This window comes from Zootoca vivipara, chromosome 3, assembly GCF_965207765.1.
Source record: "Zootoca vivipara chromosome 3, rZooViv2.hap1.1, whole genome shotgun sequence".
NCBI classification, from domain to species: Eukaryota; Metazoa; Chordata; class Lepidosauria; order Squamata; family Lacertidae; genus Zootoca; species Zootoca vivipara.
The window spans coordinates 97,831,104-97,902,801 of record NC_142586.1 but is presented as its reverse complement, the minus strand read 5'-3'; the positions used below and the strand labels follow the sequence as shown (position 1 = coordinate 97,902,801).

Here is a 71,698-nt window from a genome sequence, read left to right as displayed (position 1 = left end):
GGTGCCACATATGCTTAAGACAGCCCTGCCTTCACTCTCTCCAGCGCAACACAATTGAAGAATAAAAATCCATGCTGGATTTAAGCCAAAAGCCAATTTATAAACTTTAAAAAAGTAAACGCCACATATTATTTTCTTCCTTGATCGCTATCAGGAAAACACATTCTCCTAAAACCCTTTCCCGGCACACGGGAAGGGTTATAGCCACAGAACGCAGCCATCAAATCCTTTACATTATAAAATTGCAGGGAAGTTTGAGTGGCGATCCACTATTCCCTAGAGGCGGAGATTCCATTTCTAGGGCCAATTCTAACAGGCCTGCTGAAGAATGCTCAGCTCACAGAGAAGCAAAATAAAAATGCCACTCACAATCGCACACTTTTCATCTGTCTCTTGTCATTTTACATGGCACCCCAGCAATCAGTTTCCTTCCAAAATCTTGGCTTTGGAAGATATCGGTCTCACTCACACACAAAACCCATCCTATCCCTCCATTTATTGCTCTGGCTTTTCCCCTGACCACTGGAATGTGGGCCTATTGTTTCTCACTCTGAGGAACAAACATTGTGAGTGCTTGGCAAGAGGCCGCTTATTATTTTTAGAAACTGCTTTCTTTCTCCCTGTGTTTTGCCTGGGGAGTTTCCCCACCCAGGCGCGTGGTCACAGCGCCACCTGTTGCCTGAACTGCAGAAATTGGGCAAGTCAAAGGAACATAGGAACATCTCTGCTTCCAAAGGCAGAGATGGGAAACCTGTAGTTTTCAAGATTTAGTTGGACTCCAGCTCCCATTAGTCCCAGCCAGCATGGGCAATGCTCAGAGAAGATGGGACCTGGAGTTCAACACATCTGGAGGGCTGCAGATTCCCCATCCCTCCAATATTATTATTTGCTGTACTCATTTCTGGAGCCTGCTTAAAAACATTCCTGTTTAGATGCTTAGAAAGTTGAGATAATTTTAATGTTTTAGTATTTTAACTTACGGACCATAAAGAAGGCTGATCGCCGAAGAATTGATGCTTTTGAATTATGGTGCTGGAGGAGACTCTTGAGAGTCCCATGGACTGCAAGAAGATCAAACCTATCAATTCTTAAGGAAATCAGCCCTGAGTGCTCCCTGGAAGGACAGATCGTGAAGCTGAGGCTCCAATACTTTGGCCACCTCATGAGAAGAGAAGAATCCTTGGAAAAGACCCTGATGTTGGGAAAGATTGAGGGCACAAGGAGAAGGGGACGACAGAGGACGAGATGGTTGGACAGTGTTCTCGAAGCTGCGAACATGAGTCTGACCAAACTGCGGGAGGCAGTGCAAGACAGGAGTGCCTGGCGTGCTATGGTCCATGGGGTCACGAAGAGTCAGACACGACTAAACGACTAAACAACAACAAAATTTTAACTTACGTATGTTTCAAGTAGGGTTGTGAATTTTTCTTAAGTTTACTGTTTTGTCTTTTGCAAACTGCTCTGAGGTATTTCAATAATCAGGCAGAGTATAACATTTTATGAACAATCTTGAGGAGAAACTCTCAGTTTGGGCAGGCAATATTCTGCATGTCCGCTGCATTTACGACACTTTTAATATTAAAAATATACTCAAAGCAATGTAAAGAAAAGAAAAGGGCTGGGGATGTGTGTGTGTGTGTGTGTGTGTGTGTGTGTGTGTCTATGTATGTGTGTGTGTGTGTGCACGCGCACACACACACACATGGACGCACGCTCCTCTTTCAAGATGTGCATTCCAGGAGGAAATAATTTCATTTCCCTTCCTTACAGTCCTTGACGAAAGTAAACATGGCAAGTTATCCACTGTGGTAGTTTTGCTTCTCGTCTCAAAAATGGCTGAATAAATTCACAAGGTGCTTTCAAACCCAGTCATCTCTATCCCTAATGATCAAATCACCCAACACTAGGGCCCCCACAGTCCTTGACATGAGAGGATACCTGTTTTCCTAACAAATGGGTCTTTTCCTTCTCAGATCTTTCCCCTCAGAGCAGCACCTCCTTCCCTGATACCCTAATTTTCTCTGCCGGTAGGTGAGCTTACACCCTAGGAGTAGGATCAGAGGAACGTAGAGTTGGAAGGCACACCAAGAGTCATCTAGTCCAACCCCCTGCAATGCAGAAACTTGGATAGCGCCCCCAGCCCTAAAAAACACTGTGAAAATGCTTTTAAAAAATAAGTTTTGAAAAATACATCGAATTTGGCATAGCTCACTCTCGTCAAATTTGTATATTGCATGATACAACACATTTAAAACGTTTCATTTGCAGCTGCATAGCTGAGTCCCTGCTAGCTGTCTACCTGGATATCTGTTATCACCTAGGAGCTTTCAGTTTATTGGGCTCAATTGCTAGCTTGTTTTAAATTTATATCCTTGGTTAGCTTCCTCCAGCTGCTGATGCAGTCAGTTGGATTAGGCATTCCTTGTTTTTAAAAGGCTTTGCTACTGGCCTGGGTATAGGGACCCAGGTGGCACTGTGGGTTAAACCACTGAGCCTAGGGCTTGCTGATCAGAAGGTCAGCGGTTCGAATCCCTGTGATGGGGTGAGCTCCTGTTGCTCGGTCCCAGCTCCTGCCAACCTAGCAGTTCGAAAGCACGTCAAAATGCAAGTAGATAAATAGGAACCGCTACAGTGGGAAGGTAAACGGTGTTTCTGTGTGCTGTTCTGGTTCGCCAGAAGTGGCTTTGTCATGCTGGCCACATGACCTGGAAGCTATACGCCGGCTCCCTCGGCCAATAATGCGAGATGAGCGCGCAACCCCAGAGTCGGTCATGACTGGACCTAATGGTCAGGGGTCCCTTTACCTTTACCTTACTGGCCTGGGTAGAAATTTGAAAGGAGCCTGGATTTAACCTCTTGGGAATGGAGATTTTTGTAGACAATGGGTGGTGATTAAGGGGAAGTTATGCTCAGCTGGAGCTCTTGTGAGGCTCCCTGTTGAAACTAGCTATAGACTGGTTTTATACAGAACCGAAAGCTGAAACATTTTTCTTATTTATTTTATTTATTTCCTGGGTTTATATCCCACCTTTCCTCCAAGCAGCTCAACGGTGGTCAACATGGCTCTCTTCCTCCCCATTTTATCTTCACGAGAGCCCTGTGAGGTCTCTTAGGCTGAGATCCTGTGATTGGCCCAAGGTCACCCACACGAGTTTAATGGCAGAAGTGGGGATTTGAACCCTGGTAGGGTTCGGTGTATCTGAAGTGTATCTGACGTGTATCTGAAGAATCTGTTTCAGTGTATCTGAAGAAGTGTGCATGCACACGAAAGCTCATACCAATGACAAACTTAGTTGGTCTCTAAGGTGCTACTGGAAGGAATTTTTTTTATTATTTTTTGTTCCTGATAAGGAAGTTTCAAAATGTTTCATGTTTCATTATGCTTTTACATAATTTTTACATCCCCCAGATTAAGAGTCTCATGCTCTACTGACTGAGCTATTCTAGCAACCGGTTGGGATGGAAATTGATCAGGTTATGAAGGACTCAAAAGCTGCTGAGCAAGCCATACCGCTTGGCAACACTGTAAAACTGACCAAGTCCTGGCTCATCGGAGAGGCTACAGGTGCTTTTGGCATGTACATAGGACCACAACTGTGCTGAAGAAGTAATACAGGCTCTGCCGGACTGTATGAATATTATTAGAGCTCATCTGGGTCAGGAGGTGTCATAATCCAGTGATGGGGAGCCTTTGGCCCTCCAGATGTTGTTTGGCTCCAACTCCCATCAGCCCCAGCCAGCATTTCCCATGTTCAGAGGGATGATGGGAGTTGTGGTCCAACAACATCTGAAGGATGGTTATTTTTATTTGTTAGTTGTTTTTCTCACACAGCGACCAAAACGACTTGCATTAAAAACCAATCACGAGCAAAAATAGAAGTCTAAGAATACAGTCAAAAACTTGGCTGTGGCTAGACTAACCTTGCGGCAAATGTATGAAGGATAATTAATTTATTAAGAGAATGTGAAAGAGCAAAATTAGGACTGAATAGATCAAGAAGGACAGAATGTTTTGGTATGAATCATATGAATGCTGTGTGGAATGAGGTGGAAGTCTTTTTATTTCATAATGTCTTTTCTTTTCGTTTTCTTTCCTTTTTCTTTCTTTCTTTCTTTCTTTTATCTTTTCTTCTTCTTTTCTCACTCGTTGTCTTTACCATTATTTCAAAGATAATTGTAATGTGTTGTAATATGAATGAAAAACAAAATTTGTATTTGTGTTATATGTTTTGTTTTAAGTCAATTATATTTAATAAAGGAATTTCAAAAATTAAAAAAGAAGTCTAAGAATACAGCAATAGATGATGATGATGATGATGATAATAATACATTTATTGTCAATGTACAACCTGTGTACAATGAAATTAACCGAGCCTCCCCCCCCCACACACACACAAACACTCAATCTCATTGCACTCTGTGGGCTTGTCGCCCAACACACCAACCTTGAAAGTCAGTTGTACTATATTATTTTCCGTTCAGCAGCCTAACAGACCATGGGTAGAAACTGTTTTTTAGCTTGTTGGTATGACCAATTATACTTCTATATCTCCTGCCCGAGGGTAGAAGATTAAAGAGGTGCTGGCCAGGGTGTGAATCGTCCCTGAGAATTTTTCTCTCTCTCCTAAGGCAACGATCCCTTGCGATGTCATCTAGCAGGCTCAGGGGACAACCCATGGTATCATGTGCTGTGTTCACCACCCTCTGTAAAGACTTTCTGTCCGTGGCTGTCAAGCCAACGTACCACACTGTAGATACAATATGAGAGGACACCTTCTATGGTGGACCGTTAGAAGGAGGTCATCAATTGTTGTTTAACATTGTTCTTTTGCAAGACCCTGAGAAAATGAAGTCTCTGTTGGGCCTTCCTAACCACCTGAGTTATATTGGTTTTCCAAGTGAGGTAAACTCCCAGGAATTTGAAGGAAGATACTCTCTCCACACAACCCCCCCCTGATATACAATGGGGCTAGTTCCCCTCTCTTCCTCCGAAAGTCCAACACCATCTCCTTTGTCATGCTAATATTTGGGTTCAAGTTACTCTCTAAGCACCATGTAGATTCTTTTTGAACCTCCCCCCTGTACGCTATAGAGCTATAAAATAAGGGCCAGAAGCTTGGGTACAGAGAGAAGTGTTTGCCTAACTAGATAAAGATGGTGCCAGGTGTACCTCCTTGGGGAGAGCATTCCACAAGTGGGGGGGGGGCACTGCGGAAAAGGCCTGTTCCTGTGCTGCCACCTTCTGAACTTCCCATCGAGTGAGCCCACAAAGAAGGGCCTCAGATTATTATCACAGGCACTGGGTCAGTTCATGTCAGAAGACGTGGTTCTTGAAGTACTGCAATCGTCAGCCTCGTATGGCTTTCTCAATCAAAACCCCAGGACTTTGAATTGAGGCTCTCTATCCCTGCCATAATGGAGAATCGGGTTGCCATTTATTTCACAGCACATGCCTACATGGAAATGAAATCCCACCATATTCAATAGGGCTTACTCCCATTCCAGGTAAGTATATAGGGGATTGCAGTCACAGCCTGTTCATATCCTACCCCTTCTCATTTGTTAACAATATGTACTTTGGGCTCCAGTTTAGTTAATCACTCTGTTAGATTAATCTGTTCCCAACATGTTGATCAAATAAAAAGGTGCCCCCCCCCTGTTCCTATTTTGCCTAGTAGATTTCAGCCGAACTCAACCCAAAGGTCATATACACCACTTCCAGATGACACCCAGCTCCTCCTCAAGGAAGAAAATAAAAGTAATGCAGAAGATGTCTCCAAAGTTTGGGTCCCTTGTAAATACTGTATGCAAAAAGTTGCCCATGTTTTTTTGCAAGTGCATGCATGCAATTTCCGGATGCAGCTGGATGTTGAAGTTTCAGGCTTCAAAAAGCTGCAAGGCAGAGCTTGTGGTTCAACTGTGGATCGACTAATTGCATTCTTCTGCTGAGATTACAGCAGTCGGGTGTGTGTGTGTGGGTGGGTGTGTGGGTGTGTGGGTGTGTGTGTGTGTGTGTGTGTGTGTGAGAGAGAGAGAGAGAGAGAGAGAGAGAGAGAGAGAGAGAGAGAGAGAGAAAGAGAGAGAGAGATTGTGGTGCTAGAAACCATGGAGAGCTGCCGCCAGCCAGTGTTGAAAATATTGACGTAGATGGGGACCAATGGTCTGATTCAGTATAAGGCAAATTCCTAAGCTCCTTAGTAAACACTCTTCTCCATCCCCACAACTGTCTCTAGCAATTCTGCAAACATATTTTTCAAGGCTTTTTTTTTTAATGACTTAAAAAGGAGAAGTGGAACTCCACCTGTTTGCACTCACAGTCCTTTAAAACAGGCCACACAGAGAGACAGAGACTCTCCCTTCCAGCATTCCCTGTTCAATAACATTTTCTCATTCATTCTTTGAGATGTGCGTGGCTTAATTGGGGCAGATAAATAAATAAATAGTTTGCTGCGAGGGAAGGAAAAGTTGCTCACTCACAACTTGGAGACAAAGCATCACATTGATTAACTCGCAGAGGAGGAGGAGGAGGAGGAGGAGGAGGAGGAGGAGGAGGAGGAGGAGGAGGAGGAGGAGGAGGAGAGGAGACCAGATAAATATGAAGTCAGTGGAGACGGTCAGCATGCCTCTGGCTACATCACCTGACAAAGGGGCTTGTTGTCCTCCTAGCCGCCTGGTCTGTTGTGAATGAATAAGGCAACAACTCCATTTAAGACACAGACTGTCCGTTACACATACAGCTGGCTGCTTTGTGCCTACAGATCACAAAGGCAAGGAGGGGAGGAGACTGGGATCAGAAAGAGGAAGTGCTGGTCATTGTTCCAAAAGATATATGGAGTGGTGGCCAACTTTTTCAATGAGGAGGAGGAAACACATAGCTCAACAGCCAGTTGCGCTCAGCTTTCAGACCACAGGAAAACAACCGTACCCAATGTGAGGAACCATCATCAGATTCCCTGACATCATTCCCTGACATCGCCACATAGGACTGGCAGAGAACTTTGTCTAGAAGCCTGGAGTGCCTCAACAGGCAGACAATACAGAACTGGATGGATCAATTGTGCTGACCTTTAAACCCTAAACGGCCTCAGCTCAGTATACCAAAAGGAGCTTCTCCACCCCCATCATTCAGCCTGGACAAAGAGGCCCAGCACCGAGGGCCTTCTGGCGGTTCCCTCATTGTGGGAAGCGAAGTTACAGAGAACCAGGAAGAGGGCCTTCTCGGTAGTGGCACCCGCCCTGTGGAACGCCCTCCCACCAGATGTCAAAGAGATAAACAACTATCTGACTTTTAGAAGACATCTGAAGGCAGTCCTGTTTAGGGAAGCTTTTAATATTTGATGAATTATTGTATTTTAATATTTTGCTGGAAGCTGCCCAGAGTGGCTGGTGAAACCCATCCAGATGGGTGGGGTATAAATAATAAATTCTTCTTCTTATTATTAGTAGTAGTACTATGAGTAAAAGGCAGCTTCCCATGGTTACATGTCTTTAGGATATATGGAATTATTTATACATACAGTATATATTACCTGAACATAAGAAGAAGAAGAAGAAGAAGAGTTTGGATTTGATATCCCGCTTTATCACTACCCTAAGGAGTCTCAAAGTGGCTAACATTCTCCTTTCCCTTCCTCCCCCACAACAAACACTCTGTGAGGTGAGTGGGGCCGAGAGACTTCAGAGAAGTGTGACTAGCCCAAAGTCACCCAGCAGCTGCATGTGGAGGAGCGGAGACTCCAACCTGGTTCACAAGATTACAAGTCTACCACTCTTAACCACTACACCACACCATAAGATGGAGGGGCTCACAAAAGATTGCAAGTCTGAGGGCAGAGACCGCCTTATCGCAGACATCTGGGAGATATTCTGGGAGCTTTTCTTTTCTGACAAGCAAGATTAAAATGCTTTAAATAAATATAAAACAACTGAACGCATGCATCATCTTGTGGGCTAGGATGGGAGGAGAAGTGCATGTTGCACTAAAACTATTGTTTTTATTCATATACAATTAAAAGTTATGCAGTTAATCAAATAAGACTCCAATAGGCTTGCTCATTTTTATCACTGGGATGATAGATTGGGGTGATAGAAAAGAAGGATAAGACAGAACACAAAACCTCCACCATATAAATATTAGGGTATTTTGCAGACAAAGCTGCTATGTTTATATACCAATCTAGGACTCAGCTACATTAGTAAAGAAAGAAAACCAAAAATTATAAATATGTTAGAACACTGTGACACCAGATGGCGCTGCAGAGCTGAAATTGGAACTTTATGAAATTTTACATTGTGGGCTTTTTAAAAGCAATTTCAGATTATTATTATTTTATACCTGTGTAGATGCAGCCCGGCATTACAATAGGCACTATAAATGAGGCTTTTAAGCTAAAACTCACTTCCTTTTGCCATTTGCTCAGCATTCCAAGTATGGAAATTAGGTTCTCTACTACTGAGCGTAGGAACAGTCGGCTGTGATGTCACAGTGAGGCATCTATGACATCAGTTTGGCAGTTGTCTCTGTTAAGTCTGGGTTTCCTTTCTGTATTATCTGGGGTGGCAGCTTACAGAAGTGCATCATGGGACAGTGAGAGCCGAGTGACACTAAAGGCTGCCTAGTGTGGTGTGCAGCCTTGTTATTCACACGCCTACTGCCTTGAGCTTCAATCGCTTATGGTAAGAATGGTTATTCCTCCATTATCCTCTGTCTGCTCTTGCTCTTCCTTCAGGAAGCTCAGAGCCGTTTGGACAGGGCTCTGAAGGAGCCTTCTACCCAAGCACTGACCGCAATGAGAGCTACTCACCTTTAATAAGAGGCCTATCCACACTGGTGTTTTATTGTGGGAGATTGTGCAACACATTCTGGGCACAACAGTAATGGACTAGTGTTGGCTTTATCCTGCTTTAGTTTGTTCTGCAATGCTTCCCCAGTGCTACCACATTATTGCTTTCTGCAGGTGCTACAATGCAATAAAAGTGGGACAAAAATAAACCGGAGCTCTTTTGGGTGGTGTTTTTTTTAAAAAAAAAAGCTATGGGATTTCAAAAAATCTCTGAACGACACCAGAAAGTAGTTCCTATAATAGCTGAATACACTAAAGCTGAATAAAGTTCACTTTTGGGTAGAAGCTTGAACAATTGCTAGTTCATGTCCATTCTCACACACCCAGCCAACCAGCAGGAGGCCTGGACTCTTAGCCTTCAATTAAAAGAAGGAAGTGAATTGGACATCTATCAACAAAGTTAGAAAGCAAAATGTGGAGGCAACATTCTAAACCTTATTAGGCAGTTATGGAGGCACCACCGTTGCTAAGGTCACTTTATCGCTTTTGCTAAACAATTAGAAGGAAGGAATGTGAGGCATTTCCTGTATTTTCCCTGCTGAAGGGATCAACTGTCTCTCAACAGGAGCAGCTTGCCATGAGAACTAAATGTACAAGAAAAAGCAAGTGATGTCTCATGCTTTTAACAGCTATGTGACTGGCACAAAGTAAGTATTTTCTAGTATGGAAATTCAATTTTGGGAATACTTTACCTATCATAGGATCGTAGAATTGGAAGGGACCTCAAGGGTCATCTAGTCCATCCCCCTGCAATACAGGAATCTGTCGATATTCTGCCTGCTGGACATATTACTGGACTGTCTCGAGTCTCCCCCTGTCCAGCCCTTTACAAACATTTCCAGGGGCCCTGCTTCCTATACCCCCCTTTTCAAAGAAAAAATGGTGCAAATAGAATCAGTTTTGTTTTTTGTTTAATTCTAGGCCAATTTGTTGACATCGATGACGATGGCAGGCTCAGGTGGGATGGCTGCAATGGATGAGCCTATAACTGAATAGCAAAGGAAAACAACAACACTCGGCATTTGATAGAAAGAACTGCCAGTGCACTTAGACAGCCAAGCCAAATCTTGCATTCGTCACATGTGTTTGAAAAGGGGAAAGTTCTGAAGAGGAGGGTAAGAGAGGCGATAAAATGGAGATACATACACATCAGAGAGCTGCTCGCCCTCTTTTTTCTCTGCTGTCTAGAGTCTGCTGCTGTTTCGTGATTAGTTTTTCCTACTTCTGTAATCCAGTAAAATCTTCTTAAAAATGAAATACAGCAAAATGGCAAAGCAGAATATGTCGTGTTTTGTAATAAACTAGAAAGCCAGCTCTCTGGCTGTGTAAATTATGTGAATAAAAATGAAGCAGGAAAAAAATAGGGCATACTGGTTCTGGGGCAGAAGGAGTTTGTGGAGCTCTTGTCCAATCTGTTGGGGGTGGCAGTGGCATAGCAAGGAGCTGTTGGGGGCAGGGCGCCCCGGGTGCCACCCTGGAGGGGGGTGACACTCAGCCCCCCCCCCGGCTGAGCGAGGCTTTTTACCGGGCGGTGGCTGGCTGCTCGCTCACTGGCTCGGCCAGCACAGCCTTTACTTCTTTCTGCTCGGGTGGAGGCGCATGCACACTATGGAGCGGTTTGTCGGCAGCGCTGGAGCACCGCCGCCAGCAAACCTTGAGCAAGCCACCCTGTAAAACTTGCTCTGTGGCTTGCTCCACGGCTTGCTCGCTGGAGTACCGGCGGTGGCAAACTGCTCCGTAGTGCATATGCGCTGTGTCACTCTGTAGTGGAACTTTATGAAGTTTTACATTGTGAGCTTTAAAAAGAGTTTTTTTAAAGCAATTTCAGATCGTGTTTTTTTATAGCTGTGTAGATGCAGCCCGGCATTACAATAGGCACTGTAAATGAGGCTTTTAAGCTAAAACCTATTGCTAAAACCTAAATGAGGCTTTTAAGCTAAAACCTACAATAGGCACTATAAATGAGGCTTTAAAGCCTTAAAAAAAAAAAAGCAAGCTGCCCTGTAAAATTTGCTTCGTGGCTTGCTCCGCGGCTTGCTCGCTGGAGCGCCACCGCCAGCAACCCGCTCTGTAGTGTGCATGCGCTGCATTGCTCCGTAGTGCGTATGTGCAGCAATGCAGCACATGCGTTCTACAGAGCGGGTTGCCACTGCTGGCACTCCAGCGAGCAAACCGTGGAGCAAGCTGCGGAGCAAGTTTTACAGGGCAGCTTGCATTTTTACAAAAATGCAAATTGCCAAAGAGAACTGGCTTTAAAGTTGGAAAAATGAGGCCATGGGAGCAGAAATTAACAGATCCTTCCATCCCTAGCAGGAACTAAGCAGTTGAGGGTTTTTACAGATCGATTTTTACAGATCAATTCCAGCACCTAGAACAATGGCCAAGCATGCTGTAGGCTAAATAATGCAGAATTTTTAATGGCCGGGGGTCTCTCTCGCTGCTCTACCTGGGGCTCTGGGCAGCTGAAGGGGAGATGGTGTGTAACTCCTGTCTGGTATGTTTTGATTTGCGCTTTGTATTGTCTGCTGTTTATTTGTTAATCTTATGCAAATAAAACCTTGCTTTTCCTTCATCCACTGGCGTGCTTATTGACTCCAGATCCAGAAAGAACCCTGCCCTTGGCAGAACATTGGGTAGAAAGAGGAGGATTATCACTTCCAAATATGCAATTGTATTATGAAGCTAAATGCCTGATATGGATAAGTGATTGGATTAGACTAGAAAGAACCAGAATTTTAGATTTAGAAAGTTATAATTGTGGTTTCGGATGGCATGCATATCTAAACTATGATAAAATTAAAATTAATAATAATATTTTAAGAGGTGTGCTTTATAGAGTGTGGAATAAATATAGAAGATATGCAGAAATTCAAACACCATGGAGGATCTCACCATTAGAAGCTATCACCATAAAGAAATTAAATACAAGGAAGAATTGGCCAACATATAGACAGCTGTTAGTAGATTAACATGGAAAATAAAAATTTGAAGTCATTTGAAGAATTAAGAACATATGAGATTGATAAATGGCAAAATATACAGCTTATTAGTATGTTTAATGCAGATTTAAGAAAAGGTTTCTCAAAATAATTTTCCAAATTTGAAAGTGTAGTGATTCAAAATAAAAAAGTATTATCTGGATCCTACAATTTGTTGTTAGATTATGATTTTTTGGAAGAGGAAGTTCCTGGAGGCGGTTGGAGGATGGATGGCGGCTAACAGATTGAGGTTGAATCCTGACAAGACAGAAGTACTGTTTTTGGGAGACAGGAGGTGGGCAGGTGTGGAGGACTCCCTGGTCCTGAATGGGGTAACTGTGCCCCTGAAAGACCAGGTGCAGAGCCTGGGAGTCATTTTGGACTCACAGCTGTCCATGGAGGTGCAGGTCAATTCTGTGTCCAGGACAGCTGTCTATCAGCTCCATCTGGTACGCAGGCTGAGACCCTACCTGCCCGTGGACTGTCTCGCCAGAATGGTGCATGCTCTAGTTATCTCTTCACTTGGACTACTGCAATGCACTCTATGTGGGGCTACCTTTGAAGGTGATCTGGAAACTGCAACTAATCCAGAATGCGGCAGCTAGACTGGTGACTGGGAGCGGCCGCCGAGACCACATAACACCAGTCTTGAAAGACCAACATTGGCTCCCAGTACGTTTCTGAGCACAATTCAAAGTGTTGGTGCTGACCTTTAAAGCCCTAAATGGCCTTGGTCCAGTATACCTAAAGGAGCATCTCCCCCCCCCCCATTGTTCTGCCCGGACACTGAGGTCCAGCGCTGAGGGCCTTCTGGCGGTTCCCTCGTTGCGAGAAGCCAAGTTGCAAGGAACCAGGCAGAGGCCCTTCTCGGTAGTGGCACCTGTCCTGTGGAACGCCCTCCCATCAGATGTCAAAGAGAAAAAACAACTACCAGACTTTCAGAAGACATCTGAAGGCAGCCCTGTTTAGGGAAGCTTTTAATGTTTAATAGATTATTGTATTTTAATATTTTGTTGGAAGCCGCCCAGAGTGGCTGGCGAAACACAGCCAGATGGGCGGGGTATAAATAAATTATTATTATTATTATTATTATTATTATTATTATTATTATTATTATTATTATTCCTCTGTTGCAAAATTCAACACTACAGTGGAACCTCGAGTTAAGAACTTAATTCATTCTGGAGGTCCGTTCTTAACCTGAAACTGTTCTTAATATGAGGTACCACTTTAGCTAATGGGGCCTCCCGCTGCCGCTGCATGATTTCTGTTCTCATCCTAAAGCAAAGTTCTTAACCCGAGGTACTATTTCTGGGTTAGCAGAGTCTGTAACCTGAAGTGTCTGTAACCTGAAGCGTCTGTAACCCGAGGTACCACTGTAATCAGGTTTGAAAACAGACACAAGAAGCGGGAGAAGGGACCTTGTAGCTGAGCATCAACACTGGACACAGACTGAGCAGGAATACAGGTCTTTACCACTATACTGAGTTGGGTTGTATTTTGATTTAAATTAAAGTGATTGTTTCTGTATCAGCATCTGCTTGTTTATTTAGTATATCGCACTCTTCCTTCCAAAGGACTCCAGGATGACAACCAATGAGTGAAAAAAACAATTCTAAAAAAATCATAAAAACAAAAGCCCAAGTGAATTGGACTTGAAAAATATCAACTTCAAAGACTTGATGAAAGATGCAAATTTTATGCAAATGCAAATTTTATGAAAATGTGTGACCCTCTTGTGTCCCCCCCTCCCCACTCTCTATTCAGCCCATTCCACATGAGAGCTGTACCATGGCACTTATGAATGAAACTTTATTGCAGTAGCTAGGAATGGAATATCCATGTTCAGAGGCAGTTTATACTTCTGATTAACAGATGCTGGATGCAAGCAAAAAAGGGAGTGGCTTCCTTCAACAAGGAGCTTTCCAGCATCATGATCTGGCTGACTGCCATTGCAGATAGATTTTCCAGCTGACCGGAAATAAAAGTAGCAGGGCAGGGGATACACTCAGCCTGACTTTGTCCCGTGCAGAGACAAAGAGAAGTCTGACCTACAAAAATCTGCAAGTGAAGAAGCAGAGAAGAATGGTAACTTGCGAGCGTTTGCTGATCACACTGCACTTAAAAAGGCACGGGTTAGAGTGCTAGAAGACAAGAGGGCAACCCTAGGCTAACTTGGCTAAGTGTCCTGAGCTTGCGTGGCTGCTCACATCTTCTCAAAGATGTTGAAAATGTCACCTCACTTTGCATCAGATTTCCAACAGAGGGTCTCAGGATCCGCTAAAGAATTTAGGTTTGCTGTGTTTTTAATTCTGCTCCTTCACGCATACTGAAAAGGAGAATATTGAGAAAAATAATAAATCCAAAGTCCACAATTGGGTCATACCTTTATTAGGCCCAACGAAACGTTGCAACTTGCATGCATTCAATCTCCCTTGACAACGTAAAAGTTCCAAAGAGTTAATCAAGGGGGGGGGAGAAAGAGAAATAACGAGTCCTGTGGCATTTTGAAAATTGTCATCTGTGTTGTCGCATTTGTATATTACACATAGGATAGATGCTCACTCTCACATGTCACACATAGAGGACAAAGAGGGTGATAAAAAGCTATCAGTGATTACTAGCAATAATAATAATAATAATAATAATAATAATAATAATAATAATAATAATATGCCCCCCATCTGACTGGGTTGCCCCAGCTACTCTGGGTGGCTCCCAACAAAAATTAGCAAAAATCACAATACAACATAACTATGTTCTTCATCCAGTGGCAGAGACAGTGTGCCTCTGAATTCCAGTTGCTGGGGATCACAAGTGGGGAAATTGCTGTTCAGTTTGGGTTCTGCTGTTGAGCTTCCCAGAGGCATCAGGTTGGGCACTATGAGAAAAGGATGTTGGGTCAAATGGACTATCGGGCTGATTCAGCAGGACTGGTTTGCAGAGCAGCCTTCAGAAAAAAACACACACAGAGAGAGGCAGAGAGAGACAGAGAGAGAGAGAGAGACAGACAGACAGACAGACAGACAGCTGGCACATCACTTTTACCATGACTGTGCAAGCTTTTGAAAAGGAAATTGGGTCCTCCCTTAAAGAGGGAGGTGTTGTGGTGAGACCTGGCAACCAAACCCTGTGTTGTGGGTGGGTAAGGTTGGATAGCCACAACACCCAATTGGTAGGTCCCTTGATGCAGGGTTCAATCGGGCCAATGGGACACAGGCTAAACATATCAAGGGACCTATATTTACCCATGCACATGACCCAGAGCTTCCTCTTTTGGTGCATGCATCAGAACACCCGTCCACCTCTCCCTACTTTTAGGGCTTGTGCGCTTGACCTTGCTATGCCGTCATGTGTCGTCTGTCGTTGGGACGGGCACGGCAGGAATTTTCCCCACTTGGCTGATTGACTGGTGCCATTTGGGTTTTGCCTGCTGCGTAGCAAATCGTCACAACTTGTAAGGTTGCGGATAGGCTCTGGTTCAGGTGATAGGGATGGCGGGAACGCTCTCGCCATCCCTATGTGAAGGGTATTCTGTTAAAGGAATCCAGGGACTCAATGGTTTGGTCAACCCTGTGAGGCGGTTGTGCCCGTGCCTGGGTCCAGGGGGACATCTGGGTGCTGGACATAGCCTGTTCCCAGCTTTCTGCCTATTCGGGTGTCACCCTAGGCTGACCTATTCTGGAACCCTGAGTCAGCGCTACCTGCAAGGGTGCAGGGAGCTAGTCAAACCATAGCCTATGCAACCACTCACTTGCTGTAATCAATAAAGTTGTGGCCTATATTCTGCCAAAAATCTAACCAAAATTTGAGTCTTGTCTGAATTTATTTAAGCAGGAGGTTTAAAGGTCTTAACATGCAAGCAGCTTGCTGTGTACTTTATCCCTGCACAAGTTGATCATTGGCTAAATAAAGAGACCTTTGGAAGATTGAAAGGCAGAGAGATTTGGCATTCTATTGAAAAGGGGGTACAGTTAGAGCAGACACTGCCGCTCCAAAGTAGCTTAGAACCACGTATAGCAGCTCACGAGGGTTGTGCAAAACTTAGTTGGCATGATCTATTGAGCTACGCAAAGTCATTTCCTTCCTCCGGCGCACTTCACTATCAAGAGTCATGGAGAAGATGCTTGTGAACGTAAAGAAATGGGTAGAAGAAAACAGAGCTGCCTTCTTGCCTCCAGTATGCAATAAGCTCATGTAAGTTAATGGGTTTGTGTTGCTTTTTTAATGGAACATGTGCAGAGGAGGGCAACCAAGACGATCAAGGGTCTGGAAACTAAGCCTTACAAGGAACGCGTGAAGGAGAATTGGGAGTGTTGCAATTATTAATTAAAACACCATATTAGGTGGGTGCCAGCTTGGGAAGTTGGACTTTGCCCACTGGGAGCTATATCTCCCAACCCAGAGCTCAAGTCTCATTCAACACTTTCCAATCACAGTGCTTGGGGAGAGGGATGGTGAACAATATAAAGTACAACTCAGCTCTCGCTGGCTTCATTCTTTTGCAAGCTCCCTCTCTGAATGTTAGAAAGCAGGGATGTGGGAGAAATTTGATTCATCTCTCATGTAGAGGCGAACCTAACTAATTTACACTATTTGAAACAATACATGAATGTCATTTGAAATCTGAACTTCTCCAAATTTTGCAGTGTAGTTTGTTGACCAAGTAAAGTGTATAAAAGTGCACCTGCCAATGAAAATAGCATGTGGATGTGCTTTATATTAGGGAAGACATGCATGCAAAATTGTGCAATTAGGCAAGGTTGCATACAAAAATGCTGGTTTGAGGAGTCTTTACTCTTTTATCCTTTTATGCCTTAATTTATCATAAGTTTATGTTAAAAAAATTGGCTTTTTATTACCCTCCAGGCACCATTATCAGCTCAACGTAATGTTTGTTGGTGGGCCAAACCAAAGGAAGGATTATCATATTGAAGAAGGAGAAGAGGTAACACATTGGGAAGTCTTTCATTTAGTGATTTGGGTACAATGCCCTTACTTAGGCTTGCAGTATCTATGATGTGATGCTCTCTAGATCAGTCATCCCCAAACTTCGGCCCTCCAGATGTTTTGGACTACAATTCCCATCTTCCCCGACCACTGGTCCAGTTAGCTAGGGATCATGGGAGTTGTAGGCCAAAACATCTGGAGGGCCGCAGTTTGGGGATGCCTGCTCTAGATGTTGTTGGACTACTATTTCCATCATGCTTGATCATTGGCTACTCTGGCTGGGTCTATAGAGGAGTAGGGGACTATTATCATTAAACTATTTTTTTAAAAAGCGAGCATCTTAGCCCAGGCATAGGCACACTCGGCCCTCCAGATGTTTTGGGACTACAACTCCCATGATCCCTAGCTAACAGGACCCATGGTCGGGGATGATGGGAATTGTAGTCCCAAAACATCTGGAGGACCCAGTTTGCCTATCTTAGCATTCGTAGCCTGCAGTTTTCCATGTATCCAATAGATGTCAGCATATTCCCTCATACTGAATTTTTCACAGTTCAACACGGTAAACAGGTTCCCAAAACTGATTGTGCGGGCCCTGCAATATACATGAATCCCTTGCAGACTGTACATATGGTATTGTGATATGCATGCTTTAAATTAAGTTTTCCCCTCTCCTACACTGTAGTTGTTCTACCAGCTGGAAGGAGATATGTGCCTGAAGATAATAGAGAATGGAAAACACAAGGATATCTACATTAAAGAAGGAGAGGTAAACATAGGCTTGTAAATGGTTAATGGGGGAAATATGCACATAAAGCAAGGGGGTATTTGCCATAGTTCTCTCTGCTGAAGAAACAAGCCACATTTCCCATTGGCTTGTGGCTTACCTCTTCAGCTATAGGAACATTTGCACGAAAAGAAAAACAAGCAAACAGAACAAGCTCTGGGTGCTCCTGGAGTCCTCCCCTTATCATGTGTATGCCCTCCAACATTTTTCCAATACAACCTCTGTATCTTCCATCCAGACAAGCAAGAGGTATTATCAGAGTTCAAGGACACATTCCAGCCAGAATACATTCAGGGGGTGAAACAAGGCATTGAAAGGAGAATTCTGAGGACCAGATAGAGCAGAATCTGGCCCCCAAGCCTGAGGTTCCCCACTCATGCCATGAACTATGGGCAACTGTTTCAACTTCCTTTCTTTTTTTTTCTGGGCAGATGTTCCTCTTACCAGCCAGGATACCGCATTCCCCTCAGAGATTCGCAAATACTGTGGGATTGGTTATTGAGAGAAAAAGATTAAGGACTGAAACCGATGGACTCAGGTGAAATATAATCTTCTTAAAACTCTGATTCTATTACTTTGAGCAACTTTGAGAATGATTTTTGTTCAAAAAAGAGGTATACAAATACTGTAGTATAAATACAGTTCTTATGCAATATGTAACCTCCCCGGGGCGCAAACCTGGGCAGTGTGTATGGAGGTCCTGGGCTGCCCAGATGATAAGACCCCCCTTTTGGCCTCGCTGATGTAGTCCAAAGCAAAGCAGAGCTATATGTTTGGCACCAGCTTGGCTGCTGGAGTTACCAGAAGGAGGCGTACAAGGCGCCATCCAACTCTCTTAGGGCCTCCACTCTGGATTTGTGTAGCATTTACTCCTTAGCATTTTCTTCTCCCAAAGATATCCCACAAGGCAACGAAGGTTTAGGATCAGAGTATTCCTTCTCCTTCATGGGCCACCTTCCCAGGTTGACGAGCCCCATCTGCTCCTCACTTCCTTCTACAGCACATGCAGAAACCACCTTCTTGACCACTGAACCCTCCATTGGTCGCTCAATCCAACAGAGCCTGTCTTCACATTCATAGAATCATAGAGTTGGAAGAGACCACAAGGGCTATCCAGTCCAACCCCCTGCCAAGCAGGAAACACCATCATTCAGGGGGAAACACTCATCATTCAGGGGGAAGTCCCTAACTCACTGAGGGTTTGAGACACCATCAGCTACCCTCACCTGGTTTAGCTGGTGTGGTTGCATGCTGGTAGCTTCTAGGAGTCACAGGTGAGATCTGGGTGCAGGGTGGAGACCAAAGTGGGACAAACTAGTCCATACGGAGCACAATGTGTGTCTTTTTCCCCCCCATAGGTACTACCCCTCCTGTAACATCCCAGACATTCCAGGGAGCTCACTTCAGTGCTGATAATGCAGCAGTTTGACTTCACTCCTAGAAGCACATTGCATTGTCTCTCTAGACAGATGGATGTCAGCAACTATGCAATGTGTAGTAAATAACATATTGAGGAAAGAGCCATAGATCAGTGGGACGGCACATATTTGCACACAGAGGGCCTGGCATCTCTAGGTTGGGCTGGAAATGTGCTCAGCTTCAAATCCTGGAGATCTTCTGCCCATCAGTGCAGAGACAATACTGTGCTGCCATGTATTTGAATTAACTGTATTTGAATTAACATCTAAGCTTCTTAAAATGAACTGAAGTTCAATCTAAGTTGAAATCGGACTTCAAGATTCTCAGTGATGCCGGATTTTATTGTGCTACCCAGTGCAGATAAATTCAAATCAAATATACATATATTTGTTTTTACCAGTGCATAATATTTTGAAACGCATTTAGAGAGTAAAATAACACAGTCTTTCATTCTATATGATACAACCACTTAATGCAGTTCCTCCCCCACCCTTTTGTCAGATACTACGTTGGAGAATCAACCAATGTCCTTTTTGAGAGATGGTTTTACTGTGAAGACCTTGGCACACAACTTATCCCAATAATCCAAGAGTAAGTCTTCTCCATTTTATTGCACTGGGTTGTATTCAAATAACTTTTATTCAGAGCTGACCCACTGAAATTAATGGGCCCAAGTTGTTGTTGTTGTTGTTGCTGCTGCTGCTGCTGTTGTTGTTGTTATATGCTGCTCATCTAACTATCTGGGTGGCCACAACAAAAGATTGAAAACACAATGAAACATCAACCATTAAAAACCTCCCTGAAGATGTCTTCTGAAAGTCAAATAGTTGTTTATTTCCTTGACATCTAAGGGAGGGCTTTCCACAGGGCAGGTGCCACTACCGAGAAGGCCCTCTGCCTAGTTCCCTGTTGCTTCACTTCTCGCAGAGGGAGTGGAAAAGCAAACATGTATTTGTAATGTCACCCAGACATACAATTTGGTTACCTATATTAGTCTGAAAAGTTTTACTCCTTTAACATTTGTCATTCCAGGTTTTTCAGCTCAAGGCAGTATCAGACTGGAAAACCCAACCCAGGTAATATAAACTGATTTCAGAATCAAAGCAATTATTCAACAAGCAATAATATGGGTGGGGTTTTTTCCCCCTTAAGGAAAACTTTAAAAGGTAAAGGTAAAGGGACCCCTGACCATTAGATCCATAGCTGCCAAGTTATCCCTTTTTTTAAGGGAAATTCCCTTATGCTGAATAGGCTTCCTCGTGAGAAAAGGGAAAACTTGGCAGCTATGATTAGATCCAGTCGTGGACGACTCTGGGGTTGCGGTGCTCATCTTGATTTACTGGCTGAGGGAGCCGGTGTACAGCTTCTGGGTCATGTGGCCAGCATGACTAAGTTGCTTCTGGTGAAACCAGAGCAGCGCACGGAAACGCCGTTTACCTTCCTGCCAGAGCGGTACCTATTTGTCTACTTGCACTTTGACGTGCTTTCGAACTGCTAGGTTGGCAGGAGCTGGGACCAAGCAACGGGAGCTCACCCCGTCGCGGGGATTCAAACTGCCGACCTTCTGATCGGCAAGCCCTAGGCTCTGTGGTTTAGACCACAGCGCCACCCGCATCACTTAAGGAAAGCTTAATTAACAGCAAAAGCAAAAACAAAAAATCCCTATTATTACTGGCTGTACTGGCTGTGTACACATGACACATTCAAAGCACACACACCTTGGGAATCCTGGGAACTGTAGTTTACTACTCACAGAGCTACTATTCCCAATCTCAGCATCCTTAACAGCTTCCAGGATTTGGTGGTGGTGGTGGATGTGATTTAAATGTATGGTATGTACAGAACCACTGTCTTCCTTTAAACAGTGCTCCAAATGAAATAACTTCTGCAGGAGAAATGTTCACTTTCTCCTCTCTCTCTCTCTCTTAACTGAGACTCTGCCAGAATTAAAGGGTAGCGACAACAGGGAGATGGATTTACTGCCTAGCTTTCTCTGAGCTTTTCAGAATCTCAAAAAAATTAAAATACATAGCTTTCTAACAAAGCTTGTCACCAGAAAGAGGAAAACTTTGCTCCGGAGTGTTTGTGCTTCCTCTGACAGCTTCAATAAACTTGTGGAAAAGGTTCTCGGTGGTTCAGTTCAGTTCCCATGGTGAAATATTAGTATTAGGAGAGCTCTTAGGGATGATTGTTTGCACACTGCCCCACGGGCGGCTTCCATGGTTAAAAGTATTACAAAGCAAAAGAGGAGCTATTGTGCTGTGTCTAAGGTTTTTATCCCCCCCCCAAAAAAAAACGCTTATGAGAGTATTTCTCCCTCCTTCTCTATTATATGAACAATAACAAAAACCACTTGTGTTTACTTCTAGTTACAAAGAAGCTAGACTGCTTGAAGAGCCGGTTTGTCTCTTAAGCTTGACACAACAGACAGAGTAGATTAAAAAACGGCAAATGCTATAATTGCATTTTAACAATAGCCGCTGAGTTTTACAGTGGTTTATCCCAGGGATAAACCTAGCAGTTTGAAAGCACGTCAAAGTGCAAGTAGATAAATAGGTACCGCTACAGCGGGAAGGTAAACAGCGTTTCCGTGTGCTGCTCTAGTTCGCCAGAAGTGCCTTTGTCATGATGGCCACATGACCTGGAAGCTGTACGCCGGCTCCCTTGGCCAATAACGCGAGATGAGCGCCGTAACCCCAGAGTCGCTCACGACTGGACCTAATTGTCAGGGGTCCCTTTACCTTTACCTTATCCCAGGGATGGAGAAGCTGTGAGCCTCCCATATTATGTTTTCCTCTGGTTCCCATCAGCCCCCAACCAGCAAGGTCAGGGATGATGTGAGTTGTAGTTCAGCAAAACATCTGGAAAGCTATGAGGCCCCCCCCCATTCCTGGTTCACCCCTAACTGGGTGCTACACTAGAACTAGTGGTAATCATTTGGCTGCCACCAAAATGGGAGTGACACACAGATTCCTTCACCTTCTTTAAAGATCTAGTAGAAGTTACCTTGTGTCATGCATGCCTTCCATTCATAGTAGTTAACATATAAATTACGAGAGAATGACAACCGTGACTTTAAGGAAGAATGGGAGCTTTTCACAAACTATTTTAAAAGACCACAAAAGGACTTGTGCTCCTTGGCAGGTTTGGAATAAACATCCACAATTTATTAGTAGAACAGATAAGTACAGATAAGGCAAAGATATGTACAATTTTATAACATGCAGAGAATAACATGTGTAAGCAAACGGGCGGGCTGAGGGAAGTCTCGGGAGGGTGGGATGGGATGGGATGGGAGGGGAGGGGAGGAGAGGAGAGGGTAAAAAATGTAATTGGCTATATTGATTGATGGTATGTTTTGTTAAATTTGTTTCATAAAAACTTTTTTTTTAAAAAAAAAGCTGCTCTGGGCAGCCTTGAATGAAAGGTAGGAGGGAAATGCAAGAAAAATAGCTGGTTGTTACAAGAAGAAAACCATCATCTTTGTGACCTGTTTTCTGCATCAATTGTTCATTTAGTTAAGTGAAGTCATCCTTGTTGTTCAAGCATGTTAATGTACATGACAAGTCGCTGGAATAAGGGTGGGTGAATCTGCCCATTTTGGTTTCAGTTTCCCATTTTCAAGTCATTTCACATGTCTGTATCAGTATGTGATTTTTTAAATAAAAAATCCCATAAAAATTCATCAGCATTTTAGTGAAATTTCCTCCTTTTATCTGCAATTTTGCCTGGCATGCACTTTTTTTGGCAATGCAATTTTGTATTTTATATGTTGTTTTCAGGAACATTTGCAGTTTGATGCAGACTTTAATATACACATTTTTGTATGCATCATTTCGTTGGGGAACTGCATCGTAAAATGTAGAGAAGTGCAAATCTTAAAGATTTGCCTGTTGTTTCAGGAACTTCCAGTTAGGTAATGCATTGCAAGTCCTCACTAAACTGAATTTCTTCTCCATCTCTACCTATAAAACATCACTAGATTCAGCAGCCATCCCGGGGGGGGGGGGGGGGGCTAGGCAGGGCAACATTCCTCTGTTGAATGGTTTCTTTAAATACTGTATTAAGGTTCATTATTGAACCTGTTAAGTTGTGTTGATTAAGCTATGTCAGCAATTGGGTATAGTATACTGTATAAAGAGCAGCATGTACCTCTCTCAGTACCTTGGTGAATGGGTCATACTTATAGATATAATATAATAATAATAATAATAATAATAATAATAATAATAATAATAATTTATTATTTATACCCCACCCATACAATAATCCATTAAACATTAAAAGCTTCCCTAAACAGGGCTGCCTTCAGAAGTCCTCTAAAAGTCTGGTAGCTGTTTTTCTCTTTGACATCTGATGGGAGGGCGTTCCACAGGGCGGGTGCCACTACCAAGAAGGCCCTCTGCCTGGTTCCCTGCAACTTGGCTTCTCGCAATGAGGGAACCACCAGAAGGCCCTCGGCGCTGGACCTCAGTGTCCGGGCAGAACGATGGGGGTGGAGACGCTCCTTCAGGTATACTGGACCAAGGCCAGTATTTAATGTAAGAGGAGTTTTTGTTTTTGTAATTAAAGCTAAGCAAAAGATATTTCTGTGTTTCTTCATTGTTTCCTGAACATGTGGTCTCCCCAACATGCTTTCTGCAGCACAATTAATCTGTTAAATATGCAACATGCTCACCTGTATTCCCAACACTGAGCATTCCTTAAAGGTGAGACACAGGGTAGGGAGTTCAGTGTGGTGCAAACATGGTGGCAGGAGCACTGGACTACCTCTGCTAAGCCTCTTCCTTCCCCAGAACTAAGAGTGACTCTCGGCATTGGGAAGGCAGGTGCTGGAAAGAAGCTGCCCAGCTTGTGCTGCTCCACCATGCATAAAGTATTGGTCTGAGGGTTTTTAAAATTAAAAGACTTTGGAGGCCAATTACCAGGAATAGCACTTTCTTGCCAGAGATCTGCACGGTTTTAACAAGTTTCTTATCTGTTTGGGGTTTTTTTAACTATAAATTTTGATGCCATGTCTTTGCTATTCCCAGTGCCGTACACTTTTTCACATCTAAACCATAGCTGCCAAGTTTTCGCTTTTCTCGCGAGGAAGCCTATTCAGCATAAGGGAAAATCCCTGTAAAAAAGGGGTAAGTTGGCAGCTATGATCTAAACCTGATCTGCAAAAACAATTATACAGGATACAGGAAGGTTCTAAAGTAGGCCAAATGAACACAATCGCACTACCCCACCCCTGGCTGACTATACTACTGATGCTTACCTAATGTCCTTCATTACTACTTGGGATACCACAGAGAGACGTTGCCTTTTTCTGCATCTTATTTGGACCATTACTGAAAAAGCACCCCAGAGACATATTTTGAGAGAGTACCCCGTGGCTTTTGGAGAAGAAAATGGGAGTGTGGGAGAAGATTTCACCTTTGCATTTAGTTAAGAGACTGAAGTTAATTTCACAGGGTGCAAAACTGTGAACCTCAGAACGGGATTTGAAAGGGCAGAGAGTGTTTCAGGCGGTTTCAAAACAATCAGGAAATGCAGGGTATTAAATTCTGAAGTGCTGCGTAATCAGTTTTGTTCCATATTGGCCAAGAGAACCCCTAGAAGGCATTTGAGCGCACAGTAGGGAGGTAATGAGTAGTGGCAGTAAACGAGTCTGCTTAATGTTGTCTGTATTTATGACAAAGGAGGAGTTGAAAGACCTAATGGGTGGCAGGTTTAAAGAAGCTGGTGAAGGGCAGGAGAAGCAATGGAGCTGTTGTGGACTGTTAGATAATTTGAAATTTGGCCCTTGTCCTTTTCTACCCGCATGTTTGAATCTTCTGAAACACCAAGCATTAATATGACAATATTGTATGTTCTTGCAATAAGCTTTCTGATGGGCAAACACGTGTCACCACTTCTAAAGCTATCATATATATACTACCTCTAGATTTTCTTTGTTTTTAGATGAACTTTTGAAAGAAACGCCTTTCCCGTTAAACAAAGCCAAGGTCATGGATCCTTTTTCCTTTCAAGGCTGGCTCAACGATCATCGTGAAGAGATAGATCAGAAGAAATCCACCAGACTTTTTGGAGACAGCTCTGAAACTGAGGTAAAAAAACCTTGAGTACTTTGAAAAGGAGGAGTTGGGTGAATTATTTTTTCAAGTGAACAGGCAGCCTCCTGTTGAGAAGTGTTTTTAATATAGGTAGGTAGCCGTGTTGGTCTGTGTGAGGGACAGGGGATATCGCGAAGTCCCTCCCCTCCTGAGTTCAAGCCCATCCCCGAGCACAGGGGAAAGCAGAGAGAGTTCCGATTCCAGTGGGGAAGCAGGAAGTCGTGTCCGAGGCTCAGGCAAGGTAGAGGAGCCAGGGTCCCAGGTGGGACAGGAAGGGGCAAATAAGGGGGAGAGACCCATCCCCCCAACTCCGGAATTACGCAGAAAGAGGAGGGGAAAGAGGATGGGTCTGCCAAAGCTTTTGTGTTGGAGAAAGACGCGCCAAAAGCCATTCGGAGGTTCTGAACCCGACTGAACACATGGCTCCGTGTATATAGCAATGACTTCAGCACTGTAAATACGCAGCACCAATAAAAGAATAAAATGCAGAGCTGCGTAGAGTCGTTACTCTGAAGTAGCCCGCTCCGGCCACTGTGACAGCAACCTCCGAATCTTTTTTTGGGCTACTTTGGAGTTGCCGGGATGAGTGCGTCAGAGGCGGAGAAATGGCGGCAGATCGCGGAGAAAGCCCAACAGGACCTGCAGCAACTGGCGCTGCAGGCACAGGGGGAATTAAAGGCAGCTAAAGAAGAAACCAAGAAGGTCCAGGAGGACCGGCTACAACTTGCAGAACAGGTGAGAGCGCTTCAGGAAAAAGAGCAGCAATTAAGGGCGGTGGCGGTAGAGCTCCAAAACAAGCTGGATGCCGAGAAAAACAAGGCGGGAGGGGCCCCCCAACTCCAAGTGCTGCCGGGAAAGAGAGCGGGGACCCTAGTAAGCAAGTTCAATGGAGACCCGAGGGAATATCATGGCTTTGAGACTGAGATCGTGTATGCTCTTGAGCTGCACCATGATGAGTTCCCTGATGATGAGCACAGGGTAGCGTTTATTGTGGAACACCTTACAGGGGCAGCCAGGGAGTGGCTAAGACCGTTAATCGCGACAAAAAATCCTTGCATGAAGAATGTCAAACTATTTCTAGAGGCTTTAAAAACGATGTATGCGTCCGATAGTCATATGGACCAGACCAAGGAGGAACTGCATAATTTAAGGCAAAGAACAATGACAGTTCGCGAATATTGGGCGAGATTCACCATGCTAGTGCACAGACTGGGGTGGGAACTGCACTCGCCTCCGATGGAAGCGGCGTTCTACCTGGGGTTGAATGAGGATGTGAAAGATGAGCTCTCGAGAGGTCCAAAGCCCAGTAATATGGATCAGCTGAGCAAAGCGGCTCTGGTGGTGGGGGTGAGACAGGAATCCCGGTGGAACGACAAGCAAGCAACGCGCGCAAAGCGGGCTTGGTTCCCACGGTCGCAGGAGAAGCCACTCCCCCAACAACCCTTCCAAGCCACGCCTGGGACCAGCCAGGACCAGGAACCCATGCAAATTGATAGCGCGCGCGCGCGGGCTTTTCAAACCCTAGCGGCGACAAGACGCAAGGAGGGAAGGGGCGGGAATTGCTTTCTCTGCAACTCCCCCCAGCATCTCGTCAGAGACTGCCCACATCGCAGAGAGTGGCAAGGAAAGGCGGGAACGATTGTGCCCTCCCCCTCTGACGCAGCACCACAGCAGGGAAACGGGAAAGCCTGGTTGCAGGAGACAAGGGGCAGCAGCCAGGCGCAGTCAGCAGACAACAGCCCCAGCCCGCCCACCCGCACAGCGCGGAGCAGAGCCAGCCCACCCCTCCCAGAGCAGGAGTGGTTCTAGAAGTGACGTTAACGCTCCCAAATGGCTATCCCCTGACAGTCCTCGCCTTAATTGACAGTGGTGCATCTGCCAACTTCTTCTCGAGAAACTTTGCAGAAGAGCACCAAATACAGCTTCTGCAGCTGGACTTTCCCTTGCACGTAGCCACCATTGACGGCAGGGAGCTGCTGGGAGGGGCCATCACTCATCAAACCCCCCCCATGAGAATGACGGTGGGAAGGCACTCTGAGACACTGGCATTCAACGTCACCACCATCTCAGACCCCCCCATCGTCTTGGGCATGAGCTGGCTGGCGCGCCACGACCCCTCCATCAGTTGGCACCAGAGATGCATCACGTTTGGGTCGGACTTTTGTCTGGAACATTGCATGCAGCACCAACCAGGGGAGGGGCCTCCAATAGCCACGGTGGCCACCATGCACGTCAAAGGGGGTGAGGCGATACCCAAGCCGTACTGGGACCTGCAGGAGGTCTTCAGCGAAGCGGAGTCCGACCACCTACCCCCACACAGGCCTTTCGACTGCCAGATCAACCTGGTGCCAGGGGCAACTATACCCCCAGCCAAGCTGTACGCCATGTCAGATCAGGAACTGGAGGATCTGCGCGCTTTTATCGACAAGAACCTCAAGCGGGGGTTCATCAGAGAAAGCAAGGCAGCAGGGGGCAGCCCAGTCTTCTGGGTGGACAAGAAAGACACGCAACAGCGCCGTCTTGTGGTGGATTTCAGACGACTGAATTCAGTGACAGAGCCAGTGGCTTTCCCCATGCCCAGAGTGGATGATCTCCTGACAGCGGCACGCAGGGGCAAGATTTTCACCAAGCTAGACCTTGATCAGGATCCGGGAAGGCGATGAGTGGAAAACCACGATGTTCACGCCTCTGGGCTCTTTTGAATATCTGGTGATGCCCTTCGGGTTGCAAGGGGGCTCAGCATGCTTCCAGGCCTTCATGCACCACGTCCTGGGGTCCCTCCTCTTCAAGAACTGCTTGGTCTTCCTAGATGACATCCTTATCTATTCCAATGACCCAGTGCAGCATGTGAAGGATGTCAGGGAGGTGTTGCAGCGCCTGAAGGAGAACCACCTGTATGTGAAGCTGGAGAAGTGCAAGTTTCACACCAAAGAGGTGGACTTCCTAGGCTAGAAGCTGTCAGACAAGGGGCTGGCGATGGACAAGGACAAGGTGCAGGCCATCCTGGACTGGCACAGCCACAGGACGCGCAAAGATGCCCAACGCCTACTAGGCTTCGCTAACTTCTACAGGAAGTTCATCAAGAACTTCTCTCGTGTCACGGCTCCTATCACCGACTGCCTGAGAGGCAAGCAGAAGTTCCGGTGGACACCGGAGGCGCAAGCAGCGTTCGAAAGCCTCAAGAGGGTGTTCGCTTCAGACCAGCACCTGTTCCACGTGGTGCAGGATGCGCCCCTACGCCTGGAGACAGATGCTTCAGACAAGGCTTTGGGAGCGATTCTGTTGTAACTGGACGCCAACAGAGAGTGGAGACCCTGTGCCTTCTTCTCCAGGAAGCTGACCCAGCCAGAACGCAACTACACAGTGTTTGATAGGGAACTTCTCGCGATCCACGCTGCGTTCCAGCACTGGCGACACTTCCTGGTGGGCGCCAAGCACCCCATCCAGGTGTGCACAGACCACAAGAACCTGGAGTTCTGGAGAACTGCCAGGGTGCTCAACCAGCGGCAGATACGGTGGGCAGAGTTCTTCTCGAACTTCAACTTCTCCATCCACTACATCCCGGGGGAGCAGAATGTCAGGGCGGATGCCCTATCCCGCAAGCCAGAGTACATGGAGGAGGAGTTGCCACCAGCACCCAGGCACATTTTCCCCCCATCAGCATGGTCCTGCGGAGCAGCAGTGGTGAGCGAGGCAGAACTCACAGCACTGACAGCAGCTGATGAATTTGCCACCCGCATCTTCAGAGAACTGAGAGGGGGGAGGGAGCAGGCAAAAGACTTCACAGACCGCAGGGGACTGCTTTTCTACAAGGGTGCACTGTACCTGCCCACCACCCAGCTTAGACGTAAGGTCCTCAAGCAGATGCACGACAACCCAACGGCGGGTCATTTTGGAAGGGACAAAACCGCTCACCTAGTCATGAGACACTTCTGGTGGCCAGGGGTGCGGGAAGATGTTAGAGACTATGTACGGGGCTGTGACACCTGCCAACGAGCAAAGGTGGTCAGAGCAGCACCAGCAGGGTTGCTGGAGCCATTAGCCACCCCGCACAGGCCGTGGGAAGTAGTGTCAATGGACTTCATCACAGACCTGCCGTCGTCCAGGGGCAAGACCGCAGTGTTGGTGGTGGTGGACCTTATGTCCAAAATGTGCCATTTTATACCGTGTGCCAGGGCGGTCTCTGCAGAAGAGACAGCCAAACTGTTTGTTGACCACGTATTCAGATTGCACGGATTACCTTTAAGGGTTATTTCGGATAGAGGCCGCCAATTTGTTTCCAGGTTCTGGAGGCGGCTCATGAACCTCCTGCAGGTGGAGGTTAGCTTGTCGACGGCTCGGCACCCGCAGACCAATGGACAGGCAGAGAGGGTCAACGCCATTCTGCAGCAGTACCTGAGATGCTACGTCAGCCAGAGGCAAACGGACTGGGTGGATCGCCTGCCACTGGCAGAATTTGCCTACAACAATGCGGTGCACGTCTCCACAGGGGTGTCGCCCTTTAAGGCCAACTACGGGCGCGACCTCAGATCTTTCCCGGAGAGGGAGGGGGAGGAGGAGGAGGAGGGCCCGCAGGCAGAGGATTGGGCAGAGGAGCTGGAGACGGTGCACCAGCAGCTCAGAGAACACTTGGAGAGGGCCAAGGAAGCGTACAAAAAGGGGGCAGATCGCCACAGGCGACCGGGGGAGGTCATCAGGGTGGGGGACAAGGTTTGGTTGTCCTCGGAGGGCCTTCCCACCAGAGGGAGGTGCAAGAAGCTGGCACCCAGAAGGTTGGGCCCTTTCACGGTCACGCAGCAGGTAAACCCGGTGGCATACAGGCTGGCACTGCCAGAGGACATGAGGGTGCATCCAGTGTTTCATAGATCGCTGCTGTCGCCGTACAGGGAAAGCAGCAGGCTCCGAGACAGCGAACAAACCCCCGAGGGAGGGGGGGAGAGGGAAGGCAGGGAGCAACTCAATGAGGCCACGGCCATCCTTGATTCACGGAGAGGGGTGGGGGGCCTGGAGTACCTCATGGCATGGGAGGATGCTCCACCGTCACAGAATGAATGGGTCCCAGCCACTCAGATACAGGAGGAATTCCTGGTAGAAGAATTTCACGCCCTCTTTCCCCACAGACCCAAGCCCTGGCACATGGAAAGGGAGGGGAGGGGGAGGAAGCACGGGAGAGCAGTTCACCATGGCGCTGGGAAGCGGAGTTTGAGGAACCAGAGGACGAGGTATGGGCGTCACCGAGATCCACCCAGTCAGAGGAAGAAGCAGATTGGCAGAACATTTTTACCCCCACCAGCTCTGACGCCACGGACTTTTTAGGATTCCCGTCCTCCCAGGCGGAAGGGGGGGGCTCGCAGGACTGGGGGGAGGTGTTCACATCAACGGGCTCGGAAAGTACTGAGTTCTTAGGCTTCCAGTCGTCACCGACACCTGGGGGGGACCTGGGGAGGGGAGAAGGAGAGCTTGGGAGGGGGGTGGATGTGAGGGACAGGGGATATCGCGAAGTCCCTCCCCTCCTGAGTTCAAGCCCATCCCCGAGCACAGGGGAAAGCAGAGAGAGTTCCGATTCCAGTGGGGAAGCAGGAAGTCGTGTCCGAGGCTCAGGCAAGGTAGAGGAGCCAGGGTCCCAGGTGGGACAGGAAGGGGCAAATAAGGGGGGGAGACCCATCCCCCCAACTCCGAAATTACGCAGAAAGAGGAGGGGAAAGAGGATGGGTCTGCCAAAGCTTTTGTGTTGGAGAAAGACGCGCCAAAAGCCATTCGGAGGTTCTGAACCCGACTGAACACATGGCTCCGTGTATATAGCAATGACTTCAGCACTGTAAATACGCAGCACCAATAAAAGAATAAAATGCAGAGCTGCGTAGAGTCGTTACTCTGAAGTAGCCCGCTCCGGCCACTGTGACAGTCTGAGTCGAAGCAAAATAAAAAAATTCCTTCAGTAGCACCTTAAAGACCAACTAAGTTTTTATTTTGGTATGAGCTTTTGTGTGCATGCACAAGTAGGAGAACACTTCAATCTCCCAGGACATTCTATACAAGATCTCAAAGCAGCTGTTTTATTACAGAGAAATTTCAGGAACAGACTGGAAAGAGAAGTTGCTGAATTGGAACTCATTACCAAGCTTAAAACCATGGAGCCACCTGGGATGAATAGAGACATTGGATTCTTATCTCATTATGCATGATCAAGCTTTCTTTAGCGCCTCAGCCCTTGCTTCCCCCCCCCCCAGGACTAATTGCAGCCATCAGCAGCCGTTAACAGCCATCCACAGGTTTACCACTCCCATCAGCCCATCACCCATTCCCACCCACCCCACCCACCCCCACCACCCTCTGTATATATATAAGGGTCTGACACTTCTGTTTCCAGTGTATCTGAAGAAGTGTGCATGCACACGAAAGCTCATACCAAAATAAAAACTTAGTTGGTCTTTAAGGTGCTACTGAAGGAATTTTTTTTATTTTGTTTTTAATATCTTATTTAGGGGCAGAGAATAAATGATATGCACTGTCCCTCAAGGATACTCTAGCCTGAAGATGTCAATTCTCTCTCTCTTCTATTGGCCTTGGACAAGGATGAGTAATCTCTGCCCAATCTCTGTTGGACACCAAGTAGATGAAGGCAGTTGTAGTCAAGCCATGTCTGGAAGACTGCAGGTTCCCAAACCCTGAACTAGGAGAAACTCTATAGCAGTTGTATACCCAACAGTATAGCTCTAGGGAGCTATACAGATTCTTGCTAATACACAAAGTGATTTACACCAACACTTCCTTCGAACACTGATTTAGTAATCAAGAGACCAAACAAGTGACGTTAGATGTGCCTTTTCAGTTAACATTAAACATAAATAAAAATATATATTTATATAACTAATCCAAAGTGTTAGTGCTGACCTTTAAAGTCCTAAATGGCCTTGAAGGAGCATCTCAACCCCATTGTTCAGCTCAGACACTGAGGTCCTCCTCTGAGGGCCTTCTGGTGGTTCTCTCGCTGCAAGAAGTGAGGTTACAGGGAGCCATGCAGAGGGCCTTCTAGTGGCTCTCTCCATGTGGAACGCCCTCCAATCATATGTCAAGGACATAAATAACTCTAGAACTTTTAGAAGACATCTGAAGGCAGCCCTGCTTCGGGAAGTTTTTAATGTTTGATGTTTTATTATGCTTTTTTATTTGTTGGAAGCCATCCAGAGTGGCTGGGGAAACCCAGCCAGATGGGTGGGATACAATAATAATAATAATAATAATAATAATAATAATAATAATAATAATAATTGTTGTTGTTGTTGTTGTTTATTAATTACTACTATACCTCTATTAATCAAGTCTGATTTGAGCTGGTTTACAGTGTCAGAAAAATCCCCCACATGTATGCATCTTCTATTGATTATGATGTTGCTTTCCTCACAAAAGTGACCAAAATCAACTTACAAAAACAATAAATCACTAAAACCAAGTGTAACGAACAACCAATAAAACCCCCAAGACACAGCTATGCAGACATAACAGGTATTACAGATCCTGCCCCACAAAAACCCAAAGCCCTTCAAACTAAGGACCAAAATCATTTTGCTTGGCCCCTAAAAATAGATAAGAATGGCTCCAGGCAAACCTCCCTGGGGAGAACATTTGAAACCAGGAGTCATCACTGAAAAGTCCCATTCTCACATTGCCACTTTCCAAACAACCTGTGGAGGAGGTATACAAAGAAGAGTCTGTGATGACAATTACAGGGCCCAGTGAGGGTGTTAGGATAAAGCAGAGCCAAGGAATAAGAGGAGATTTCAGAGGCGCACAGAAGGCCATTTATCACCCAAACGGTTTCAAGCATCGTAACTTTGCCCAATGTGGAAGGTGGCTTTGGTTTAAAGAAATGAAATGGAATTTCTACCGAGGAAGAGGAATAATAGACCAGGCAAGGCATTGTGTCAGACAGCACAACCTGGATCTGTAATAATGGTAGTAGTCAACTCAATATGGAGATGAGTGGTTTTATCCTCCAGGTGCCTAGCAAACTTGTCACAGCATGTCTCACAACTTGTCCCAACACTCTGTTGCCCAGTATAGATGCCCTTAGTCTTTTTGCAACACAGAATGTGATGCACACAATGCACTCCCTCGTATGTTCTGTCAGCTTCACATCAAGGCTTCCACCATTTTCACTTTAGCATTCACCCAATCTGGAAGAGAGCATAAGGCAATGTTCCTTTTAATCCCCTGATGGTAAAGTCAGGCACAGGTACCTGCTATCAGGAAGTGCTGAGTGAAGCTTGGCTGGCCCCTCTAGGAAGCCAAACTCCCTTGAAGAGGCAAGCAGTCAGAACACATTAAAATGGACTAACTCACTTTCGACTTGGTCTGGGATTATTCTCCCTCTGCTGCCAGGGATGGGTGCTAACTTCTTGGCATTTAATATCTTCCCTTCTTTCATTGATTTATAGTGAGTCAAATCTTTGGCCAGCCTAATTCAGCACTGTTCTACTGCAACTAGAAGCCGCTCACCAAAGTGTCAGGCAAGAGTCTTTCTCATGGTGCTCTCTGAAATCCTCTTAGCTGGAGGTGCCAAGGATTCAACAACTTTCTGATTGAAAGGTTGAGCTTTACCACTGGGCCAATCCTACTCTCCCAATTTGTGTGGAAATGGTAGCATTGGGACTGGTGCCCATAGTCTCCATAGTCTCTAGGAGCTGGAACAAGATGTGCAGAGCATTGCTGCAAAGACCAGTGCCAGCGAGGTTAACCATTGGAATCTGCCCCTAACTTCTAAACAGGGATTAGGAGGAACAAGAAGAGAAAAATAAATGAGGAATCACAGCTGTTTGAAGTCCAAAAAATATCCTCATTAAGTTCAAGTGCAAGCCTCTGGAGAAAGCAAAATGCACTATCTGTCCCAAGAGTGGTGTGTGCTATGGATAAAAAGCACAAAGCTATTAGTGGGAGGATCAGAAGAGTACAGGAGCAAAGGCCATAGAGGTGGAAAGAGAGAGAAATGTGTAGATGTGATTGTTACATTTTGTTTTTACATTCTGGTATACAGTGGTACCTCGGGTTAAGAACTTAATTCGTTCTGGAGGTCAGTTCTTAACCTGAAACTGTTCTTAACCTGAGACGTGCTTTCATTAATGGGGCCTCCTGCTGCCACCGTGCCACCAGAGCACAATTTCTGTTCTCATCCTGAAGCATAGTTCTTAATCCGAGGTACTATTTCTGGGTTAGCGGAGTCTGTAACCTGAAGCGTCTGTAACCCGAAGTACCACTGTACAAAGATTTTGGCAAGGTTAATGCATCTTCTAACAATTTCCGTTAAATAATTTTACATTGACACAAATGTTTCTCATAGTAACACATTGCATTTTCTTGGTTTGTTGCCCAGGTTATAATTTTTGGACCAGGAATAACCAAAGAGGGAGGAAAGAATGCAGATGTATGGCTATGGCAGCTGGTATGTGATGCTAGTTCCATTTCACACTAACTAGGTAGGGTAAAAAGGTAACTGACCCCTGGACGGTTAAGTCCAGTCAAAGGTGACTATGGGGTGCAGTGCGGATCTCACTTCAGGCCGAAGGAGCCAGCGTTTCCACACTGGCAATAATTCTTCCATCGAGCAAGCAATGGAAATAAATGAAGTGTGGCTCAACAGGTAGGACAGAACTGCTATGGTAGCTTCTTGGGTAGCCAGTTGCTTATCGGGAGGGAGAGCAGCAAGGTGACATTGAGGCTGGCATGTTGCAAAGCCAATCCAGTGTTTGGCCATGTCTCCCCCACTCCTACCCCACAGCCTTGTCCCTTTTCCTCCTGGCAAGCAATAACAACACACTTGTCAGAAAGCTAGCATAGCTGCTCTGCCCCACTCGGTGAAGCCTCCATGGGCAGAGGATCCAGCTGTGGGTTCGAGTGTGGCTCAGGAGAAAAGTCTTTCACTTCAGGGGTTACAAACGATGCTGGGACACGCTCGCCATCGCTGCAGTTGTACTGAGGCAGTGGGTTCACCCATGGGTTCCTCAGCAGTCTCTGAACCCAGTCTACTGTTGATGCTGGCTATGCCTCACTTTAAGAATATAAGATGATTACTGCTGGATCTGGTCAAAAGTCCATATAGCCCAGCACTCTGTTCTCACAGAGGCCAGCCAGATGTCCAATTGGCAGCCCACAAGCACAACCTGAGTGGAAGAGCACTCTCCCTACCTGCCCATTTGAAATAGCTCTGTTCATGCAAGACCTCCATTAGTCCTCACAGGAATGAAATGGCTCAGAGAGCATCATTCTTACAAGACAGATATGAGCCCTTTTTAGTAATGCATGGTTTTTCTTGCAGTAATGTCAGTCTAGTCCAGGCATCCCCAAACTTTGGCCCTCCAGATGTTTTGGACTACAATTCCCATCATCCCTGACCACTGGTCCTGTTAGCTAGGGATCATGGGAGTTGCAGGCCAAAATATCTGGAGGGCCGCAGTTTGGGGATGCCTGGTCTAGTCCCTGTTGGCTTGGTGAGCAACTTTTCAGGTCCTGGAAAGTATTTCAAGGATCTGATGAGAAGACTGAAAAAATACTTCGAGCAACCAAGTGCCATATTTTCAGGCTGACATATCTATCAGCACGCTGCTAGCTGAGTTGAATAACAATGCCACAGAAGTGAGTCGCCTCAAGACAGCTTCATTACGTGGAGCTGTGGGATGGAAAACTCAGTCTGATTGCTACTCCTCACAGTGCATCTGTACTGGGTAGCAGGGGAGTTTTTCTGTTGGCTTTACTATGGAGGTTAAGCCTCACTCAGTTTTTTTCCCTTTCTTATTTCAATTCAAATAGTTCCACAAATGAAAAGGTCAGCTATCACTACAGAATTACAGGGAGAGGTGAACAGCTTTCCGCCAAAGTTCTACATCGACTCACAATATTGGTCTCAATTCCCCCACCCCACCCCCACTGCAAGTAATGAGCCCTTAGCTGGTCAAAACAAACATCCTCAAGGAGAACTTTTTCACAGCATACTAGGTTTGCAAAACTTGTGATGCACTAAATCAGTTTTTCTCAACCAATGGGGGCATACGAAGAACTTGGTGTGGAGTATGTGTGTGAGTGGGGTTGTTTGGGTTTTGGGTTGTTGTTGTTTTTGTAATGTACAATATAAGTAAACAAATGTAAAGTTATGAAATTTCAATCCATGTGAAAAATTCAAATTAAATGAATATGTGAACTGGGATTGAAGGGGGTGTGGAATCCTTTTTATGTTAGCCAAAACGGGACATGGGTTGGAAAAAAGTTGAGAAACACTGTAGTAAATGAAACATCTCCCAGCACCAGCCAAATCTAGGTCATAGCTGCCAAGTTATCCCTTTTTTAAAGGGATTTTCCCTTATGCTGAATAGGCTTCCTCGCGAGAAAAGGGAAAACTTGGCAGCTATGATCTAGGTTCTTGTCCCAATGACCATTCAGTTTATTCAGGCCCCAGAAAGATGAGAACCAAGAATGTCTACCAAGCCTGCGGCATATAGTTGTTAATGACTGCTTTGGGTCACAAGCCCTTCTATTACAGAATTAATTGATTTGTTTTTATTTCCCAGATCACTAGATTCCGGATGATTTGGTTAGACTGACTGATTAGTTCATTAAAACATACTTCCTAGTTTGTGGCTGCTAATGACAGTCCAGGAAGAATTAAAAGCCTGTCTTTTGTTCCTGCCTTTTCAGGAAGGCACATCTGTTGTTACTGCTGACAGTAATACCCTGTTCCTAGCAAATGGAGACAGCCTTCTCATCCCAGAACAGACTGCGTAAGTATACAAGAGCATGTGAGATTGGCCACCTTTTGCAAATGGCCACCTCCTCTCACCCAGGTATTGGTGCATCGCTGCTGCTGCTGCTTTCTATTCATGCAAAATTCATTTAGTTTCTACACCAGGGGTAGCCATTATTTATTTATTTTGCTGAACTACACCTCTCATCATTTGTAACCATGATGACTGAGGCTGGTGGGCAATGTTCAACAACATCTGAAGGACACCATATTGGCTACCCCTGTTTGTATGTAGTGGCACCAGTATTTTGAAACATTGTTCCTACTGAAATCAGCCAGGTGCTGCCATTTTGATATTTTTGATACCAAAAGATATTTTGTTTCACCAGGCCTTCTCAGAGAATTTATTTGTTTCACTGTTGGTTATTTCCCCTGTACAGTCATACCTTGGAAGTCGAACGGAATCCGTTCCTGAAGTCCGTTTGACTTCCAAAACGTTCGGAAACCAAGGTGCTGCTTCCGATTGGCTGCAGGAAGCTCCTGCAGCCAATCGTAAGCCACAGAACCCTTGTTGGATGTTTGGGTTCCGAAGAACATTTCCAAACTGGAATACTCACTTCCAGGTTTGCAGCGTTCGGGAGCCAAAACGTTCAAGTTGCAAGGCATTTGACTTCTGAGGTACGATTGTATTTTAAAGATTTAATTATACACCATGCTGCTGCTGCTGCTGCTGCTGCTGCTGCTGCTGCTGCTGCTGCTGCTGCTGTTGCTGTTGCTGTTGTTGTTGAGTTGGTGGTCCTAATATCTATGGGAATAGGGTGGCATGCAAATTTAATAAATAAATAAAATAAATATATTTGCAATTTATTTATTTATTAAAATGCTTGCTTAATGGGACATTCTTCAGAGTGACGATAGCCAATTCCACTCACCCTCTTGATGCGGCAGCGTTGCAGGATGGCAGAGGCTCTTCTAAGACCTCGATGAGGGATTTGAGGATGGTGTCCTGCCCTGATAGGGGGTCCGGGCTTATGCCCAGGCCACCTATCAGGAGCCAGATCCTAGCCTGCACCAGGAATTGGTGAATGGGGGTGCAGGCTTGGACAATGGGCTGGGCCGGGTGTGTGTGTGTGTGTGTGTGTGTGTGTGTGGCACTGACAGAGCAAGAAGGCTTCCCTCAGGTCTGTGCCCTGGCCATTTAAACAGCCTCCACTTGCAGCCCTACCTTGCTTTTCCTTGCCGGGTTCCTCTCATAGAATCATAGAGTTGGAACAGACCACAAGGGCCATCCAGTCCAACCCCCTGCCAAGCAGGAAACACCATCAAAGCATTCCCGACAGATGGCTGTCAAGCCTCTGCTTAAAGACCTCCAAAAGAGGAGACTCCATCACACTCTTTGGCAGCGGATTCCACTGCCGAACAGCTCTTACTGTCAGGAAGTTCTTCCTAATGTTTAGGTGGAATTTTCTTTCTTGTAGCTTGAATCCATTGCTCCGTGTCCACTTCTCTGGAGCAGCAGAAAACAACCTTTCTCCCTCTTCTATATGACATCCTTTTATATATTTGAACATGGCTATCATATCACCCCTTAACCTTCTCTTCTCCAGGCTAAACATACCCAGCTCCCTAAGCCATTCCTCATAAGGCATCGTTTCCAGGCCTTTGACCATTTTGGTTGCCCTCCTCTGGACACGTTCCAGCTTGTCAGTATCCTTTCTTGAACTGTGGTGCCCAGAACTGGACACAGTACTCCAGGTGAGGTCTGACCAGAGCGGAATACAGTGGTACTATTATTTCCCTTGATCTAGATGCTATGGTCCTATTGATGCAGCCCAGAATTGCATTGGCTTTTTTAGCTGCTGCATCACACTGTTGACTCATGTCAAGTCTGTAGTCTACCAAGACTCCTAGATCCTTTTCACATGTACTGCTCTCAAGCCAGGTGTCACCCATCCTGTATTTGTGCCTTTCATTTTTTTTGCCCAAGTGTAGTACTTTACATTTCTCCCTGTTAAAATTCATTTTGTTTGCTTTGGCCCAGTTGTCTAATCTGTTAAGGTCATTTTGAAGTATGATCCTGCCCTGTGGTGTATTAGCCACCCCTCCCAATTTGGTGTCATCTGCAAACTTGCTCAGAATGCCCTCAAGCCCATCTTCCAAGTCATTGATAAAGATGTTGAATAAGAGTTCAATTGATAAAGATGTAGAATAAGAGATGTACTCATCGAGTTCATTGTTAGAGCATCAGATTGGCTGCCTCGCCTGCCCCAGGGGAGTCATGATAGCCAAATGTTTTGTGAGGGCTTTTGTTTTGCTTTTTGTAATTTTGTTCCACAAGTCAAATACAAAGCATGAGATTACAGCTGTAATGCACATTTATATCAGAGTAAACCTCACTGATATCAGTAGGAATTTCCTCTGAGTGATATAGGTTCGTGTTGTCTGTCACAAACTAAGCATTCCACCGCTGCCATTCCACTCCTTCTATTCTTGGAATGCTTTTTACCTCTAATCTACTGAACTAGAAAGGTGGGAGGTGATACAGCACCGGAAAGGCAAGGAGGCTTAACTCTGTCCCATATTCAGGAGGACCACCGGCTTTCAAGTTCCTGTTCCATGCCCTAATAATTTGTGACCCACACACCACAGATTGCTTTCCTATTTGGAATTAATGTGCTCTGTATGTTTTACAGTTGGTAGAGCCTGGCTCTATGATGGGGAATGGACACCTAGGGTCTCATTGCTATGAACTGCATTGAATCCCCCCATATGTTGAATCTATCCGAATCCCTGGTGAGATGTTCATTCTCAGTCATGGCAGTCCAGTCTCAATACAACAATATAATGTTTCCACTTATTTTGGCAACACTCTGCATAGCTGACTGCTCAATTAAGCAATGACATTTCCCCTAAACTACCATTTTACTTCTTTCCGTTGTGCTAGTTACCAGTAATTAAATTCAGGAGCAGGAGGTGAAGTGAGAGATGGAGGGGATTTGGTATTTGTAAAAAGTGTTCAGCATCCTCGAAAATTCTTCTAGCATTGTCAACAAGCAATGAATAACCTAAAGGGAGAGTTTATTGTTATCGGGCAACGAAAGCTTAGAGTCAATCTGAAAAGATTAACTGATGTGGTTTAAAAAACAGCAGGATCAGCCTTTTCATATATAGGGTCCACATCTGCCACTCAGCCCCATTCTCTGTTTTGTTTTGAAGGTTTCAGTGGAAGAGAGCTGAAGGATCCATTGCTCTTTCCGTTATTCAGGATCCAGCACGGAAAAGACCCTACACTTGAGTTGCTGGCAAGGCTGATTAATAAAAGTCTGATAAAATGTTTTATGTGAGCACAGAAGAAGAAGAAGAAGAAGAAGAAGAAGAAGAAGAAGAAGAAGAAGAAGAAGAAGAAGAAGAAGAAGAAGAAGAAGAAGAAGGGATTCATTAATCTTGAATCCACACATCTAAAACTATATGACACCACTTTAAACAGTCATAGTTTTCCCCAAAATATCCTAGGAACAGAAGTTTGTTAAAGTTGCCACAGCTCCTTGGAAAGAGGGATTGATTGTTAAACAACTCTGGAATTGTAACTCTGGGAAGGAATAGGAGAGTTTACAAACAACTCTCAGCACGCTTAATAAACTACAGGGCAACTGATATGACTTTCCATATGTGGTGGGCATGTGAGCTGTTGCAACCATTCTGGGAAAGAGTATGTACAGAAATAAGCAAAATCACGAATCAGGACATATAATGTAATCCAAGCCTATGCTTATTAACAGACATTCAACTTAATTTGTTATACAAGGAGTTTATTGATTTTCTTCTGGTGGCTGCACAATTACTCATAGCAAAGTAATTGGTCACCTACACATCAGACAATAGAAACAAAAAATATGGGCAATTGCTTTTTCTGAGAAACTAACAAAGAGAGAACATGTCTCAACAAGGCATCTGATCTGGATAAGTTTGTTGAACTATGTTACTCTTTTAGAAAATATTCATATGGACTTATGGGAAAGTCTATCTCATTAGTCTTCTGTTCCATGGAGAGAGGGTAGGAATGGGGAAAACCAAAATGAATAAAAATAAATGACAACTCCCAGATTTTAGGGGTTGGGGAGCCAGGGCTGGTTAAAGTGATTTCATAGTAATTTAAATGCATGGTGTGAATGTGGCCTAAGACAAAATAAAACATACTTTGGTGTTCCACTAGGAGTGCGGTCTTGTAACATGAATGCCTAGTTTTTATATATATAAAACAGTGTCAGAACTCTTGAACAGACTTGCATCACCCACAACACCAGATTCAATTTTAAAAGTTGGCAGGTGTCAGTATATAGGTAGAAAAATTCAATTTCGGAATTCTTAGGGCTGAAAGGAATGGAGTGGGGTGAGGGGAAGGATCTGTACAGTCTGAGCCAGTGGTTCATAGATCTCCCTTAAAAAAGCCCAAATGAGCTGTGTAATAAGAAATTGAATTGATGGCATGAAATATTAGTTTTGATCAAAAAAATATGGAGTTGATGAAAGTTATGAAAGTAGAGAACATGAGAGCAAATGATATACATAGCCAGGGAATTCTTTTTGATTGCCCAAGTAATCGGCACATTGTACATAACAACACTTGCCCACCATTCTCTTGAAACCCAAGCCCCTCGTGTTTTCAGTGTTCCTAAATGCTTAGCTTTGCAGAATGCAGTGACCAAAAACCTCCCCTTGCATGCTGATTGGGCTGCTATCGGATACTGCAGCCAAAACAATACTGGCTGTTTTGAATCCATCTACCTCCCTCTATCTTGGGCCATTACACCACAACATATAGCATATTTGAAAGAAAGGAAAAAACAAGAAAGGTTGACAAGCTGAGGGGGAACAGAATAAACATTTATTCTTTGCAGGAGGGCAGCATCTTGAGGTGGCTCTCATCCTGTTTTAAAAGTTTGCATTGCAGAAATCAGAATCATCACAGCACCTGAGTTCCAGACGGATGCCATAATTCTCACGAGGAGGAAGATCACACCTTACCACATCCTTCGTTGCACAATTGAGTAATTTATCTCTAAACATCCCATCTGAGACAAGGTGTGAAATGGAAGAAAGAGGAAAAGAGAAAAGAGTGAAGATTTGTATCATCCTCACCCTCAGTCCCCACAATGATTAACTGGAATTCACATAAAATATCCAAGCTGCTCTCCATTAAATAGCCTGGTAATATTGATGGTTGAAAGAATAAAGAAACACAAGGGCTGAATCTAGACATATCAAAAAAACATTTTAGGAAAACGTGTTGTAAACTTCATAACGGGGAAAAACGTTGAAGAAAGATGGGACTCCACAGCGCCATCCAGTGTCACAGTGTTATAATGCATATAGAACGCTTTTTCTTTACTAATGCTGCTGAGTGCAAGGTTTATTACTCTGGGGAAACAAAGCTATTCTGAATACAGGTACATTATTCTCTCTCCACCTGCTTCTACAGCCCCTAAATCTGCTCTAGAAGATAGAGAGAAGCCCACAAACAAGTTTAGTAGGCACATATGGAAAGGGGGGGCGGTGGAAATGCTTATTGTGTGAGCTGACCTTGGTACCCACATGCATAAAGGTAAAGGTAAAGGGACCCCTGACCATTAGGTCCAGTCGTGACCGACTCTGGGGTTGCGGCACTCATGTCGCTTTATTGGCCAAGGGAGCCGGCGTACAGCTTCCAGGTCATGTGGCCAGCATGACAAAGCTGCTTCTGGCGAACCAGAGCAGCGCACAGAAAAACCATTTACCTTCCCGCCTGAAGGTATTTATCTACTTGCACTTTGACGTGCTTTCGAACTGCTGGGTTGGCAGGAGCAGGGACCGAGCAACGGGAGCTCACCCTGTCGCGGGGATTCGAACCGCCGACCTTCTGATCGGCAGGCCCTAGGCTCTTTGGTTTAACCCACAGCAGCACATGCATACTGTGGGATTTTGCAATGAAACATAAGTATTCGTGGAGGGTTTGAGACCCAAGAGCTGTGTTTTCTAGAATTAAGTCGCACACCCTCTTCTCTGGTGATGTAAGTATCTTATTTTTTCTTCTTTTAATTATTTCTATGTGCTGGGGTGGGGGGTTGACACAAAATTTTATGCACCGGGTACCACCTGACCTTGCTACGCCACTGGATGATCGAAGAAATAAGACATTCTCTTCCTTTCCACACTCACACTCTCTTCAACTATGCAACAGCCAGGAAAGAAATGTCAGAACTTGCTGCATACAAGCTCAGACTGCATACTTGAAGCTATGCTTCTGAAAAAGGCATTTGAACGAATTATTCTGATTTGTTGTATCACTAAGCTGAAAGAAATGGAAAATAAAAAGAAGGGGAATGTGGACCCTGGAGCCCAAACAAGGCAGAACCTTTGTAGCTCTTTCTTACTTTGAAAGGTGGTGATGCCAACGCAGATTCCTTCATCATCAACTTCACAGGTTTGGTGGTTGCATGGTACTCCTGGTATCATGACTAGGCATTTTGAACAGAGGCGAGCATCTGCTCCAAATGACAAAACCAAAATGTTGTGAATAATGGAGGGTTGCTTTGATTGATGGGTTATATTTCTATGCCGATCTTCATTGAATGGAACCCCAAAGTGTCTTAGAAACAATGAATTACAATAGCATAATAGACCATCAGAAATACAGCAGAAATCATACGGAATAATTAGCAAGATTTATAAAAAGCTATAGTCAAATGGCCACGGAGTTTCCCTAAGGAGCTGTAAAATGTTAAATGGAGGAATGGAGAAAGAGGCAGCCCCCAGATGACTTCTGAAGGACTTTCTGCTTGTCAAGCTGGGTGGACTTTTCATAGCTTGTTCTTTAAAGAATTGACCCCAAATTTGGCTTCTTCTTTAAAGAATTGACCCCAAATTTAATCCCAAATTGGGATTAAAAGGAGTTGGCACATGATGGAAAAACATTGATCCATCCATCCCTACCTCTGAAATGAACCTATAGTTTGCCCTCATCTTTTTAAAAAAGGTTTTAATTAAAGATTTCTTTTGCTACAGAAGGCTTCCCCACATCATGAGGTTTTATTTTCTATTTGCAAAGTATCTCTACCCAGTAAAGGTGTCAGTTTCCCTGCTTGCACCCTAATTTGAATATTAGGGAGAGTTGCTTAAATACATAAAGAGTTGAACAGATTCTAACAGGCTGCAGTAAAGAAAGATATGTGAAGCAGGGCCACTCCATCATTGATTGCAGGGGGTTGGACTAGATGACCCTTGGGTCCCTTCCAACTCCCTTGGCTCACCCTCTCCCTCAATTGCCACCTAGCAATTGTCTTTCCCTTAAGGTGCAACAGAGGAAGGGAACAGAAGAAAGGCCATTTCATCGACTCAGTTCAGATTCTGTGGACAGATAATAAATTTGGTTTCGTTCATACTTTAGTATGAAACTACCTAAATTGCATTTGCTTTCTCTCAACCTGCACTTAACCTGCCTCCCTTGGCTGACAGTGCTTTTCCCAACTCTTGCAGAAAGAACATACCTCCAGGTGTGAGGAGCAGGAAAACACAGATTGCAAGAAGTACTTGACTTGGGATGGACATCTTGGTATCAAAAGGACACTGTATGCACTCCAGCAGAGCCCCAAATCACAGAGGAATAGATGTTCCTCAGAAAGGAACTATAAAGATAAATGGGTGGGCGATACAGTAACATCATGAACAGGCCACTCATCACAGAACAATAATCCCAATTTAAGTGATAACTTGAATTGTGGGTGGAACAGAGTCTGTAAGGTCAGGACTTCAATGGCCTCTGCAAGTCTCCACTGGCACACCTGGCACTTAAAGAACCAAATAAATGCACGGCAAAATCAAAAATATCATCAGTGCTTGCCCAACAATAAATGGTCAATGGTTTTAATGTTTCTAATTTGATATAATAAATATGTAGAAACGACAATGTAAACACCACAAAGACATACTTACATCACAACCTTATGTATGCCCATTCAAAAATGACTTCAAGGTGACCTTTTAGCCTCACTAATATAGAAAATATGGGAGTGACAATCTTATAGCAGATTTTGATAGCCAAGGTGTGTAAATAAGTAGCAGAGTCTTGACGTTACTACAAGACTAAATGCATTTCCCCACACCCAATGAAGAAGAAAGTGTTGTAGGACTTCCTTTCAACATCCTTTGTTTTATTTTGTACAGTCATACCTCATGTTGCGTCCGCTTCAGGTTACGTTTTTTCATGTTGCATCCCGCAGCAACCCAGAAGTACTGGAAAGGGTTACTTCCAGATTTCGTCACTGGTGCATGCGCAGAAGCACTAAATCATGCTTCACGCATGCGCAGACGCACTAAATCACGCCGTACGCATGCACAGACACAGTGCTTCGGCTTGCATCAGATCCGTGTTACAGACGGGCCTCCGGAATGGATCCCGTCTGTAACATGAGGTTCCAGTGTATTGAAGAGACTTTGTCCACTCAGCCAGTAAACCTACACCCACTTACCAAGGAGTAAGCTCCTTTGAACTAAGTAGAATTCACTTCTGAGTAAACCCATTCAGGTTTCATTCAATGAACATGTAATGTGTCATGTAATGATAATGGTAATTTCCAGAATATCTAGTAATACTTTAGAATTTCAGAATTTGGTTTTGAGTGCAAAATTAAGAACATAAGAAGAGCCTGCTGGATCAGGCCAATGACCAATCCAGTCCAACATCCTGTTCTCATAAGAGTCAGCCAGATGTCTGTGGGAAACTGGCATGAATGACCCAAGCACAAGGGTCTTCTCCCCTCTGGTTATTTTCAGCAACTGGTGTTCAGAAGCAGCTCTGAAAGTGTGATTGCCAGAGAAAGTGTTCCTGACAAATTGTTATGCAAAGCTCCTGCACATTAGAAATGCATTCAGGGCACACAAGAAACCCATAAGCAGAGCACGGTAGTACACATTGTACTTAAGGTACACAGTATAGTTCCATTCTGGCTGAACTCCCAGATAGCAATGTCCCAACTCCTCCCTGCCTCCATATAATTTCATTACACTGTGGGAAGTGTACCAGAGCAAATGCACCCGCTGGCCAAGAAAGCACATACATAAAAGGCAAATGATGAAATGAAAAACTCAGACAAAGTCATAGGTTGATGACTGTTTCATTTCAGTTTCTGGCCAAAAATCTCCCCTTTCATGCTATCAGGTGTGAGGAGTCCTCCCCTCCCTTTGGTAACTTCAAAGATAATAATTAATGAGCACTTTATATTTTATAGTCCTTTTTATTCAGTCATCTGGTTGCAAGCAAAGATACACATCCCTCCACAAGGAGCGCAGGTGCCTATGATAAATCCTCCCCCTTCCATTTCCCACAACATCCCGGGCGCCAACAGGAAGTTCCTCCTCCTCTCTGCATTCTTTGTTCTCTAATACGGACAGACCTCCTAGTTCTTGGGGAGGGAGGGTCTCTCACACTCTCTAATGTCGTCTCTGCTGGCTGTTCCTTCCCTTCTGTTTTTCTTTCCATTATCTCGTAGCTAGGCAATGTGACGTTATGAGATGTAAATCTTCATAACGATCGCCGAAAAAACAAGTGTCCATCATGCTTCCTTCTTGCCCTTATAGAGCTGCATCATGCTGCTCCCCCTTCCAGGGCTCCGTTTGGCGTAAAATGCAGAGTTTTCTTCTTGCACAACAGCAAGCAGTGTGACCACAGAGGGCAACACAATAAATCACAGGAATAGTGAGCTTCTTCTAAGCTAATTGTCCTTTATTTACACAGCAATAAATCAGCAGCTCCCAGCGAAGAGCACTCCATGTTGCCGGTGGAAAAACGAAACTAAACACAATACAGAGAACAAAGACAGATCCCCGTATGTACTCCTCCCTCCTTCCTCCCAGCGGCCAGACGTCACAGCAGACTGCTTAACCCTTTAGCAGCTCTGATGCTCCTCACACCCCCTCTCGCCTGGATCGCTGGGGAACAGTGGGTATCTCAACTTACCCCCAAAACAACCCCTTACAGAACTCCTCATGACGTTGGAAGCACATGGGTTTTGTGAACCCATCTGCTAGATTCTCCTGAATTGGACAGTACTTCAGCTTCACCAAGCCTGTCTGAATACTCTGACATACGTTTCAGAAACGGATGTCCAAATGTTTGATTCTGGCCTTATATTGCGCAGACTCTGCCAGTTTCATACATGGCTGATTGTTTTCCCAAACCATGATGGGCAAGCTACAAACACCATAGATCTCTTGGACCAAACATCTGTAGTATTCCAGTTCTCTACAAACCTCCAACAACGCACAGAACTCCACCTCAATGGAAGAAAGAGCTATGAGGCTTTGCTTCTGTGAACGCCAACCAATCAGAGAATCTCCAAACCAAACCAGACACTGATTTCCTGTCTGCCAGATTGGCCCAATCAGCATCTGCGTAGTACGTGAGCTGTGGCTCACCCTGTATTGACAGCTTCAGACAGAAATCCTTGGTGTCCTGCAAGTACCTCAGCACTCTCTTGATGCCATTCCAGGCATGCACACTAGGCTGTGTAGCCTCTCGGCTGAGCAAATTGACTGCAAAAGCAATGTCTGGCCTACTCCACTGTGACAAATACAGCAGACTTCCTAGAGCAGACTGAAAGACTTCGGGACTCTCAAACGCTACTTTGTCCCCTACCTGTGAGTCTTTCACAAAACTTGCCTCCATGGGTGTTCTGACACCCTTGCAGTCAGACATCCTGAACTTCTCAAGCAACTGCTCAAGCTTGCCTTTCTGACTGAGCAAGAAACTACCATCTTCAGACCTGTCAACCTGCACTCCTAGGTAAACTTTCACTGCACCTAGGTTCTTGAGCTTAAAATGCTTTCCAAGCTCCTTTGCAAACTTCTGCACCTGCTTCTGGCTCTTAGCCAGATAGATGATGTCATCTACAAAGACCAGCAACAGCTCCTGCTGCTCTTCTGCACCTTTGAGATACAGGCAGCTATCAGCTAGACTTTTCTGGAAACCCATGCTTTCCAAGACATCATTCAGACACAAGTTCCAATTCCTGGCTGACTGTTTCAGACCATAGATGGACTTGTGCAGCTTCCACACCTGACCTGGCACATCGCCCTCATACCCTGGTGGAGGCAGCATACAGTTCCTCCTCAAGAACTGAGTTCAGATAAGCGACATCCACGTCAAAGTGATTGACAACCAGCTCCCTCTGGGCTGCTGATGCTAAAAGCATCCTAAAAGATTCACAGTGAGTGGTAGGAGAATAAATTTCCATGAAGTGTAACCCTTTCCGCTGTGTGAAACCTTTTGCCTAGCCTTGTACTGTGGCTCACCAGTTGCTGTGGGTTTGAGTCTGTAGACCCACCGACTGCTCACTGCCTTCTTGCCTTCTGGCAACTGTGTGAGACTATACACACCTAGAGACTGCATGGAATTTAACTCCTTCTCCATTGCAACCTTCCACTTACCAGCTTCCTCTTGAGGCAACTTCTGAACTTCCTCAAAGCTTTCAGGTTCACACACTGCTAGATTCACCCATACACTGATGGCGATGAACCTGTCAGGTGGTTTACCTTTTGTGGTGCATGTTGAACGCCTTAGCACCACTGCAGCTTCCCCCTCTGACTCTGGCGTGCTTGTCTCAGACTGTACCTGGAACACTCCCAAGTAACCTACTGCACTTGCTAGCACCCTCTGGGATAGGTGTGGGTGAAATGGGTTGCTATGTCTCCCAGGCCGTGCCTGGGGGGATGTGGGTGCACTCCTGGTTTCCTGTTTCACCTCTCTAGGAGTTTCTCCACTTGGTCCTGCCCCCTGATCTGGGTCTGGCCCTTGGCCTGGACTCCCAGCAGGTACCTGAGCTTCCTCCTCCTCACCAGGAATGGCTAGACCGTCATGCAGGATCTCAGGATTCCCATGAAGACGTTTCCGCCCATCCTGCTCACAGAACTCAGCACTCCTGCTGATGTGGACTTGTGCTTGATCCCCCTCCAGGGACACAAACCTTCACCCCTTGGAGTTTGGCTCATAGCCACAGAAAATCATCTTCCTTGACCTTGGTCTGTCCTTCCTACGCCTATGGAATGGCAGAAGAACCCAGGCTTCACAGCCAAATGAGCGCAGAAAATGGACCTTGGGCTCCTTGCCATACAGCAAAGAATAGGGCGTGGCATCAACAACAGAATTGTAAGATCTATTCAAACAAAATTTGGCACAGCACCAGGCCTTCCCCCAAAACTTCTGGGGCAGCCCTGTATCAAAGAGTAGAGCCTCCCCAGCCTCAGATAACGTGCAAAAACGGCATTCAGCAATTCCGTTTTCCTGATTACTGTAGGGGCAAGTCTTCCTGTGTTTTATCCCCTTACTCCGGAAGAACCCTTGTAGCTCCGCCCCATAAATTCTCCTCCGCGATCGCTCTGAAATGCGTGCACCGTGAGGGAGAACTGTAGCTCAACCTCAGTGACCCATTCCTTAACCACAGTGGCTGCCTCTCTTTTCTCCTTCAAGGTGATCAGCCAACCCATTCTGGACTGGTCATCTTGTTGATGTTTTTATGATCGTGGTGCTATAAAGTTCATTAGTGGATCATAAAACACTCGTGGACCCACGCTGCCAAGTTGCAATGGCGCCCAGCCACGTTCCCACTGTGCTAGTTTAAAATCCTCTTCTTGTATCTAGCAGAGTTACTGCGCAACTGGAACCAGATAGCAGTTTGCCGGTGTCTTCAAGAAAACGAGCACACTGTAGCTTCAAAACTAACTTAAACTTTACTGAAGCTTAACATAATACATCTAAACCAACTGAACTAAGCTGCATTTTAGCAGCACTCTTATCTCTTAACACTCCTCTCACCTAACTTTCTGCTCTCATGCTCCGACTCAAACTTCACACAGAGAGAGAGCATTCTCTTTAGAGCATGATTTATGACTAAACGGCAATTAGCAATCAGCACACAGCTGTGGGCTAGCATCCAGAGAATAAGAACGCCTGAGAGTGTTTTTAACTCCTTGCTGTCCAGAATCCCAACACATCTATCAAAGTGAGTGCATAATGGGCTCAGCCCAGGCTTGGGGTAGCCATGGGCCCTGAGAGGTCCATGGACACGTGCTTCTTCTTTCCAACCTAGGATAAGAACACGTCTTCGCTTTCGCTTTTTTGCATGCCCTGCAGTCAAGAAACCTGTTGCAGGATTTGAACTTGCACCCCTCTGTGCATTCAGGTGCCTTACCAACGTATTTGAAGTTCAAATGGGCAAATCTTCGGTGCCACAAATGCTGGCAATCACCGTGAACTGGGGCATTTGGGCCATTTGCGCACTTTGCTTGTGCTTCACCAGTGCTACTCCTACTTGTTTGCCCCCTCCCTTCCAGGACAAACAGCTCATCTGAACCCTGAGCAACACTGACCAGCTCCACCCAATCTTGGAAATGGTACACATGTCATTGTCAAAGCAGACACGGAACCCATCACACATTAAATGTAGACACACTTAACAAACAGCTTTTCATGCCTGAAAGAACATAAACATTAAGTTCAGTATTCAGACATTGCATATAGAAAACACCACTGCATGCTATGGTGCTTGTAGAACCATCAGCCATAGTAATGCTCTGTTGCTCTTCAAGTGGCCTGCAATCTCATACATGACCACTAGGTGGAACCAAATGATGGCTGGCTCCACTATCGATGATCCAGCGTAGGTTGTTTCTAGTCCCATTCTTGACTGTCGCCATGGCAGAGGAGAGATGTTTACTGGAAACCTTACCAGAAGATTTCCCATGACCTTGTCCGTGTTGCTGCTGGCCTCCATGGCCCCCTCCTCTGGGCTGGCTGCCCTGGGAACCTGGCTGGGCGACCTTGGCAGTTTCTGGCGCTGGACAATTCCTGGCTACATATCCAGGTTGGTTGCACCAATAACAAAGACGGCTTGTGTGACAAATTGAAGCACCTTTAAAATGTTTATTCCTGCCCGGCTGGCAAAGAGTTAACCCACCTCCAGCCTGACTGGCATAGAACTCTGATGGGGGCGGGACTGTGCCCGGTTTGAAAGGAGGGAGTGTCGGTTTGGTCAGTTAGGAGGGAGAGGGAGGAAGGTGTGGTGTGGTGTTATGTGGTGGCTTGTTTGAAGACAGTGAAGAGGCTAGGAAAACTTAAAGTTAAATGTTTGACTGAGTTTATTTTGTACAACTGGAACAAAGCTAATTAATAAATGACACGTTAAAGAAACCCTTATGTTTTTAACACAATAAAACTTCATCTCTGTTTTTGCCAAAAAGGTCCGTCTGTATTTTTCCAGCGAGGTACCAGGACTCACAGCCGTGGTGACTCAAGAGAGGGCAAAACTCACCCCAGGCAGGGAGGTGGCAGTTTGTGTCCTTAAGTTACACGGAGGAGGCTTAGAAGGGTAACCTGAGGTGCCAAGGAGTTGCCAGAGTGCATAGGGCAAACTTCTACAGTGGGGAATCCAACTGAGGGAGACCCTTTACTGGAGGCAAAGGGGTTATTCCGTGGGACAGCCTAGAGTTTCTTAGGGTACCAGGTCACGCAAGCTGGAAGGTTCTCCTTACTAAGAAACCCATTAGTAAAAGGGGTTTATTTTTGAGGCGGCAGGAGAAGAGGGTGGGTGTTTTCCCCTCTGGATTCCTGTGTCGCAGTGATAGTAAGAGAGAGTGGGACCAGGGTCGTCACATTTTTGGTGGCAGCGGTGGGATCGAAATTCAAAGCTCACGCGCCTAGTTTGGTTTGAGTCTGTCAGGATTTTCCTGTGAGGAAAATGACTCACGTAAGAAAACCCAGAGAGGCAAAAGGAGATGAAAGAACGGAAGGGGCTGAGGGAAGCCCAGGTTCTGAGGTAGAACTGATGAAACTACGATTTGAGATGGCCCGAATTGAAGCTGAGAGGGAAAAGATAGCAGCTGAAAGTGAGAGGGAAAAAGCTAGAATTGAAAGTGAGAGAGAAAAAGCCAGAATTGAAGCTGAGAGGGAAAAGATAGCATCTGAAAGTGAGAGAGAAAAAGCTAGGATTGAAGCTGAAAGTGAGAGGGAAAAAGCTAGAATTGAAAGTGAGAGAGAAAGAGCTAGGATTGAAGCTGAAAGTGAGAGGGAAAAAGCTAGAATGGAAGCTGAGGAGAGAATGCAGTCCGAGAGGTTAAGGGTTCAATTAGAACAGGACAGAATGAAGCTTGAAGAGATACGTTTGAGATCAGAATTAACTCGGAGTCCAGTTAATAATGATAGTGCCGCAATTAATTTAAAAAGATTCCCCAAATTTGGAAAAGACGATAATGTCGAATCGTTTCTATTTACCTTCGAACGCGTTTGTGTGGAATTTCAAATACCTGAGGAGAACTGGATGCTTTATTTAAGACCTCAAATTTGTGGGATACTAAGTGAAATTTATGCTGACCTGAGGGAAGAAGAGCTGTCAAGTTACCAAGTATTTAAGCAAAGGGTCAGGGTTCGATGTGGACTCACGGCTGAACAAAGCAGAAAGGCTTTTCGTGAGGCAAAAAAGGAACATAAAGAGACTTATGCCCAACTAGCTAGCCGCTTAGATAAATTACTGGACAGATGGATTCAAGGGAGTGGAGTGAAGGACTTTGAGGAGTTAAAACAATTAATTTGTTTAGAACAGTTTTTTAAGCAAATCCCTAGCAATTTACGTTGGTTCTTGAGGGATAAAAAGCTGAAAACTGTGGCAGAGGTTGCAGAGGTCTTAGATGAACTACAAGGAGATTTCAATGAAATCGCATTCCCAAAACACTCACAGAAGGGTAATCCATGGAGAAACAGAGAAAATAAAGACAGGCAAGAAAATTTTCCTGTCAGGGAATCAGTTTCTGACAAGACAGGGTCTAAGAAAATCACTTGTTTTTTCTGTAATCGTGAGGGCCATGTACGTGCCAGGTGCCCCCTGCTGGTTAAGTCGCAAACTACACCTACTGCAGCTAAACAAATAAAACTGATAACGCAGTCACAGGAAAATAGCTCGCCTCAGACAGAAGGCTCAGAGAAAGCAGACAGTCCAGCTGAGACTACTTCTAAGGTCTTGCAGGTCTGGAGGGCTGAGCAGGAGTGCAACCAAGATTACATGGAGCCAATTGAATTAAATGGTCAGTCTTTTTTAGGTTTGAGGGACACAGGAGCAGAAGTCTCACTTGTTAAATCACAATTTGTTCCAAAGGAGCAGTACCTCAAGGGTCAGTCCTATAGTTTAAAAGGCATATGGGGCCCACATTTTGAAGTACCATTAGCTGAAGTTGATATTACCTACAAAGGATTTTGTGGGAAATGGAGAGTAGGAATCCTAAATGAATTGGAGGTACCCTTTTTAATAGGGAATGACCTAGCTAGTCAGAAGCACCGTATTCAAGTGATAACTAGGTCACAGTCTCAAGTCACTGAGAGTAATCCTCCTGCAGTTATAGAGTCACCCATAGATCCTGGTGAGGATGAAGGGCTGATTAGCGTGCCAGTGGTTCAGGAGCACGGTGCCCAATTCTTGAGTGATCAAAAAGAGGATGAAACTATAAAAGAGCTGTGGGGTAAAGCACAAAGTCCTACTGCAGAAGTAACTGTGGAGAACCCCTGCTTATTTACCACCATTGAGGGAAGACTGTATAGAATTTCCAGGAGAAGGAAAACTGCTGCTGTTTGGGAAAGGAAGAAACAGTTAGTGTTGCCAAGAGCTTACCGGTTGCAAGTGCTACAAATGACACACGACGCACCCTCAGCAGCGCATCTAGGCATTAGAAAGACTAGTGATAGAATCCAAGCAAGATTTTACTGGCCTGGGATGGGCAAAGACATCAAAGAGTATTGCAAGTCCTGTGTGATCTGCCAAAAAGCAGGCAAAAGAGCGGACAAAACGCGAGGCTTGTTACAGTCTATTCCCGTAATTACTGAGCCCTTTTCCAGAGTAGGAGTGGACATCCTCGGGCCTATCTCCAGAGTTACAAAAAGTGGGAATAAATTTATTTTATGCCTCGTGGATTATGCTACGCGCTATCCAGAAGCAATACCTCTAAAGGACATTGATTCCAAGACTGTAGCAAAAGCCCTCATGTCGGTGTTCTTAAGGCTGGGATTCCCCAAAGAAATTATAACAGATTTAGGGACATCCTTCACGTCCAAGACCATGGAAGAGCTTTTAACTCTTTGTGGAATTAAGCATGTTAAAACTACGGCTTATCATCCGCAGTCGAATGGCTTGACGGAGAAATTTAACTCAACCCTGAGCCGGATGCTAAAAACCTACTCCATCAATCATCCTAACGACTGGGATGAGAGGTTGCAACACTTCCTATTTGGTTATCGCGAAGTGCCGCAGGAGAGCACAGGGTTCAGTCCTTTTGAACTCCTATTTGGACGACAGCCACGAGGACCCCTAGACTTGATGAAAGCAGCGTGGTCGGGGGAGGAGCAGATCGACAGCCCTGATGTTGTGACGTATCTACAGGAGCTGCAGAGCGACCTCCAAGAGTTACGGGAGCAAGCTGCTTACAACTTGCAGCAGGCACAGTGTCGACAGAAGCAGTGGTATGATGCACACGCAAGAGACAGATCTTTCCAGCCTGGTGACAGTGTGCTCGTGTTAAGAACAAGACGTCGAAAGAAGTTGGAGATGTCGCGGGACAGTCCCTTCAAAGTGGTCGAGAGGATATCAGCGGTGAACTATTTAGTAGAGTTAGATGGGGAAGGGAACCGATGTAAAATTTTTCATGTAAACTTACTTAAGCCTTATTTTGACAGAAATAAGTTGGTGTTACAAGTAAAGGGGAAGATGACACAAGGAATTCATTTAACTGGGTGGGGAGAGCTGAGTAATGGCACAACTCTAGCAGAAGTGTCATTCGATGAAAATCTGACCCCAGAGCAAAAGGAGCAGTTAAAAATAGTCCTTGCTCAGTTTGCTCAGATCTTCTCAAACGTCCCAGGGAGGACCAGCCTAGCAACTCATGTAATAGACACAGGGTAAGCACATACGTGGGAAGGAAAACATCATAACGGACGCCTTATCCAGGTATTTTTGAGAGGTATAGGATGGTGTAAATTATTATATGAAATGGTGGGAACCCTAGCAAAACATTTTGTGCTAAGGCGTTATAATCTAACACATGCCACACAAGGTCTATCTGTGTACAAGTTTATGAGATGTTAATTTAGTTGACTTTGTAATATGAATGTTATAGAATGCATTGAAGTATTTTTGACCCCAAGCCCATTGCTTTGGCATTGCTCTAGTTAATTAAGAGCAAGCCGACGCAATGTCTTTGTGGTGGGGGGAGATATGTGACAAATTGAAGCACCTTTAAAATGTTTATTCCTGCCCGGCTGGCAAAGAGTTAACCCACCTCCAGCCTGACTGGCATAGAACTATGATGGGGGCGGGACTGTGCCCGGTTTGAAAGGAGGGAGTGTCGGTTTGGTCAGTTAGGAGGGAGAGGGAGGAAGGTGTGGTGTGGTGTTATGTGGTGGCTTGTTTGAAGACAGTGAAGAGGCTAGGAAAACTTAAAGTTAAATGTTTGACTGAGTTTATTTTGTACAACTGGAACAAAGCTAATTAATAAATGACACGTTAAAGAAACCCTTATGTTTTTAACACAATAAAACTTCATCTCTGTTTTTGCCAAAAAGGTCCGTCTGTATTTTTCCAGCGAGGTACCAGGACTCACAGCCGTGGTGACTCAAGAGAGGGCAAAACTCACCCCAGGCAGGGAGGTGGCGGTTTGTGTCCTTAAGTTACACGGAGGAGGCTTAGAAGGGTAACCTGAGGTGCCAAGGAGTTGCCAGAGTGCATAGGGCAAACTTCTACAGTGGGGAATCCAACTGAGGGAGACCCTTTACTGGAGGCAAAGGGGTTATTCCGTGGGACAGCCTAGAGTTTCTTAGGGTACCAGGTCACGCAAGCTGGAAGGTTCTCCTTACTAAGAAACCCATTAGTAAAATGGGTTTATTTTTGAGGCGGCAGGAGAAGAGGGTGGGTGTTTTCCCCTCTGGATTCCTGTGTCGCAGTGATAGTAAGAGAGAGTGGGACCAGGGTCGTCACAGCTTGCAAATGCTTTCACAGTGATTTCCGGGCTTTTGCCTGCCCCCCCCCCCCCACTGCTTTCTTTGTGTGCACAGTGCCTCTTCAGATGCTGATCTGAACCACATCAGTAGCAAACCTTGCCAGCAAAGCCTCTCCTGGCGTCTTGTGCCTTGACTTCGCCCTCACTGCTCGCAGCAGACTGGCCCCCTCTGAAACCCGCCCTCTTCTCCCTGAGAGTAGCTGCAGCCTCTTACGTCACTGCTTTCACTTCTGGGGTAGGGACCCGGGCTTCAAGCCTGGCATAGCCACTGTAGAACTGCTTCTTCCTGCATCTCTCAGCTAAGGAAGCAGCTTTGGAGACTTGTGGCTTTAACTCAGACTGCATCTCTGGGTGGCTGTGCTTTCCAGACTGCCTTTCAGCCTGTGGGACAGTGCTGTTCTCCTTAACTGGTGTCTCAACTCCTCCATCTTCCACACACCCCGGGGCTCTAGCGTACTCACACAGATGTCGCTGCTCAGCTTCCCTCCAGGGCTGGAACAATAGTCGCCATCTTCTGCCAGTGAGTTCATCTGTTTCATGCCGACTGCAAGCAAACAGGTCTCTCTAACTGGCTGCGTGTATGCTCTCTGTAGCCCACACTGTGCTATAAATCACCCTTAGAGTCTAGGTGACCTCTAGTACCATAACCTGTGACGTTATGAGATGTAAATCTTCATAACAATCACTGAAAAAACAGGTGTCCATCACGCTTCCTTCTTGCCCTTATAGAGCTGCATCACGCTGCTCCCCCTTCCAGGGCTCCGTTTGGCGTCTCTGCTGGCTGTTCCTTCCCTTCTGTTTTTCTTTCCATTATCTCGTAGCTAGGCAATGTGACGTTATGAGATGTAAATCTTCATAACGATCGCCGAAAAAACAAGTGTCCATCATGCTTCCTTCTTGCCCTTATAGAGCTGCATCACGCTGCTCCCCCTTCCAGGGCTCCGTTTGGCGTAAAATGCAGAGTTTTCTTCTTGCACAACAGCAAGCTGTGTGACCACAGAGGGCAACACAATAAATCACAGGAATAGCTGGCTTCTTCTAAGCTAATTGTCCTTTATTTACACAGCAGCTCCCGGCGAAGAGCACTCCATGTTGCTGCTGGAAAAACGAAACTAAACACAATACAGAGAACAAAGACAGATCCCTGTATATACTCCTCCCTCCTTCCTCACAGTGGCCAGACGTCACAGCAGACTGCTTAACCCTTTAGCAGCTCTGATGCTCCTCACAGGCAACTCCTGTCTAAGCTGCTCTGGGTCCGGGTCTCTCCCTGCTTCTGAAACTGCTGGAGACAAGGGGCGTGAATCTTCCCATTCCTCTAGCTCCTCTTCAGAGAGGATCTGATCTGCCTGAGAATGCATTCCCCAGTCCTCTGATTCAGACCATTCCCTGACACATGCTGATTGGGCTGTTCTAGGATACTGCGGGTGGCGTTGTGGTCTAAACCACTGAGCCTTGGGCTTCCCAATCAAAAGGTCAGTGGTTTGAATCCCCGCAACGGGGTGAACTCCAGTTGCTCGGTCCCAGGTCCTGCCAACCTAGCAGTTCGAAAGCACGAACTGCTAAAAAGTGCAATTAGAGTAATAAATACCACTCCGGCAGGAAGGTAAATGGCGTTTCCATGCACTGCTCTGGTGTTGGTGTTCCTTTGCGCCAGAAGTGGCTTAGTCATGCTGGCCACATGACCCAGAAAAACTGCCTGCGGAGCCGGCTCCCTTGGCCTGTAAAGTGAGATGAGCGCCGCAACGCCGGAGTCATTTGCGACTGGACTTAACTGTCAGGGGTCCCTTTACTGAAATAGTACTGACTAATTTGAACCCACTCAAACCCCTCCCCCCACTATCGTGGACCATTCCACCACTGCATATATCATACTTGAAAGAAAAGAAAAGAAGAACCCAAGAAAGGATGACTAGCTAAAGAGAAACAGTATATAATTTTTATTCTTTGCAGGAGAGGGGGAAGGCTGTGTCATTTCAGTTTCCAAGAATGCAAAAGAAAGCTTGACATGTCAACATTTAAAGGGGAAATAGATCCTCTTTTTCAACTTCAGGGACATTGTGAAGGTGCAAGGGGTTCATGCCAGTGGCCACACATAGACTAAGAAGAGGCAGGCAGCTTATGCCATGGGAGAGAAGCACTATGGCAACTGATGCATTTGTTAATTTTGGATTCTGTCTCATTTCTTGATTCCTAAATTCAGTTTTTCCAGTATTCCACAACAATTCATTATTTTAATGGTATAGGGAAGTAATACTGTCTCCAACCCTCGGGGCAAAGTTTAACTATTATGGCTACTAGGCACAGATAGCCTTATCTTCCATTAATATGTCCAATCCTTACCGAAAGCCGTCCAAATTAGTTGCCAGTTCCAGCAAGCTCTTCTTACATTCATAATTTTGTACTCAAAACCAAATTCTGAAATTCTAAATAAAGTATTACTAGATATTCTGGACATTAGCATTACCATTACACAACAGATCTCATGTTCATTGAATGAAACCTGAAAAAGGTGGTCCTTTATGGCTCTGCTGAGTTCAGTGGAGCTTACTCACTGGTAAGTGGGTGTAGGTTTACTGGCGGAGTGGACAAAGTCTCTTCAATCCAAAATAAAACAAAAGACATTGAAAGGAAGTCCTCTAACACTTTCTTCTTCTTTGGGTGTGGGGAAATGCATTTAGTCTTTTAGGAACGTCAAGACTCTGCTACTTATTTACACATCTTGGCTATCAAAACCTGTTATAAGTTTGTCACTCCCATCTTTTCTATATTAGTGAGGCTAAAAGGTCTCCTTGAAGTTACTTTTGAATGGGCATGCATAAGGTTGTGATGTAAGTATGTTTTTTGCACTGTTTATATTGTCGTTTCTTCAGATTTATTATATCAAATTAGAAACATTAAAACCATTGTTCATTTATTGTTGGGCAAGCATTGATGATATTTCTGATTTCGCCCTGCATTTATTTGGTCCTAAAAGTGGAGACTTGCAGAAGCCATGGAAGCCTTGACCTTATAGACCAGGCATCCCCAAACTGCGGCCCTCCAGATGTTTTGGCCTACAACTCCCATGATCCCTAGCTAACAGGACAGTAGTCAAGGATGATGGGAATTGTAGTCCAAAACATCTGGAGGGCCAAAGTTTGGGGATGCCTGTTATAGACTCTGTTCCTCCCACAATTCAGGTTCTCATTTAAACCGGGGTTTTTGTTCTGTGATGAGTGGCTAGTTCATGATGTTACAGCCCACCCGTTTATATTTTCTTCCCGAGAACACCATGATCTCTAGGGTGTCGTTAAAAGGATCAAAGGAAGAAGCTTCTCTACCCTGGAGGAATCCAGTGAAGGTCCACATCTATTCCTCTGTGATTTGGGGCTCTGCTGGAGAACATACAGGGTCCTTTTGATACCAAGATGTCCATCCCAAGTCAAGTACTTCTTGCAATCTGTGTTTTTCTGTTCCTCACACCTGGAGGTATGTTCTTTTTGCAAGAGTTGGGAAAAGCACTGTCAGCCAAGGGAGGCAGGTTAAGTGCAGGTTGAGAGAAGGCAAATGCAACTTCGGTAGTTTCATACTGAAGTATGAACCAAACCAAATTTATGCTCTGTCCATAGAATCTGAACTGAGTCAATGAAATGGCCCTTCTTCTGTTCTCTTCCTTTGTTGCACCTTAAGGGAAAGACAGTTGCTAGGTGGCAATTGAGGGAGAGGGTGAGCCAAGGGCAGGTGTTGTTGCAGTAGAGCTGATCAGAGAATCATAGAATCTTAGAGTTGGAAGGGACCCAAGGGTCATCTAGTCCAACACCCTGCAATCAATGATGGAGTGGCCCTGCTTCACATATCTTTCTTTACTGCAGCTTGTTAGAATCCGATCAACTTTTTATGTATTTAAACAAGTCTCCGTAATTTTCAAATTAGGGTGCAAGCCGGAAAATTGACACCTTTACCGGGTAGAGATACTTTGCAAATAGAAAATGAAACTCAAGATGTGGGGAAGCCTTCTGTAGCACAAGAAATCTTTAATTAAAACCTTTTTTAAAAAGATGAGGGCAAACTCTAGGTTCATCTCAGAGCTAGGGGTGGATGGCTCAATGTTTTTCGATCCTGTGCCAACTCCTTTTAATCCCATTTCTTTAAAGAACAAGCCATGAAAAACCCACCCAGCTTTACAAGCAGAAAGTCCTTCTGAAGTGGTCTGGGGGCTGCCTCTTTCTCCATTTAACATTTTACAGCTCCTTAGGGAAACTCCGCGGCCATTCAGCTATTACTTTGTTTTATCTTGTTAATTATTCAATATGATTTCTGCTGTATTTCCACTGCTCTATTACGCTATTGTCATTCATTGTTTCTAAGACACTTTGGGGCTCCTCTGAATGAAAATCGGCATAGAAATATAATCCATAAATCAAAGCAACCCTCCATTATTCACAACATTTTGGTTTTGTCATTTGGAGCAGATGCTCGCCTCTGTATAAAATGCATAGTCGTGATACCAGGAGTACCATGCAACCACCGAATCTGTGAAGTTGATGATGAAGGAACCTGCGTTGGCATCATCACCTATAAAAGTAAGAAAGAGCTACAAAGGTTGTGCCGTGTTTGGGCTCCATGGTCCACATTCCCCTTCTGCTTATTTTTCCATTTCTTTCAGTTTAGTGATACTACAAAGGGGAATAATTCATGGAAATGTCTTTTTCAGAAGCATAGCTTCAAGCATGCAGTCTGAGCTTGTAGGCAGCGAGTTTAGACATTTTGTTCTTGGCTGCTGCATAGTTGAAGAGACTGTGAGTGTAGAAAGGAAGAGAAGGTCTTATTTCCTCGATCACCCAGTGGTGTAGCAAAGTCAGGTGGTACGCAGTGCAGAAAATTTCTTGTCACCCCCCAACCAGCACATAGAAATAATTAAAAGAAGGAAAAATAAGATACTAACATCACCAGAGAGCAGTGTGTGTGACCTAATTCTAGAAAACACAGCTCTCAGGTCTCAAACCCTCCATTCATACTTACATTTCACTGAAATATCCCACAGTATGCATGTGGTGCTGTGGGTTAAACCACAGAGCCTAGGGCTTGTCGATCAGAAGGTCGGTGGTTCAAATTTCTGCAACAGGGTGAGCTCCCGTTGCTCGGTCCCTGCTCCTGCCAACCTAGCAGTTCGAAAGCACGTCAAAGTGCAAGTAGATAAATAGGTACCGCTACAGCGGGAAGGTAAATGGTTTTTCTGTGCGCTGCTCTGGTTTGCCAGAAGCGGCTTTGTCATGCTGGCCACATGACCTGGAAGCTGTACACCGGTTCCCTTGGCCAATAACACGAGATGAGCGCCGCAACCCCAGAGTCGGTCACGACTGGACCTAATGGTCAGGGGTCCCTTTACCTTTACGCATGTGGGGACCAAAGTCAGCTCACACAATAAGCATTTCTGCCGCCGCCCCCCTTCCCATATGTGCCTACTAAACTTGTTTGTGGGTTTCTCTCTACCTTCTAGAGCATATTTAAGGGCTGTAGAAGCAGGTGGAGAGAGAATAATGTACCTGTATTCAGAATAGCTTTGTTTCCCCAGAGTAATAAACCTTGCACTCAGCAGCATTAGTAAAGAAAAAGCGTTCTATATGCATTATAACACTGTGACACTGGATGGCGCTGAGGTGTCCCATCTTTCTTCAATGTTTTTTCCCGTTATGAAGTTTACAACACGTTTTCCTAAAATGTTTTTTTTTTAATGTGTGTTTCTTTGTTGTGTTTCTTTATTCTTTCTGCCATCAATATTACCAGGCTATTTAATGGAGAGCAGCTTGGATATTTTATGTGAATTCCAGTTAATCATTGTGGGGACTGAGGGTGAGGATGATACAAATCTTCACTCTTTTCTCTTTTCCTCTTTCTTCCATTTCACACCTTGTCTCAGATGAGAAGATTATAGATATAATACTCAGTTGTGCAAGGAAGGATGTGGTAAGGTGTGATCTTCCTTCTCATTATCAAAATCGCTTCCGTCAGGAACTCAGGTGCTGTGATGAAACTGATTTCTGCAATGCAAGCTTTTAAAACAAGCTGAGAGCCACCTCAAGATTCTGCCCTCCTGCAAAGAATAAATGTTTATTCTGTTCCCCCTCAGCTTGTCAACCTTTCTTGTTTTTTCCTTTCTTTCAAATATGCTATATGTTGTGGTATAATGGGGCAGGATAGCCAGTATTGTTTTGGCTGCAGTATCCGATAGCAGCCCAATCAGCATGCAAGGGGAGGTTTTTGGTCACTGTATTCTGCAAAGCTAAGCATTTAGGAACACTGAAAACATGAGGGGCTTGGGTTTCAAGAGAACGATGGGCAAGTGCTGTTATGTACAATGTGTCAATTTCCTGGTTATTCAAAAAGAATTCACTGGCTATATACAACACTTGCTTTAATTACCTCTACTTTCAAAACCTTCATTCCATATTTTTTGATCAAAACTTATGTTTCAAGCCATCAATTCAACTTCTTACTACACAGCTCCTTTGGGCTTTTTCAAGGGGTATGTATCATAGCTGCCAAGTTATCCCTTTTTTAAAGGGATTTTCCCTTATGCTGAATAGGCTTCCTCGCGAGAAAAGGGAAAACTTGGCAGCTATGGTATGTATGAATTTCTGACTCAGACTTTACAGATCCTTCCCCTCACCGCACTCCATCCCTTTCGGCCCTATGAATTCTGAAATTGAATTTGTCAACCTATATACTGACACCTGACAAATTTTAAAATTAAATCTGGTGTTGTGGGAATGGAATCCCCACTTGTGCCGGGGTTCCATTCCCCTTTTCTGCCCCTGCCCTGCCCTGCCCTGCCCTGCCCTCACCCCCTTCTGGTGGTAAAAATGCTGCTCATGTCAGCAGCCCCACTTGTGCTGACTGTGCGCAAGTAGGACAGTGCCTGTATTTATTTCTGTACAGTGGTACCTAGGTTTAAGTACACAATTGGTTCCGGAAGTCTGTACTTAACCTGAAGCGTACTTAACCTGAAGCGTACTTAACCTGAAGCGAACTTTCCCAATGAAAGTAATGGAAAGTGGATTAATCCATTCCAGACGGGTCCGCGGAGTATTCAACCTGAAGCGTACTTAACCCGGAATATGAGTGCAATTGGTTCTGGAAGTCCGTACTTAACCTGAAGCGTACTTAACCTGAAGCAAACTTTTCAATTGAAAGTAATGGAAAGTGGATTAATCTGTTCCAGGCGGGTCCATGGAGTACTTAAACTGAAAGTATTCAAACAAAAGTGTACTTAAACCGAGGTATGACTGTACTCTGATACAATCTATACACCAAACTCCCAGTCAATGGGGAATACAGACACAGCTCATTGGAGAGCACCTTGTATATTTTATGTGAAATCTAGTTAATCATTGTCATGGTGGTGGTTCACTCTTTTCTCTCTTCTTCTTTTCTCTCTTCCACTTTCCTCCTTTCCACCCCTTGTCTCAGATGGGAAAGTTACTGGGAAAATACATGGTTGCAAGTTGGGTAAATCTCTGAAGTTTGGTTCTATAACTTATAAGCCAGAGCTCATCACCCATTATGAATTCCACTGCTGCAGGGGTAAGGATTTATGCTATGCAAAATTGCAAGACAGGCTGAAAGCAACGTCAAGATTCTACACTCCTGCGAACAATAAAAGTTTATGCTGTTTCGCCTTGGCTTGTCAATTTTTTCTTGTTTTCGTTTCAATTGTCCTATGAGAAGTGGTCTAGTGGTCCGGGATAGCAGGCAGGGGATTGGGGTTCAAAAGAGAAAGTACTATTCCCACCCCCCACCCCCAATGAGTATGAAAGGGGAGGTTTTTGGCCACTGTATTCTACAAAGCTAAGCATTTAGGGACTCTGAATACACAAGGGGCTTTGGTTTCAAGAGAATGGTGGGTTAATTTATTATGGACAATATGTTGATTATTCATGCCAGTTTCCCACATGCATCAGGCTGACTCTTGTGAGAACAGGATGCTGGACTGGATTGGCCATTGGCCACAACACTTGTGGGGGAGGATTTTTTAAATAAAAAAACATAAAGCCCACCTTTTTAAACTGCTAGTGGATCTGGGACAGGGAGCTCCCTTAAACACTACTAGAGTCATTGATCTTCAAAGCTCTTGGGGGAGTCAGAGGTGTACTGTACTTTCTAGGCACATTTTCAAAGGTTTATCGGCAGCGATAAAGAGGAAATGGTTGGAACAGCAGATATGATGCTTGGAGTCACGATGGATTACCTAGCCCTGACGTTGTGAGTGAGGATATCCTGGACGGGGTGAGCAATTAAGAAGCAGTTACATATTAAATTGCTTTGCAATTTATCAGCCATGCCATGTTATTTCAAAATGAGAAGATGCCCTCTGTTCATGTTCCCTTGTGACTTCAATCCAAGAAACGGGGGAAATCCCCCACCTGATGCCTGAGAATTTCTGATTCCTCATCTGTCAGCTATATAGAGAGAATTAATCAACACATCCACCCCAATAAACTGTTCCTTTAGCATAGTCCCTACTCCCTGGAAGGGCCTGCCCATTAATATTTCTCAGAGACTCTGTAACTCAATCTAATGTTTTATCAGTATTTTTAATGAATATTTTATATGTGCTTATGAAAACTACAGTTTTTTGTCAATTAAGTGGTAAAGAAATCTTGTTAAGCTGACACAATTAAAATACTTTGGCCATCCTCGCTAGGGCAGATGGCAGCTGGAGTCCAACAACATCTGGAAGAAATTCCCCATCTCTGTTCTGAGAAGAGTCGTAGCCAACTATAGGCTTAGTATATATGGGCACCATGTTCATATCTTGGATTTCATAGAATCATAGAATCATAGAGTTGGAAGAGACCACAAGGGCCATCCAGTCCAACCGCCTGCCAAGCAGGAAACACCATCAAAGCATTCCTGACATATGCCCGTCAAGCCTCCGCTTAAAGACCTCCAAAGAAGGAGACTCCACCACACTCCTTGGCAGCAAATTCCACTGTCGAACAGCTCTTACTGTCAGGAACTTCTTCCTAAAGTTTAGGTGGAATCTTCTTTCTTGTAGATTTCTTTTCTTGTTTTTTCTTTTGATGTGATCTATTAGCAAAAGCAAACTTGAGATGGTGCAGTGTTATAGCTGATGGTGATGGCAGCAACCCCATTGGGCACTTGTTTAATATATTTTGTGCCTGTCTTAGCTGTTCTCTGTTCCCATCAGCCCTAGCAGATGGTGGGCCATGCTGGAGGCACATCTTGGGATAAACCCACAGTGTCATAAACATAATACACTTGCCCTTCTTAATAGCAATACTTTTCACATGCTCTGTGAGAATGCTGTCCTCAACACCAGCTTCCCTTCCCCCCCACTTTTTTTTGATTGAATAGAATCGTTCACATATGACCACAGAGCTATTGGCTCCTACAGGAGGCAGTTATGGCCACCAGCTTAGGTGCCTTTGAAAGAGAACTGGTCAAATTCATGGATGGGGAGGCCATCAATGACCATTAGCTATGACTGATGTATATGCTTTGCCTCCATGCTTCTGAATACCAGTTGCTGGAAACTGCAGAAGGGCAGAGTGCTCTTGTGCTTTGGTCCTCCTTGCTGTTTTCCTACAGGCATCTTGTTGGCCGCTGTTAGAACAGGATGCTGGACGAGATAATATATTGGCCTGATCCAGGAGACTCTTCTTATGTTTATAAACTTTCTACCATATTTTGTAACCCAAGGTTTCTGCCTGAGTTTTTCTTGCTGCTGTATGCAAAAACACATGAATCTGACCTTTGGAGATTGTAAGTAAAAACCATTTTAACTTACTAAAGGGTGTAGTTTATGAAATATTACAGAAGGTAGAAAGGGGAAACACTGTAACTGACTTAGAATGGGATCTCTAGAAGATCTAACAGCCTATATTCCCATGCTTTACTGCTGTATTTTTGGTGACTTTTTAAAACAGTACCGGGGGGGGGGGTGTAAATTATTACCAGAGAGCCTTTAGTCCCACATTTGAATTTAGGGACCCAGTAAATTCTTTCCAATTAACTAAATAATCAACACATTGTCCATAATAAATTTACCCACCATTCTCTTGAAACCAAAGCCCTTTGTGTTTTCAGTGTTCCTAAATGCTTAGCTTTGTAGAATACGGTGGCCAAAACCTCCCCTTTCATACTCATGGGGGGGGGAATAGTACTTTCCATTTAAAACCTCCACCCCCTGCCTGCTATCTCAGACCACTAGACCACTTCACATAGAACAATTAAAACAAAAACAAGAAAAAATTGACAAGCCAAGGCGAAAAAGCATAAACTTTTATTGTTCGCAGACGTGTAGAATCTTGACGTTGCTTTCAGCCTGTCTTACAATTTTGGATTGCATAAATTCTTACCCATGCAGCAGTGGAGTTCATAATGGGTGACAATCTCTGGCTTATAAGTTACAGAACCACACTTCAGAGACTTATCCGTCTTGCAACCAACCATTTTCCCAGTAACCTTCTCATCTGAGACAAGGGGTGGAAAGGAGGAAAGAGGAAGAGAGAAAAGAGGAAGAGAGAAAAGAGTGAATGTTTGGGTCGTCATCACCACCACCACCACGGCAATGATTAACTGGATTTCACATGAGCTATATCTGTATTCCCTATTGACTGGGAGTTTGGTGTACATATAGTAACGTAAAATAAAAGGTAAAGGGACTCCTGGACAGTTAAGTCCACTCAAAGGTGACTGTAGGGTTGCGGCGCCCATCTCGCTTTCAGGCCGAGGGAGCCGGCGTTTGTCCACAGGCAGCTTTCCGGGTCATGTGACCAGCAGGACTAAACCACTTCAGAGCACAGAAATAGTAACAGGCACCACCCTCCCTGTGCACAATCAGCACTTGTGGGGCTGCTGTCAATGCAGCATTTTTGGCACCAGAAGGGGGTGAGGTGAGGGCAGCACTGGTCAGAAAAAGTAAGGACACAATGACATGTGATTTGCTGGTGCATGTGGCAGTTAGGAATGGAATCCCTGCACAAGTGAGGAGTTGCCTGTAGTCGGGTATTACTGATGTCATTCTGAGTACAGGCACATGTGTGTGTCCCCACCCCTTCACCCTCCTGCACTCCTAAATCTACTGTAGAGAGTAGGGGAAAACCCCAGGCATGCATGTGGGTAGGACAGGTGGGGGGAAGACTTTTTATGTGAGCAGACCTGGCTACCCACATGCAAACTGTGGGGAATTGCTGTCGAGTATAACTGTGCACGAGAGCTAATTGGTGTATAAAGTAAGACAAGAGAACCATGTTTCCTAGACTCAGTTAAGATGCACACCCTCTTCTCCGGTGCAGGAGGAAGTGAAGCCTTCTCTTCCTTTCCATGCTCACACTCTCTTCAACCATGCAGCAGCCCAGAAAGACGTGTCTGTGCTTGCTGCATACAAGCTCAGACTGCATGCTTGAAACTACAGTATGCTTCTGTATTTTCTATGTGAGTATTCTGCATATGTTCTCCTTGCTGCTGCATGGAACTATGGATAAATCCAACTTTTGAATCTGTAAGTAAAGCATTTGTAAACTCATCTCTCAGTGTGTGCTTTGTTCAGTGCTCAGTGAAATAAATGGGATATTAAAACAGGTTTAAGAAGAAGAGTTTGGATTTGATATCCTGCTTTATCACTACCCGAAGGAGTCTCAAAGCGGCTAACAATCTCCTTTCCCCTCCTCCCCTACAACAGACACCCTGTGAGGTGGGTGGGGCTGAGAGACTTCAGAGAAGTGTGACTAGCCCAAGGTCACCCAGCAGCTGCATGTGGAGGAGCGGAGACACGAACCTGGTTCCCCAGATTACGAGTCTACCGCTCTTAACCACTACACCACACTGGCTCTAAACCACACTGAACCACTAAACCACACTGCTTTAATAGACTGTCCCCACGTTGTACTGCTGTTCAAATAGTGACATGGTTTTAAACTCTCCTGGGTCTTCTGTGTGCTCTTTTTATCTAGGTATCCTGCTGGCTCTTCTATTGTTCAGCCACACACATGGGTCACCAGAATCTATTTTTTCCACCCCACACTTTGTGCTACATGGAGTTTCACCCAGAGCATTCCCCTAGCATGACACAATATTGACATGTACATAGCCAAGAATCTTTCTATGTTTTTCCTACATTATAAACTCCTAAATGCCCAGGCATGTGATAAGGGCATTTCTGTGACCTCTTTCCCTTTATTGCATCATTAAGCCAAAATAAATGGAACTTAAGGTGAAGGGGAAGGTGGGTGGCGGAGCCCGAAGACAGGACAACCTTTGCAGCTGGTTCTTACTTGTATATATGATGAGGCCTATGCAGGGGCGTCCATCTCTATTAACACAGCTTTTGAGGTTGCATGGGTTTTCTGGTATATTGACTACGCAGTGTAGACAGATGACAGCATCTGCTCCAAAAGACAAAACCAAAATCCTATGTGAATAAATGACAGTGGTTTTGTAGCCATTTCGTTTGAGGTCTTCATATTTTCACCACAAAGGAAGTTTGGAAAATCCTGACTTAGGTTAGTACTAGTCGAGGACCATGGACATATTTACACTCAGGAGGAACCGACACGGGGAACACACAACAGCCAAGCACACATCACAACTTGTTCTGTGGGTAACACATAGGGTTCTTCTTTCAAACCTAATTCCATCAATGAGACATTGTAAAAACAACAATAGGGACTGGCTCGGCTCTCTTCTCTTATTTCTGTACAATGTATCTGATAGCTTAAAAATTGCTGCCCCCATAAGCACACAGGGGCAGGCATCCCTTTCTCCATACAATTCCGCAGGAAGGGACAGCACTTTGTAAAACCATTTTATTTTGCTACATGACCACAAAACTGCTCTAAGTAGCTGTAAAATGTTAAAGGGAGAAAGAGGCAGCCCGCAGACAACCTCTTCAGAACTTCATATTTCTGCTTGTAAAGCTGTGTGGATTTTTGATGGCTTCTTCCTCACAGAATAGGCACCAAATGGGACTAAAATGAGTTGGCCCAGGAGGGAATTATATTGATCCACCCATCCCTAGCTCTTAGATGATGGAACCTACAGTCAATACCTCAGGATACATCCGCTGCGGGTTGAGTCTTTTCAGGTTATGGACGTGCCGAAGTCGGAAGTTCCGGAATGGGTTACTTCTTGGTTTGGCACGTCCGTGACCTGCGCGCATGTGCAGAAGCGCTAAATCATGCTTTGCGCATGCGCAGAAGTGCTGCATTGCGTCACATGCGTGTGCAGGTGCGGCACTTCATGTTGTGGCCTTTTCATATTGAGAATGGGCCGCCGGAACGGATCCCGTTTGCAACATGAGGCACCACTGTATTGTCTTGAGACAAAGGTTCTTGAGAGCAGAAGCTGTAAGGCCTACAAGGCCTACACAATCATTCAAGCCTGCTAACTGCTAACTGTTAACAGCAAACTGCTAAGTCACTGTGACTCGTGACTCATCTCGAATGATGATTCATTCTCCCTATAAAAGTAGCCAGCCACTTTGTGTCTCAGCTCAGTGTGTGTGTTGTGTATCTAGTAAATCAGTAACTCCAGGTATCTAGTAAATCAGTAACTAAGACTGTGCCTCTTAAGAGTCAGATAGCTGCTATGGTCTTTAACTATGCTGTTTATGAACAACTTTATTTTCTCAAGAAAATGTTTTGTTCTGTTTATGAAGAAGACTCTGCTTTGCTTAATTTACCGCTGCGTGACATCTATAGCCTGCTCAAATCTTGCGTCTTATTTTCTACTTGCAAAAAAGCCCTGTTACACAAATTTAAATATTAGGGAGAGTGGCTTAAATAAATAAATTTGAGCAGACTGTAGCAGGCTGCAGTAAAGGAAGAGATGTGAAGCAGGGCCAGTTCATCAGTTCTACTGCAACAACAGCTGCCCTTGGCGTTCCCTCTCCTTCTCTTATCACCTAGCATCAGTCGTTCCATTAAGGTGCAACAGAGGAAGAGAACAGAAGAAGGGCCATTTCATTGACTCAGTTCAGAATCTATGGAGGGGCAGGGATAAGTTTAGTTTGGTTCAGTATTAAACTACCTAAGTTGAATTTGCCTTCCCTCTTCTGCCTGTGAATCTGTACTTAACCTGCCTCCCTTGGCTGACAGTGCTTTTCCCAACTCTTGCAAAAAGAACATACCTCCAGGTGTGAGGAACAGGAAAACACAGATTGCAAGAAGTACTTGACTTGGGGTGGACATCTTGGTATCAAAAGGACACTGTATGTTCTCCAGCAAAGCCCCAAAACACAGAGGAATAGATGTGGACCTTCACTGGATTCCTCCAGGGTGGAGAAGCTTCTTCCTTTGACCCTTTTAATGACACCCTAGAGATCATGGTGTCCTCAGAAAGGAAATATAAACGGGTGGGCTATAACATCATGAACTAGCCACTCATCACAGAACAAAAACCCCAATTTAAATGAGAACCTGAATTGTGGGAGGAACAGAGTCTATAAGGTCAGGGTTTCAATGGCCCCAACAAGTCTCCACTGGCACACCTGCCACTTTTAGAACCAAATAAATGCATGGCAAAATCAGGAATATCAGTGCTTGCCCAACAATAAATGGACAATCATTTTAATGTTTCTGATTTGATATAATAAATCTGTAGAAATGACAATATAAACACCAAGAACAAAGCTATATTTACACTGCAGCCTTAGGCATGCCTATTTAAAAGTAAGCCCCATTGAGTTCAATGAGACTTTCTCCTCAAGTACATACAGGATTGCAGCCTCACTTATTTACAAAAGAGGGCAGTAAAAATCTTACCCCAGATTTTGATAGTAAAGGTAAGTAAATAAGTAACTGAGTCTCAGGGTTCCTGGAAGACTAAATGCATTTCCCCCACCTAATGAAGAAGGAAGTGTCCTGTACAAAGAATGGCAGAAAGCAATATCAAGATTTATCTGGCAGGGGAAGAAACCAAGAATAAAATATAAATTATTAACTGGTTCCAAAGAATGTGGGGGCTTCTCCCTGCCATATTTGAAATTATATTACAAAGCGTCCTGCCTCTGCTGGTTGTGGGAATTGATCTTGTTAAAAAAAATACAGGTTTACTAGATTTGGAGGGACATGATAATAGATTTGGGTGGCACACATATTTGTGGTATGACAAAACACAAATACCTAAAGGATTCTTGAACCATCTGATAAGAAAATCAATCTATGAGGTATGGGACAGGTATAAGAACTTATTAGAACGGAGAACACCATGGTGTCTCTCTCCACTGGAAGGACCTATTGCAGTCATCAGCAGTCATTAACAGCCATCAACAGGTTTACCACTCCTATCAGCCCATCACCCATTCCCACCCACCCCCACCACCCTCTGAATATACATAAGGGTCTGGCTCTTCTGTTTCAGTGTATCTGAAGAAGTGTGCATGCACGCGAAAACTCATACCAAAATAAAAACTCAGTTGGTCTTTAAGGTGCTACTGAAGGAATTTTTTTATTTTGCTTCGACTCAGACCAACACGGCTACATACCTGTAACTCCACTAGAAGCAGTTTCAGTTAAAAAAGTAAATATGAGAGGTGAGTGGGCCACCTACAAAGATTTATTAAAAGAGGCAGGAGACCAATTAAAATTGGGGGGAAATGAAGATATTAGAGAACTGTTAACAGATTGGCTTCAGCATTACCAATTAAATGATTTTTTTAAGGTTGACAAGAATAAAGGTTTTGATACAATGAGATCGAGGTTTGAAATAGATCTGTTGGAAAATAACGTGAAAGTGTTATAAAAATGTACAAACTACTTTTAAAATGGCATACAAAAGATGATGATACAATGGGCTAGAGATTTTGGGTATAATACCCATCT

General features: G+C 44.9%; 1 protein-coding gene and 2 long non-coding RNA genes across 4 annotated transcripts; 2 read left to right on the top strand and 1 right to left on the bottom strand.

The window, feature by feature from the left end:
- Positions 1 to 15,756: 15,756 nt before the first annotated feature.
- HAAO (3-hydroxyanthranilate 3,4-dioxygenase) lies at positions 15,757 to 41,035 on the top strand. 2 transcript variants are annotated; one of them, XM_035111217.3, is made up of 10 exons: positions 15,757 to 16,018; positions 16,691 to 16,769; positions 17,457 to 17,540; positions 17,990 to 18,096; positions 19,479 to 19,568; positions 20,010 to 20,053; positions 24,927 to 25,072; positions 34,449 to 34,517; positions 36,764 to 36,846; positions 40,026 to 41,035. In XM_035111217.3, the coding sequence occupies exons 1-10, from the start codon at positions 15,936 to 15,938 to the stop codon at positions 40,102 to 40,104; spliced, it is 864 nt and encodes a 287-aa protein (XP_034967108.1). In that variant the 5' UTR covers positions 15,757 to 15,935; the 3' UTR covers positions 40,105 to 41,035. The 2 variants fall into 2 exon arrangements, with proteins under 2 accessions (XP_034967108.1, XP_060129024.2); XM_060273041.2 differs by lacking the exon at positions 40,026 to 41,035 and adding an exon at positions 37,433 to 37,777.
- LOC148686366 (uncharacterized) lies at positions 40,602 to 56,638 on the bottom strand. Its single transcript, XR_015949148.1, has 4 exons — positions 56,333 to 56,638; positions 44,333 to 44,470; positions 43,220 to 43,330; positions 40,602 to 41,881 (listed from the first exon to the last, which is right to left on the bottom strand). It is a non-coding gene; the product is annotated as an uncharacterized LOC148686366 (long non-coding RNA).
- On the top strand, positions 50,562 to 61,982 carry LOC132591832 (uncharacterized). The gene is made up of 4 exons (XR_009557246.2): positions 50,562 to 50,701; positions 59,140 to 59,342; positions 60,326 to 60,436; positions 61,774 to 61,982. It is a non-coding gene; the product is annotated as an uncharacterized LOC132591832 (long non-coding RNA).
- The last annotated feature ends 9,716 nt before the right edge of the window (positions 61,983 to 71,698 follow it).

Coding starts and splice junctions, on each gene's coding strand:
- HAAO (XM_060273041.2), top strand. CDS start 15,936: ATGGAGAAGATGCTTGTGAACGTAAAGAAATGGGTAGAAGAAAACAGA. Junction 16,019..16,690: donor CCAGTATGCAATAAGCTCAT/GTAAGTTAATGG, acceptor ATTACCCTCCAG/GCACCATTATCAGCTCAACG. Junction 16,770..17,456: donor ATATTGAAGAAGGAGAAGAG/GTAACACATTGG, acceptor CCTACACTGTAG/TTGTTCTACCAGCTGGAAGG.